Here is a 72,089-nt window from a genome sequence, read left to right as displayed (position 1 = left end):
AAGAAATGCTGAATGTCTTTATCCATCAGAGAAACGCAAATCAAAGCAACTTGGAGATTCCATCTTATACCTACCAGTATGGCTAAGATCAAAAACTAGAGTGACAACACGTACAAGTGAAAATGTGGAGAAAAGGGGGCACTCTTCCATTGTTGGTGGGAGTGCAAACTTGTACAACCACTTTGGAAATCAATCGGGCTCTTTCTCAGAAAACTGGGAATAGTGTTACCTCATGACCCACCTATACCACTCCTGGCCATATACTCAAAAGATGCTCTACCCTCCAAGGACATTTGCTCAACTATGTTCATAATGAAGTTATTCCTAATAGCCAGAAACTGGAAACAACCCAGATGTCTCTCACTCGAAAAATGGATAAAGAAGCTATGGAATATCTACAGAATGAAATACTGTCCAGTTCTCAAAGACAAGGACATCATGAAATTTGCAGGCAAATGGATTGAGCTGGAAAATATCATCCTGAATGAAGTAAACCAGACCAAGAAGGCCATGCATGGTATATACTCACTTGTAAGCAGATATTAGTCATATAATACAAGATAGCCATAGTACACTCCACAGACCTAAAGAAGCTAAGTAACAAGGAGGACCCTAAGGAGGATGCTTAATTCTGATTCAGAAGGGAAAATAGAATAGATACTGGAAGCAGGTGAAGAGAAGGAACAGGAGGGGAGCTTAGCATAGATGACCTCTGAAAGGCTCCACTCAGCAAGGGACCAAACCAGAAGCTGTGTCTCACAGACAAACTTTGGGCACAAGGAGTCTTGAGGAAGAGTTGGATGATAGAGGACCCAGAGGGGACAGCACTGCCCCAAGATGACCAACAGAGCCAGCAACTCTGTGCCCAGGAGGTCAGGGTAGGGAACGGAGAAGAAGGGCCATGCATGGAGAGGACTTAGGCCCCCTGCTTAGATGTAGCCAATATGCAGCTCAGTCTCCAAAGGAGTCCCCTAGTAGGGAGAGGAGGGGCTGCCCCTGCCATGGTGCTTGCTCTTTGATTGCTTCCACCTGGTGGGGTGACTCAACAGGCCACAGAGGAAGAGGATGGAGGCAAACCTGATGAGATTTGATAGCCTGGGCGTCAGTTGATATGGGGGGAAGGGCTTCCCATCTCTGATAAGTAGGGCAGGGGCATAAAGGGAAGAGGGAGGGAAGGTGGTCTGGGATTGGGATGCAAGATTAAAAAATTAATTTTAATTAAGAAAGAAAAAGATGACTTTAACAAAGCATTTGATTTCAATAAAAAAAAACAAAGTTTAAATAATAATTTATTTGGATATCGTTTCCACACATGACAGAACGAGTAATGAGTTTAGTGTATAATCAAACATCACAACGTAAGATGATTTTATATGATAGTTTGGTGCAAGAAAATGACCAATTTATAACATATGACCAAAAACTTCTTGTAGTAAATGAGAGTAAAAACAAAATATATTGTTCTGAGAAACTTCTTTCAAAAAATATATTTAAAAGTGGTTCTTCTATAATGTACCTTTTAAAAATTCTATAAATTAGTTTAACAGTTGTACCAACCACAATATTACAAAAAGAGGTAGACTCAATATATTAATTTGAAAATATTTTTTATTTGAACATTTGTTACAGATAACTGAAGCTTAGGGTAATTGTTATTTTTATTAATTTAGAAAAATATCTATATAACCTTAAGTGACATGTTTATAAATGTCTAAGACAAAGTATCATATAGAGCACTTTAATATGTTACTGTGAAAAATATTCTATCAGGTAAATTATTTTATGTATTTTAAATTTAACTTGTGACCCAAAAAGAAAACATTAAATCTAGATACTTATGAACACATTTACTGAAGTAAGAAATACAAAACAATTGGTCATAACCACAGTGTCTCCAGGAATCACTACTTATCCCAGGGTTTAGGCTTTCTTATCTTCAGGAGCCCAGAGCAATGACTTTGCCATCCTTTGGAGGCAAATATACTTGATAAATACTTCTATTAATTGATTTCACAAATTAACCACTAATCCAGAGCTTTTGATTATGAGCACTGCTAATCAATTTACTTGATAGCAGGCTTTCAGCAGTTATTGAATTAACATTTGCCTACGTTTTTTTTTTTTTCTGGGCTAGCATAATTAACAGATTTATCCTGGTTGTGGAAAAGCAGAATCTTCACTTTTCGTTTGCTCTTGACCTGCTTTTGCTCGCCACAGGTTTTCCTTTAGAGATTCTTCACGAGAAAATTAAAATGCTGCCAACAGATTAAAATACTGGTTAACCTAAAGGGAACTTTTTTTCAGGATTTCACATTATGTGGAGACGTTTTAATATGACTTCATGGTGTACATCACAGTACCAGCCATGGATGAATCTGTTGTCTGCACCAGCTCAAAATTCTGACATCATTAGTCATTATTATTGCCTGTGAAGGGAACCTTTGCCTCTTTACTGAGGTTGCTGGAAGAATTCAGTCCTCTGAAATTAGACTATGGCTGTTGTGCAAATTTTGTAGGTCAGATCTCTGACAGTTTTTCCATCCCCCCCTTTTCCCCTCCCTTCTTCTTTTGCTTTATTCCATTTCTCATTTTTGTTTTTCAGACACCTTCAAGGGGTTGGAAGGGCAGTTATTTGGGGCAGAAATAAAGGAGAGTCAGCATTTTCAAGGGTCCACAAACCAGCATTTTGCTCAGCATATCAATCTTTTCACTCACTACGCAGATTGAAATCAATGTGGCACAGAAGGTGCCAACATCTACAGCATCTGAGGAAACAGGGCAAGCAGGTAGAAGTATAAGTGGGTGAAGGAGTTAAGTCACAGAAGACACTCAGGGCGTATCACCTAGTATGACATTCCCTAGCAGGACACACCGAGGGACACAGTATTAAGAAGAACGATGAGACTGCAGCTTAGGAAATGTATGTTGCTATTAGCGATAAACAAGATCACAATGAGGTAGGTGCATTTGTTCCATTTTGAAGTGAAAGCTATCCACCTGGCAGGCATTTTAACATCTGAGACAGATAAGCCAGAAAAGGAGAATCTCCTTCATTCTGAACATCTCCTACACACAAGTGTCATCTCTGAGAAAGCAACTATGGATTTTTGGGAAAGATCAAATTATATGTGTACAAATGTCTAATGTCAAGGATTAATGCTAGTGGATTAAAACATCATGATATTCACACACATACATGTAATACACCTTGAAGTTAACTGTGATATTATTCTCAAATAATTTACCTAAGACTATGAACTCAGAAAAATGTTTAAACTTGTGTTAACAAACATATTCTTTATATAAAATGTCTAAAATTGGGTAATATAAAAATAATAAAACCACTAACAGGCTTACTAGTTTTTTGTATGAGTATAAATATAGAAACAAGATAATTAATTGTTTTAACTCTAACAAAATAATAATTAATAACACATTTTCATTCCTTAATATGTTTATATGTACTTCTAATCACATTGTATGACAGAGGCAAAGGTAGTTTTCTTTTTTTGCATAATAATGGATTAGGATATTTCTTCAAGACCATAGAATTATAATGTTATGATGTTATATTAACTTATCTGTTTTTTTTAAATATCATAAAATTTGATGATTGGAAATGTCATTTATGTCTATTCATTTATACACTGAACAGTCTAGAAAGAATCTTCAGGAATTGTATCTGTCTATATTATATAATAACCTATTGTATTATTATAAATGTAATATTTAATACATAGAATAATATTATTAGAGTGTTAGTTTTAGTAATTCTCAAAACTTTTATTAAGAGCAAGTCAATATTTTAAATGTCTTTCTTTGTTTCTTTTGTCTTTTCTTATCAAATTATAATAGATAACTTTCCATGTAACCATTCATCATTTTCTGAAAACAACAAATACTATAGAAATATTTTAATGTTCTAATATTTTCCTGGAATAAGTGGTATGAAGAGTGAAGGATATTGAAGAGAATAGTGAAGAAAGCAGAATAATTATTTCTAAATTACAACTTGGTAGGCAACTTCATTTCAGTTCCTTTTAATCAAAATACATTTTATGTATGACAGTACAATTATATTTTCCATTTAAAACATTTCTTTTGAAACTGAATACTTGCAAAGAGTTTGGATATGATCTTGGCACTGACACTGACCTTTGTTTAATTTCATTTTAACTTCAATAAAGGCATCATTTAAAAATTGGTAACACTCAATTTTGACCTTAAAATAATCATATGGATGAAAAGTCCTTACATTTATCTTTAAATTCTTTATTAACAGGCTTAGGAATTTACAATAATTAATTATAAGAATATTGGTGGATTTCTCTTAAATTTCATTTCAACTGAATAGGTACGTTGATTTTTCTATGTAATATTTACTCACTAACCACTAAAGAACAGAACAACAGTGTGTATAATTAGCAGTACACCAAAAGACTCACATCATTCCTTTCTGCATGTGAATTAGCAAGAAGGATGCATAGATGAGACCTGGTTAAGATGGAACCACTTTGTGAGTGCCAGCAGTAATTGTGGCGAGCAAAAAGGGAAAGGGTGTTGCACGCAGGAATGACAAAGGGGTAGTATTAAAGCTTTGGAATGAATGTTCACATATGGTAATCAAATGCACGCGCGCGCGTGCACACACACACACACACACACACACACACACACACACACACACACACCTGCATTGGAAACTGAATCTTTAATGGTCCAGCATGGAAAAATCTCTGTAGTACTAAAATAAACAAACAAAAAAGAAAAGAAGGAAAACAAAAGTTCTCTTCTGTTCCAGAAAGGAGAGGAGGGAGGGAGAAAATAATAAAAGAGATAGAAGTACATACTCATAAAATTTGTTTGAATGTAATATAAATTCAAAATGACACTGTGAAAATTTTTTCTTTTAAAATGTTATTTAATTATTTTATGCCAAATACCCTTATAAAAAATGGGGTACAGAGCTAAACATAATTCTCAACAGAGGAATATTGAATGACTGAGAAACACTTAAAAAAATGCTCAACATCCCTAGTCATCAGGGAAACGCAAATCAAAATCACTCTGAGATAGCATCTTATACCTATCCAAGTGGCTAAGATCAAAAATTCAAGTGACAGCACATGCTGGCAAGGATAAGGAGAAAGGGGAACACTCCTCCATTGCTGGTGGGAGTGCAAACTTGTACAACCACTTTGGAAATCAATCTGGCACTATCTCAGGAAATTTAAAATAATGCTATTTCAGGACCCAGCAGTACCACTCCTGGACATATACCCTAAAGAAGCTCCACCATAAAACAAGGACATTTGCTCAACTATATTCATAGCAGCCTTACTCGTAATAGCCCGATCTGGAAACAACCAAAATGTCTCTCAACCGAAGAATGTATGAAGAAACTATGGTATATTTACACAATGGAATACTATATAGCTATCAAAAACAAGGAAATCTTGAAAATTTCAGGAAAATGGATGGAACTAGAGACAATCATCCTGAGTGACATAACCCAGAATCAGAAAGACACACATGATGTTTTATATTTTATATAATATATTTATCATATTTCCCCCTCTCCAACTATTCCTAGATCCTTGCTACCTCCCTGTTCACTCAACTCTCTCTCTCTCTCTCTCTCTCTCTCTCTCTCTCTCTCTCTTCTCTCTTTCTCTGCCTCATGCTTGCGGATCATTTGTAAACACTCAACTACTGCTCCAGTGCCTGCGTGATGCCATGTTCCCATTATGATAGTCACAGATGCTAGCACTCTGGAAATATAAGCTTTCAAATTGAATATTTCCAAGATACATTGGCCTTGCTGATTCATCAGGGCAATAGAAATTATCTATGACATACAAAAATTAAATAAAATATTCATAGGTTCTATATAATATGATATAATATAATATCTATTTTATAGATATCTGTGTAGTTGATAACAGTGAGTAGACAGTTCACTAAATATATGTTGAAGGCATCTATGCTCACCACTACAGTACCAATTCTGCATCTAACTAAATATATTTGAACAAAAAAAAACCAAAAGTGGTTCTTGACTTAATCACATTGATTTTTCCCAAGATTTGGCAAAAATAAAGTACTACTAGAGAAGATGTTGAACTGTGAGTTCAGGTGAAGGCCCTTTGTTGGTGTTCAGTGACTTCGATGGGAAGTGATCCAGGTTAGAGGACCAGGTGAATGCCCTGTGCAGACTGAGCACAGAGATGAGAAGTGATCAAGGATGTTTCAGTATGCTAGAGGATGGTTGAGAGATTTGCAGACAGTAAACATGCTAACTGTATTTAGACTGATTATGATCTCTAACAAAAGTCATTGAGAAATCAAGCCAGAAATACTAATACTATTAAAAACTATAATGACAATATTAATACTAGAAAATGATACTGAAACTATATAGACACTACTTTTCTAATTATTGGCTGAAAACTTTTAATTTATGAATTTCATATATTTTCTTTTATTTTTCCTTTCATAACTTGTAGAGTAGAAAAGGAAAGTCTCCATTCAAAAACCCACATATTGAGTGGCCTATTAATAATAATGTCCCCCAATGCATTGACTTCAGGGAAGCTGCTGCAGATACAGAAGCTTTAAAGATTAACTACAGGTCATTTAGAATATTGATTCCTAAATATAGACAGGGGAAGACTCCACTTTAAAAATGCTATTGGCATTTGCTTAGCAAGTGCAAGCGCAAGCGCAAGGTCCTGAGTTCAGTCCTCACCTCTGGGGGGGGGGGGTAAGACAAAATAACAGATTCAATTCTAATAAGTATGTAATATATAAACCTCTTAAGAACTTGAAGATTTTTGTATGCTGCATCCTAGTTTAACTAGACTTATTTCATATAGTTTATCATTTTTATTTGATAATATTTTGCTGGCTAGATGATTATAGTTCGTTTTTTAAATTGATTCTAAGTGCTCAAATTGTAGATATTGTCTTAGCTGAAATGATAAATGTGTCTATTTTAAGGCAGCTTTCTATTATCCTTTAAGGAATTATTTTTAGTTAACTCCAATCACTGATATTTTTGATGAGGTAGTTTTAGAAAAAGTCAATTTTCAATCATTAAAAATTAAAATCTATTTCCCCTTGTCAATATTATTTTTGTCTTTCCAGATTTTTACTATATTTAATAAAGATTATAAAACATAGTTCAAATATATATATACACATACATGTATATTTATAATATGTATATTATATATTATATATGTAATATACACCCATGTTTCATATTATGTATAATATGCATTTACAATACATATAATATGCACATGTATGTATAATAAATGTATATATGTATATAATATGTGCACACAATGAACATATGAATATAGGTGTATAAATTATATATATTTGTAATGTATGTTTATAAAGATACCCACACATTATACATTTAAAAAATATCATAAATAATCACACACATACACATATAGATAAATTGGGCTGATTTTCTAATTATATATTCTGAGGAAAATTATATACCTTATCTTCTTAAATTACTTCAGTTAATTTTGTCTGTAAAATATAGAGGGACTATCTGTGAACTGATGACTGAATTATCCTAAGAATTCTTTGAAACTGTTAGTATCCAGTAGATTTCTGGGCACAAAACTCATTCAATATGATCATTTCTAGCTCAATCCATTTATCCACAAATTTTGGGAATTCCTTGTTTTTAATAGCTGAATAGTATTCCATAGTGTATATGTACCACAGTTTCTTTATCCATTCTTCTATTGAGGGACACTTAGGCTGTTTCCATGTTCTGGCTATTATGAATAAGGCTGCTATGAACATGGTTGAGCAAATTTTCTTCTGTGCTGGAGCATCTTCTGGGTATATTCCAAGGAGTGGAATAGCTGGGTCTTGAGGAAGCCCTATTCCCATTTTTCTGAGATAGCACCAGATAGATTTCAAAGTGGATGGATTGAGCTAGAAATGATCATAATGAGTGAGTTAACCCAGAAGCAGAAAGACTCAAATGGTATATACTCACTTATATCTGCATATTAGCCCAAGGGGTATGTCCCACAAAAGCCTTCACTTACCAGGAAACTGAGACAGAGGGGAGGACATTCTAGTCGGACTCTAGATGAGAGAATCATGGGAGAATGGCAAAGTAGAAGGATCCAGAGGGTCCTAGAAGCCTACAAGTAGAACATTATGATAGGCAGATTTGGGCCCAGGGGTCCCGCTCAAACTAAGGCACCAGCCAAGGACAATACAGGCGGTAAACCTTAAACCCCTACCCAGATCTAGCCAATGGACAGAACACTCTCCACAGTAGAGTGGAGAGTGGGATATGACTTTCTCACATACTCTGGTGCCTCACCTTTGACCATGTCCCCTGGAGGGGGAGACCTGGTGGCACTCAGAGGAAGGACAGCAGGTTACCAAGAAGAGACTTGATACACTATGAACATATACAGGGGGAGGTAATCCCCCTCAGGAACAGTCATAGGGGAGGGGAATAAGGGGAAAATGGGAGGGAGGGAAGAATGGGAGGATACAAGGGATGGGATCATTGAGATGTAACAAGAATAAATTAATAAAGGAGAAAAAAAACTCATTCAATAAATAGATCCTATGCATAAAATATACTCTTCCCAACAACAAGTAATTGCTACTGCAATAAATCAAGAAAACATAGATTTTGTTAAAAATACAGATTATAAGTTCTACCTAAGTATTATCTATCAACATGAAAATATATAACTGTGCATATCACATCTGAAAACACATAAATTTTAACTATTTGCTTAGGTGATTGTTTTATAGTTTGCAGATTTATTTTTAGATGATTTCCACATCATTTTTAATTATTCAAGTTTAAAGTATTTACTTGTATCTGTCATTGTCTAATTGATTTTATTTGAGACTATAACAGTTTTGAGTCAAGTTATAGGATATGTTGAAAACTTTTTCCATTTTAAAATTCAGGATTTCAGTCTCTCACATCAAGCTTCCAGCTACGCCACACTTTTATTTTATTTTTATCCTTTTTTCATGAGTACATATCTGTCTCTTTAATCATATAAATTGGTCTTTTTCTGTACTTTTTCCAACTCTTTGCATCATTTTGCCTACTGGGCCTTCTGACACTGGCTGCAGGGTTTTATAACAGCTTGCTGATTTCTGAGAGAATAAGTTAGCAAATAAGGAAATCTTAAATGTAACACAAAATAAACCTTTTGATGAAAATTGTCAGTATTAGCTTGACTCTGGTCCCTTCTTGTTAACATTAGTTCCTTTACATATTTTATTGATTATCTTCCCACTAAGGTTATCCATGTAGCCACAATTTCATTCTCTCAGGATATTAAATAATTTTAAGTCTATCATAAGAAGTGAGAATTTTGTTTCCAAAATAAACATACCATTGTGTTCTTTTTATTATGTTTTAGTACATGAAAAACAAACTTTATGTTTCTTACATTAAAATGCAATAGACTTAGGTTGTTTACTGCAGAGGTTAATAGTTTTGGAAAAAAGCTAGTATGTAAATTTTCTTAGAATGTAAAATTACTATGATAAAAATAAAGATAATTATGGAGATCAACTAGCTATTAGAGAATGTCAATTGCTACTAAATTAATATTGATGCAACATATTAAACATCAAGATTAAAGTAAGGCCTAAGGGAAAGTAATAAAATATAAATCTAAGAGTGAGAGATGTCCAGACAAACTCTAAGGAACTTTTCATTAAACTTTGTGGTCAAAGTTTTGCTAGCACACTGCAGAGATTTTGCCTTAGGTTTCCTCTGTGCAAATGTATTTTAGATATTCTGAAATATAGTACATTGTTGAGTAAGATCTTGAAATAAAATATATGGGTAATTTCTAACCTTAGTTTGATCTATATTTCAATAATAATTATATTTCTATAGGGAAATTAATCATTGAAATAATTTAAATTAATATTGTATAGTAAATCTTTAGAGTGATAAAATGTTAAGTGTTTGTCTTCATGTATAAATTTTTATTATTCAATGAGACAGTAGACACATATCTTATTTATGAAAAATGGTTCAAATTCTTTGAGAAAAGTTCTGAGAACATATACCTGGGAGGGAAATTATGAGTTTCCACTCTTTGTCCACTGAGTATGGTATCTTTATAGTGTTAAGCATATCCAAATTAACAATGTTTTCAATTTTGAGGTAATCTTTTTGTGCACTGTATAAAGATTGTCTTTGTATTATCCAAATGCTAAGGACTGTCTAGACTTTTATATTGTTATTTGTATAGATCATCACCTGCATCAGTATTTTATAAATATACACTCCATTATCTTATGATTGGTTTAATAAGGTTCAGACAATCAATAGCTGAGGTAGGAGATAAAAGGCAGAACTTCCAGACAGAGACAGGAACTGTGGGAAGAACTAAGCATGGGAAGTTTCACCAGAGGGACACAGAAAGAGCAGGTGCTTGGACTGGGTAAGAGGTAATGGGCCGTGTGGCAGATGTGAACTAGAAAGTCAGGTTATTCTAACTTATACAACAGAGCTGAGAGGTAGCCAGCTAAGGCCTAGGATGTGATAAATAATAACAAATCTCTCTGTCATTATTTGAGAGCTCATGAATCTGAGACATTCCAGTGATATCAAACAAGTGAAATTACAGAAGCAATTTTAAATTTAAATTTAAATTTAAAAGGTAGCTGCAATACACAATACACTAAAGTTTATACAAAGGAAACTGGGAAGCCATGAAAATCAAGTATCAGTTATTATAAATCATTTGAAATGGAGTTATAAAAAACGAAGTTCGTGAACATAGAAAAGAATGTGATATTTTGATCTTTCATCAGGTAATTTGATGACTAGACACCAAAGTCATAGCAAAAAATGATTACAAAGTAAATCTTGTAGGAAACTCTGGACCAGATATGCTCATGTCCCCCATGGTATTGCAATGGAGCTCGTCAACAGGTCTCAGCCTATATGGCTCAAGGACTTCTAACAATCTCCCTGGTCCTGGTACCATATTTTAGATATTTGGGTGACTGGCCAGAACATATTGTGAAATTAACAACACTAAATCCACATTCCAAACTCTTTAGTCCCACCTTCTAATTCCTAACTATAATCTAATTTTCACAACAAAGTTCATATCTATTTAGTGGGCATCAAACTAAAACTTTGTTACCAGCCTTATTTTCACACTTTAAAATCGTATCTCCAGATCCAAGTCTTCAGAAAGTTTCCTTGGCTTTACTTTTTAAAAGTACCCTGTGTTCAACTAATTATCATCATAAGTGGTCTATTCTGTGTTACTACTAAAATCTCTCTCACTATTCCCATTACTGCTCATATATGTCAACATCAGTCATGTCTGATCACAACAATCTAGTCTCTTCAGTTAGAACTTCATTCACCTCCCTTCACACTCAACATATATGTATGAAGTACTTACATATATGTTATGTTCTGAGATCCATAGCAATTTTAGGTGATAACCACTATTAGTATGATTACCAATTGATATGTGATAGACAAAAGCAAGGACTAAATGGGCTCCTTATGGGTGGTATGTGAGCCTACTTTATGGTTTTCGGACAGAGTATGGAATCTTAACTATTACTCAATTTACAAAGGAACAGGGACAATTTACTCAAAGGGAATGTTGGATAATTATTTTAAGGTTGAGTCTTAAAAAATGCAGTCTGATTGATTGACCAAGTTGTAATATTTTACCACAAAACAAAACAAAAAAGATGTAAGAAGTAGATTTTGAGATGTTTGATGCAAGCAATGAGCTCAAAGTTTGGTCCAGTCAAGCCATATAAAAGCCTTGCAGACAGCAAGTGTGTGATGTAGCTGAGATGAGGCTGGGATCTGTACAAGTGATACATGTCAGGACACAATGAGCAGAGTCCCATTTCAAGTCTGGGGAAAACTGAAGAGATAACTCTATTATATAACTTTTATTCTAAGCATCTCTAAACATTTATTAGGTATTTTTTTCTTTTGCTTTCATTTTGAGGAAATTTTCCTGAGAGGCTATGAAGAGCCAGATAGTTTGCGTTGTAAAATGGATACGTGAAATATATGTTATTAATAAGCATCTCTTTTATTAAATATTTTGATAATGTTGAAACTTGCAGAATCTAAAATAATTGTGAAAAATTAGATATTATATAAGCACCATACTTACAAAGTACAAATTAAAAATAAAAGTGCAATCTATTAATAAATCCAGGGCTGTGAGTCAACCAGGAAGGAGAAAATATTTTTAATAGGTGTTATCAGAAGAGGACTGCATAAGAGTGGGACTAGGAAACAGGACATGGGGAATTTGGGGATATATTTGAAATTTTTTCCAAGCTTGTTTCACACTGAGGTAAGTGGGACGGTTGGTTTCTTCTATTTACAGGTGGAGTCCATTTGAAATCTAGTCTTCCTTCAAATGTCTTGATTCTCAGTATATTCGTGATGACAATCTGATGACCCTAAGAAAGCTACAGCAAGAGCCAAGATAAATGAACTTGACTGTCACAAGAGTGCTCATATCCTGTACAAGTTCTGAAACCTGACAGCACAGATAGGAGAAGCCAAGGTGTTAGTGATGAACAGGTAAAAGTACATTTGACATATATTTCCACTGAAGGGTAATGAGCTAATTGATGCTACAAGTCTCCGTCCCTGAAATATTACTTTTTGTCATATACGGTATTCTCAGGACTTCTTAGTGACAGTAACTATTTGATCTTACTAACCATTTCTTACCTCAATGCCTCCAACTACAATGACTTCAGACATGCCATATACCATTAAGTTTTAAGTATCATCAATCTTATGAATCTACGTTGAGATTCTCAGTTATCTTTGAATAGCAAAATCTATTTGGATTTCTTAAGAGTCTTGAAAATTAGACTATTTCAAAGCTAAGACAACCACTTTGGACTGTTGATAGGCAGTATTTTCGTGTGTTTTTAGTATATACTGTGTGTATAAAGGTAATGGTTGAGGCCAGGATAGTCTTCAGATTCCCTGGATCTCAAGTTACAGAAATTTTCGAGTTGACTAATGTGTGGCTGGCAACCGAACTCAGGTCTTCTGCAAGGCTCTGGGCCTTATCTCCTGCACCAAGAGATATATTTTGAACTGACTAAATTGAGAAAGTAATACATTTATGATTTGAAAGACCCAGGAAAGTTTGTTTGCTCATCATCTGCAAGTATTTCCCTTTTATACATGTGAAGAATTGTAAGCACTTGGTAATTCCATGAACCACCAAAAAGCTGTACCATGAAGGCACTATCTGCTGTGACATAGGTGGTTTGTTAACTAATTTACTTGTGATTCTTACCTAGTAAACTTAACTACCAAATAATTGTATTTATTTGCACCACTTGAAACCATATACAAAGCAAAATTATTGATATCATGAATAACCTTAGAAAATTTGACAACTCTTTTAAATATTCACTAATAAAAAAAAAAGAAATTTAGCTTCTGAATTCCTATGGACACTAGTTTTGAGCTTATACAAATGAATAATGGGTTTTCTAAAATCTAAGAAGAATTATATTTCCAGCAATAATTAAACTAAATGTTATAATGAATAATCGATTTTTACCTAAAACCAAATGAATGGGAATTGGGACAAGTTAAAATATCTATCATCTAATTAACAAGCTTTTTCTGTGGTTTTTTTCCTAAAAGACTGAAAATGACCATAAATAGGTACAATGGTTTTATTAGGTATGTGGGATTTAATACATTTCACTTGTAAGAAACACAATCTTTGGCATATAGAGATGCTCCTCAACTTTATAATGAAGCTATAGTTTAATAGACCCATTGAGATTTGAAATAGCGTAACTCAAAACGTATTGATGACACCTAACCTACAAATGTCGCAGCTCACAACACAGAACACCAGGATACTGGCTGTTTATGCATCATAATTGGCTACCTAGGATCTTGGGCTCTATGCTCAACACAGAAGGGCAGAGGGCATGGTGCATGCCTAGGGAAAGATGGAGTTAGACTAGTCTAAGCATGACTTCTACTGAATTGAAATTCTTCACCACCGGGTAATGACAAAGAAAAATTGGCAGCAGAACTATCATGCCAGGCATCATCCATATTTCATACTACCAAAGTCTTTGATCCTTTTACTTCTTAGAACCCCATCTTTGTTTTTGAAGCTGTTGATAATTAAGTTCTTCCTCTGCATTACATATCTCCTTGTCATACTATGTGACACAGTTAAAAAAATTAAGAGTTTCTTAAGCCTCTTACTGTGTGCTTTTCACATCAAACACATTCTTTAAATATTCCCACTTTTCTTCCAAAATAAAGGACTAGAATCTGTTAACAGTGCATTATTGGTAGGTTTGTTTCTACATAAACACCTTCACTAAAGTTTTTGCTGAAATGGACATTTGCTGACAGACAGATGATCAGGACTGATGATATGAAGGATCATCTCATCAAAGGATCTTCATAAGGACATTTGGAATGTTAAGTTTAGGGGCTTGATAATTGGACAATTGTTTCTGTTGTAATGGTTAAACTATGTACATTATTTAGCTTAAACAGAAAGGGAGAAGATATAAAGGAATTTAGTCTAGCAACATGGCTACTCTAACAAGGGATCACATTGCAAAGATCTAGGTCAGTGTGATCTGGCTGAAATACAGAGAAACCCTTAGTAGACATCTTTAATTTCTCTGGCTGAAATAAACACCTTAATACTTTTGGCTGGAATTTAGTATACACATTTAATCCCATACAATGACTTTTAGTTGAGGGCAGATAAAGTGATGAATCAGAGAAAGATTTTACAGAATGAGTCAGAGACAGGATACTCCCAGCTCTCACAAGGACAGGAAAGAGAAGCTACTTAAGAGCAGCACAGAAAGAAAAAGAGTGAGTTCCTGAAGACAGTATAGTACAAAAAGAGAGGAGAGTGCAGTACAGGAATACTATAATACAGTAGAGGTTGTACAGTCAGTTTGGTGCAGTTTAGTTTGTTGAGTTCAGAGGAAGTTTTTCCAAATAGAGGAATACAATGAGGAGGGAGAAGCCAATTTCTCTGCTTTGTTTTGATTTGATTATTTAATTATTATGTTTTAATTTATGTCCCAATTGTAACCCCTTCTCCTCTCCTTCTGGTATCACCCTCCCTCTTTCCCCTATCCTCCCTCCCCTACTCTTGAGAAAAGAAGAATCTCCCCACTACCAACTCACCTCAGCACATCAAGTTGCATCAGGACTGAGGACATCCTCTTCCTCTGTGCTCTGGCAAGGTAGCCCCACCAAGGGGTCATGATCAAAAAAGCAAGCAACAGAATTGTTGTCAGAGACAGCTTCCACTTTTCTTACTAGGGGCCCACATGAAGCCCAAATTGCCCATTGGCTACATATGTGTAGAATGCCTAGGCCCAGTCTATTCATGGTTCTTGGTTGGTGCCTCAGTCTCCACAAGGCTCTCTGGGCCCTGGTTAGTTGGCACTGTTTGTCTTTTTCCAGGTCACCTGTCCTCTTCAAGTCTTTCTACCCTTCCTCTACTTTTCCAAAAGACCCCCTATTCTTTACCCAAAATTGGCTGTGAATCCAGCATCTATTTTGATCTGCTGCTGGGTGGAGCCTCTCAGAGGACAGCTATGCTAGGCTCCAGTCTGTAAGCATAGCAGAGTATTGTTAATAGTGTCAGGGGTTGACTCTCTCCCATGGGGTGGGTCTCCTATTGGGCTGGCATTGGTTGTATACTCCCTCAAACTCTGCTCTATGTTTATCCCTTCACATCTTGTAGGCAGAGTGCAATTTGAATCATTAAGCTTGGAAACAATTTGAGCCAGCACAGCAGAATTGAACCAGGCAGCCATAGTTAGGAAAAAGAAAAAGAAAAAAAAACCTGGAAAGGGTTTTGTTTGCCAGTAAGTCTCAGAAGCTGAAAATATTCTAGGCCTAGGTTAGTAGATAGAGGCTGGAAGCTGAAGGCGCATGTTTGCAGAAAGTTAGATTGTATGGAGGTTAGAAGCTTCCAGCCATATGCATAGGGATAGGTAGAGACACTCTCAGTTTAGCCCAAGCCATGGATTGGTAAATCCTAGTGTGGCTTTGTTTGTTTTCCCTCTCTAGTCTCTTAAACACAGCATATTTTAAAATGTAATACTTTATGTGCATATTTTGCAAACAATGCAAGGAAATTGTCCATGTATTATGTTCTCTGCATCCTTAACATTTACTTTATATAAAATCAAATTAAGATTCCAAAAGAGAAGTTTTTATAGGATCACATGGATATAATTTTAGGAAATATATAACATTTTGAAACTTAGAGGCAGAAAAATATATGAACTTGTGTTTGAAAGCCTGCATATGACCCTACATGTGGAAAATAAAACTCTGTGTATATGAGAGCCTGGAGACATATGAATTTAGACCTTTGGTCTATAGAAAATGACTGATTTATTTGATGAGAAGACTCAGTGATAAAACCTATATCAATGAATGATTTCTTGTGAACAATGTAGAGCCTCATATGGGTGATATACACGGGTCCTGAAACACGAAATATAAAAATGTTTTATATCAGTAAAAACTATCTATATAATTTAGTGTTAATTAATAGCCTATGGTTTACATATATTTTATAAATATAGTGTTGTCGTTGACATATAATTTGAAGGATATAAGATGTTTCCTTTAAGTAGTTAAAGAACAAGCATAGATAATTCACATTTATTTTAGGAAAAGTGAAACACAGGCATATTTGTGTTATGTAAGTTGACTATCCTCAACTGTTTTTCTTGAAATATTAAAAATAATGAAGACAAATTTTTATGAAATGTTTCAGTATTTATTAATGCATCTCCCCTTGACTATATTAGTCATGCTGAAATATGAAATGTGTCATGATACCATTATGATAAAGAGCACTAACTCTTATGATCTTCCGACTCAAAGGTGTATGTTTTCCCTATCGTCTTTGTCTTTTATTTGTAATCTAGGAGAGTGAAGTAGCTTATGGCTGGAGAAAAGAGAGGTTGTAGAGGAAATGTACAGAGCATTAGCAAAGCACAACATTTGTGTCTTTAAAATTTCAGTTGAAAAGTGGCACATTGCTTCTGCTCATGCAACACTGGCTAAGACCCTGTTTTCCTGTACATGAGCTACAGTGAACAGGGTAGTAGCTGTTCTTTAGTGTAACTATGGATGATGAGTTACACTCCTTTGGTATCGACCATGTCTTACTCCTTCAAATTAAATAGCTCTTTCCTGCCATATAGGTTATTTAGGTTTCCCTCCACAGTTTAGTGCTTTGTTTCCACCAAGTGATAGAAAAACAAAATCAGTAACACAGATACACAGATACGCAGATACACACACACACACACACACACACACACACACACACACACACACACACGAGAGAGAGAGAGAGAGAGAGAGAGAGAGAGAGAGAGAGAGAGAGAGAGATGGGGGGAGGGAGAGAGAGGTGGGTAGAGAGAGAGAATCTCAGAGACAGACAGACAGACATCAGAATAAGTCTGTATGTATAAAGGACCCCATGGATTAATTTGGTATTAGTATATGAATTTATGCAAGTGTATCTGCATACAATATGTTTACCATAGAAACATTTATAATTTTTATTCCTTTATAATTCATTTTTTAGTTATGAAATTATTTGTTTTAACTTCACTGACATTTGGAGATAACTTCAATGATGCCCATTCACTCCTCACAATGATCATTGCTGTGCAACAAAAGGCAGCTTTACCTGCTATTACTGAGTTCAGTACACGTTGGGAGCATAGCTAAGATTCTTAGGTATATCCTAAACAAATATACCTAATACCAAAACCCAACTTTGGTCTTCAAATTTTAGTACATAAAAGGCTTTTTAATAAAATTAAAGTCAAAACAAGTACTATCTTACATTTTCTCCTACAAAATCAAGTGATTGACATAGCAAAGAGATCTGCTAAGCACCAAAACCCACAACTATATGCAGCTGTGATGAAGACCAGAGATGTGTTTATCCTACTTCAACCCTACTTAAGGTGTAGGTTACTTGGGAAAATGTTTTTAGTTCAACAGTAACCCTGCATGGTAATTTTGATTGCTTTCTATTTATTACAAAAGTTGTAATTTTTGAAAAATTGTAATGCTCCAAAGTTTCAAATGGTCACTTTATAGCACATCTTAATAATAATCAAGCTTGGAGGCATGAGACGGTCTCTGATAATTGCGGAGCTACAGGAATATGGAGGATAAAGATAGGTGGAACAAAGATATTCGCTGACAAGAGAATTTTAAATCTCTAAGCTAGACGTTTTTATATGCTATTAATAAATTTGGTTACTCTTGGCAGATAAAAATTTCTATTTATTAATACCGTAATTGAGTTTTTGAAATTTAGCACATAAAAGGCTTTTAGTGAAATTAAAGTTAGAACAATTACTATCTTACATTTTCTCCTTCCAAAGTCAAATGATTGACATAGCAAAAAAATCTAAGCACCTAGAGACACACAAACACAGAGTGATATACTTAGACCTATTTGCAACATATGATCTAATAATAGATGATATAATGTAAAATAGAAAAATTGAAGTGCAAAGCATGCGTACAAAAGTATTAAGACATCACAATAAAAAGATTAAATGCAATTTGCCAGTATAATTCTGGAAAGTTATCATCAGCGCTCCCATAGACACAGTACTAAAAGCATAGACAGGGATCCAGGGAGTCATCAACATTTCTGCATCCTTTGGGTACCAATGTGACAACTGCTTTTCCTGCTGTACTCCCCTGAGGATGTTACATACATGTATAAGTTAATAACAGTGAAGGAATCTCCCTCAAGGAAGCTCCAGGATGAATACAATTATGTTAAGGCTGATAGTGTAGGATGAAATGCTTAGTAATACATAGCTGATACTGCAGAATGGAATGCAGTCATTTATTTTTCCAGAGTATTTCAAGTACTTATATAGATATGATTCCAAAATAAGTACTATAATTCCTAATAATAAAATTAAGTTAGTTCCATGCAAACATCTGTTCATTTAATCTTGTTCCTCAATTCTAAATAGAATGAAGCATTTTTAATGATGCCCAAAAGCCCATAAGAAAACAGCAAGTCAGGCCAGTTCTTTGGATAATTGCACATTACAGCAAGGCATAAGACTTATTTTTAGTGAACTGAAGCCTGAAAAGCATTTGTTACGAGAAACTAAAGTGGTATAGAATATTAATGTGTCAAAAAGAAGTAGTATACATGATGCATGTCTTTAAAAATAGGAATACTGACAAGTAATGAAGCAGAAATTTTATAGTTCAGGAAAAGAGTGTCAAGCAGTTGCTGAATTTAGCATTGATCTAGCCAGCATTCACCAAGTATCCATTATTTTTCCAGGCACTCCACTAAAGACTGACGATTCAGCAATAAACAAAGCAATTGGGAGACCATGGTACTGTGGTGTTACACTTAATACAAATGTTGGCATTGTACGGGGTAGAGAAGGTGCTGGAATATCAGATCACATGAAATACATTGGGGATTGTCACTTGCATCTGAGGGATGCCCCAAGAGAGTGTCATATAAGAAATTTTAAAAAATGAGTTACTTGAGACTAAAGACCAATGGAAGAAATGGAGATGATAAGGAATATAGGAAAAATTACTATCCCAGAATAATACTCCGCGGACACAAAGCAGAGTGAATAAGTGGAACAGTTCTGGAATCTACAACTTTGGGTAGGTTGTTAGGGTCCTCATTGAAACTCATCACAGTTGTTAGTGAACATTTAAATTACTTGAGAAACATTGATGGCTCTTCTTTAGAGATCTGGTAAAAGTTAGCAATGAATCTCTTTAGTTGTGGGCATTGTTTCCTCTTAGAGACTAGCACTGTTTCAATTCATTTCTCAATATAGATATGTTTAATTGCTGACAGCCTGTTTTAGATTTGTTAGACCATATTTCTATAACTGGAGAGTAAAATATGGAATTTGCAGGAATCTTCAAGCAAATTATGCCAAGTTCATATATTATGAGTTTTTGTGAAAAAGTCTCTCTCTCTCTGTCTCCCTCCCTCCCTCCCTCCCTCCCTCCCTCCCTCCCTCTCTCTCTCTCTCTCTCTCTCTCTCTCTCTCTCTCTCTCTCTCTCTCTCTCTCTCCCTCTCTTTGTCTCTCCACTTTGTGTGTGTGTGTGTGTGCATGCATGCCTGCCAGCCTGTCTTGTTCATGAGTTTATGACACAAAGGTGGAAGAGAAACATTTTTGAAAGATGAACGGGGAGCATATGAAGGAGAAAGAGAAAAAAGACAAGATAGATATGAAGAAAGTGTAGCTATGCATATTTTTAAATGTCATAAGGAAACCCATTATTTTGAAAAATAAATAAAAATGCAAAAGAACCTCAACTATTAACATAAAAGTATAATTAAAAGATAAATTGCATAATATTTCAATAAAAATCACATTAAATTATAAACAGAACTATATATTGAAATAGCAAAATATTATCTGAATATGGGATACCTGAAAATGCTTATTCTCTGTCTTCTCCATAGATATTTGATAATATTTATTCTGAATTTGAGCATAGGAGTAGGTGTTTTAAAATATCCTTTTTGTATCCAAGGTTGGAAGTCCTTAATACAGAAATCCTTAATACAGTTATCTATTATAAATTATTTTAGTATAAGCTATACAAAGCAAAATTTTAAACACTTAAGGGATAAATAATATCTTGTCTCTAAATAAATTAGCCATTGCTTTTCAGGTCAGAATTCTACTAACTGATATTCTATAAAAGCAGTTATCTTGTAATGTTTCCTATAGTCTAAGGGTTACTGAAGTTAATATATTTTAAATTTTTTTTAAAATGGTCTTTGTTTTATACAATGTTCTAGAAAGGAAGAATAAGGATGGCCAAAATTAAAATGACAGTGTCTTTATCTCACCATCGTTATAATTCTCTATTTTAAAAAGTTTTTAATTGATTCGTGTGAATTTCACATCCTACATCCCAATCTCACTCAGCTCTCCATCCCTTCATATCCACTCTCTGCCTTTGCAACTCACGCCAAAAAGAAAACAAATAAACAAAAAACACTACTCTAAACACTATTATCTTTTATATATTAATTTTATTATATTAACGGATGTTAAAAAATGAGCTGACTGGTGTGTGTGTGTGTGTGTGTGTGTGTGTGTGTGTGTGTGTGTGTGTGTAGTGCAGAGACTAGTGCAGACTATTACTTCTATGCATTTCTGTGAGTCAACTTTGAGAGGCTGGTTGAAGGGGATAGAAAATGCTTCAGAACCTACAGAAGGGATCAAGGAAAGTGGAAAGATCTTGGGGAACATACAGATAACTGTCTAGATGTAGATTTCCTTCCGAGAATGGTGCATATGAGCTTTTGAAACAGTTAAACGTAGGAGTCAATACAGAATCCATCTCTAAAAGGACCATAGAGCATAAGGGAAAAGACTGGGCTCTGTGAACAGGTCCACAAAAGGACAGTGGGAGGTACTGAAAGCTACACCCAGAAATGCTGGAGGGATTTCTGTTTGTTATCAGCTCCCTGCCTCCGCGTGTCTATTAGAACATTAGAGAAAAAGACCAGCAGGGAATCTATTAAAACCTACTGAGTTCCAAAATTAGTATTAAAACTTCCCTGGTTATCAATGTGAGTGATGATAGCTTTAGTTTGTCTATCTTGCTTCAACAGTAACACAGACAGCTAAAAAGAAAAGACCTCAGTACTTTTAATTTAACAAGAAAAAGTTCCATACATGGCCTAGTTTATCTATTACCTGTTTTGTTGGTCAAATGCTGCACTAAAATATTTATGTTTCTGTGTAAAGCATGATTTCACTACTACACATAGAAATTGTCAAAACATGTATCTAAGTCAATAATTCATTGTTTAACACCCCCCCAAAAATGCCAAAAAGCTAAGATTGTATATGAAGTCTTGAGAAAAATGAAGTATAGTTTTATCCATAGGAAATATGTTTTGGGCCTTTTGGGGATTAAACCCAAGTCCTTATGTAAAACTATGGTGTTTCTATGTGGACAGAGACAGATCCAGAGGAGGGGAGATGGAGGGAAAGATTAAGTACTTGGGGTATTTAATAGTAATTAAGTCAAGCAACTTGCCTTTTTTGTACATTAAATTGTTTTATAATATAAATATTAAAATTCTCATATCTATTATACATATAAGTGTTATATATTTTTGTTCCTCTACTATTACATGTGTATATTATATGTAATATGCAGCTATATGTCTGTGTTGAATTATTTTAATTAATTTTCTTATACGCAACCAAACATGCATCTCAATGGGAACAAACTTGGACATGATATACCATCACTTCCATTTGCTTGTTAATGTTTTGTAATCTTTGTATCTATAGCCATTGCTTCTCAGAGACTGATGCAGCCCCCTCTTTGAAATGCCAATATCTTAGTGTGTTATGAAAGTTTAATCCTAGGTGTGGGCTATGGGGCCTGCTCCAGTTTGTCCACAGCTGATAGTAGCCTCATGAGAGGACACGTGATCTTTGTCAGCTGGCGACTACCTCATACAGGGGCATGGTCTTTGACAGTGGAAATAAATGCCAGACCCAGAGAGAAACTGGGAGCTATGAGAGAGAAGAAAGCTGTTGGTGCTCCTGGTTGCTGTTGGGTAGTATGTTGAAAAGAAGTTGGAGATACCCTGAAACAAAGATTGGATTTGCCCCAAGGAACCTGATAACCCTAACCAGCAGGAAGTAGCTAAAAAAAAAAAACCTACAATATCCTCCTAACTAACCTTCTATTTCCCCACCTGGTGTTGAAGAGTTAGAAGAGAGTGGGGTGGAGTAGGGAAAAAGAGATTTAAAGAACCAAAAAGGCTAGTTTTTAGAAGTACAGGTCTATTAGTGGTTTCTACTATCAGTTGTGTATTATCTAGAGTTTCTATAAATCTTGTATGGTTTCATTTGAATATTCTGTTAAATTCAGCCTTGCCCAGTTTAACATCTCCCAGAGCTCTCTGTTTGAGAAAAGTTTTGACTATTGCATCTTTTTTTTTTTGCGTTTATGTGCATTTATATGTATCTATGACGTGCCAACAATTGTGTAGACATACGTTCCTGCTTGGAGACTAGAGTAAAATCTTTGGTATTCTTTCTCAAGATATGTCCATATTGTTTTTAGAGACATGGTATCTTACTGGTGTCTGGGCTTATCATTCAATACCTAGTATTATATTTTTAAAATGCATAGAAAATTTAAATAATATAAATGCATATGAAAGTAAACTGGCTCAGTTGTTAATGTATAGGATTACAACCACACATGGTTTTATACAGAATGCATTGAGGTATTCAACTTATTACTAAGAATTGGTAACTCACTGCAATAATACCAGATAATTTTGATACATTCCAATTTATATGTTGATCTTTCAAAATTGTAATAAAACACAATCTCCTGTGTAATGTTATTTCTTGAGCCCCATTAAACTGGTATTCACTGTATTGTTTGAAGCTTTGGTATATTTCTCTTAATGTCATTGATGAGCTAATGGCAAAACTATTGAAATAAAAACAGGATGATAAAACAGAGACATTCAGCTTCTCTGTAACTGAGTTGTTAGTTTCCTATAGTTTCCAATACAGAATACCAAAAATCAGGTAGTAGAAAACATACGTTTCCTCTATCAGTGTTCAGAGGCTTGATATTTGAAATGAAAGTAATCCATCCTACTTTTAAGAGCTGTGTAGGATTTGCCCTTGTTTCTACCCAGATTCTGGAAATTTACTGGGAGTCATCTCTGTTTCTGGGATTGCAGAGCACTCACTACCTTTGCATGCCTGGTTTCTCACAAATTCAGCATCTTCAAACAACCCTATCATGAGGGTGCTGTCTATGGCATCTGCTCTACTACAGAAGAGTCCCATCTTAACTGAGGATGTCTGTAACACTTTGGAGATAGACTGCTTTCTTGGTAGGATAGGTCAACAAAACTCAGCTCTAGGACCAACAAACTAGTTTATCTCAAAAGCTATGAAATCTGCCTAAGCCTGGTTGTGCAGCTGATTGCAGCACAGGGTGCTATAATGCACTCGACTACAAAGGGGCCATGCGTCTCCCGGCTTCTGGCTTCTCCTCCATTCTGACATTCTAGTAGGCAGACAGAGAGTCCTGTCCCTGTAACTGCCTTTAACCCTTTTATTTGTTCACTCTAGATAATTTTAGCAGTTTTGGATTCATAGCCTACATTCCTGAACTTCTGCTATTTGCTTCTAGAGGTTGAATTCTTAGTTTTGTCCAAGATTCACTGGCTGTCCAAACCCTTTGCTTCCAGTTTTCTAGACTTCCTGTTGATCATGCCAGGAGTTCATGCTCTTCTCTCCATATCACTTGTCTCTAGAGCATTTTCTTTTTTCTTTGTGCCTTTCTGTTGTTTTCTGAATATTTTATTTTGATTACCTAGTTTCATAATTTTATGTGCAGAATTTTCTAATTTTGATTTTATTAGAATTTTAAATTTAAATTTCTTATTTTTGTATTTCTAGAGATTTTGTTTGGCTTTCCTTAGAAATTTCATCTTCTTAGTGCATCTGATATTCCCTATGAGTAATGTGGTAATTAAGTAATCACATGTTAAGACATCATTAAATTATCTAAACCTGCTGTTTGTTTTTCTATTTCTGTATTTGTCTGTTTTTCTATGTCTGTTGACTGTTAGGCTCTTTTTTTCTTTTTTATTATTTTTATTTTTTACGTATGCACTTATATTATCACACATATATAAAATAAACTACACATAGCAATAAAAACTATGAAATAATCAGGAATTATATAAATGTAATATTCATAGTGTTTTGGTTATTTGTATTTGGCAACTTTGAAGAAAACATCATTACTACCTTGATGCATCTAAAATTCTGAATGTAAATCAATATTATCATATCCTATATCTATCAACTTAAAACATCTAGACCAAAAGACATCTTAACCCCTAAACAACTAAGCTTAACTGTAAAACTAAAATATCTAGTCTTCAACCCCATCAGAGACTTGAGAAGGAATAAAATTATTTATACACAGTGTTTTATAAATGCTATTTTAGTATTATTTGGGGTTAGATTTTTTTCACAAATGTAATTTATATAGAGTTCTTAAATGCTTCTGCCTCCATCCCAACCCACCTAAGAGATAGGAGAGAAGGAAGATTAAAGGGGGCAGGGGATATGTGCCTTTTTGGTGTAGTTCCTGTGGCCAATTCCAGTCGGCACTGTCAGGGTACCAGTAGTCTAGTCAAATAGCAAACACCAAACAGGAACAGGAGTCAGGAGCTGCAGCATGACCCAGCAAAAACAGAAAACCTCTGTTGAATCTCAGCAGAAGAGGCCAGACTCAGCTGGAGTACCACGGAAAGCTTTCTGGAGCATTTCTCTCTGTGAAGTGAAGAGCAGGGAAGATCAGCGAAGCAAGGTAAACCATTAACAGGCATAAAAATGCTGAAGTATTCTCACCGTCTATAGGATTTAAAAAAAAAAATCTCAGGGTCCACACAATGTTTTACAGCTGCAAAAACCCATGATGCTCTCACAAGACAGCTTCCAGCAAGATATGTGCCCTCTCACAAGATAGCCTCCAGCAAAACGTGACTTGACACAACTGAGTTTTTTAAAAAAAACCATGAACTTCCACTTTAGTATAATAATTTTGCTAGTAACAATAGTTATGGAGCTTAGTTAACTGTAAAAAAAAAATTGTATCTCCCTGCCGGAACTTCCTAATGGGACTCTAGGTGAGAGAAGTATGGGAGAATGGGGATATAGAAAGATCCAGAAGGTCCTATAAACCCACAAGAAGAACATCATGACCAGTGGATGTGGACCCAGGAGGTGTCTGCTCAACCTACTGCACCAACCAAGGACAATACATGCAGTAAACATTGAACCCCTACTCAGATCTAGCCAATGGACAGGACATTCTTCACAGTTGTGGGGAGAGCGGGGACTGACTCTGACATGAACTCTGGTGCCCCATATTTGACCACTTCCCCTTGGTGGGGAGGCCTGATGGCACTCAAAGAAAGAATAAGCAGGCTACCACGATGAGACTTGATAGGCTGTGACCATGTGGTGGTGGAGGAGGTCCCCTTCTGTCACAGACCTAGGGAAGGGAAATAGGGTGAAAGAGGGAGGGAGGGATGGGAAGAGACAAGTGATGGGATAACAATTGAGATGTAATCTGAATAAATTAATTAAATAAAAACTTGCATCTCCCATACAGAACAATAAGAATAAGTGCAGAAAAAAGTTCAGTTAAAATTGTGGTTGGTATTTTGTGATGCCCAGGCCATGGTTATTAGGGTTGCTGTTGCATGTCAACTGTAACTACAGACCTCTTTCTTCTTAGATTTTCCTGCAGTTGGGCAATGTTACCTCCACTCACCTAAACAGCTATCTGTGTAGATTTTGTTTCAGATCATCACCATCCCAAGGAGTCAATTTTTCCTGTACCCTATGCTAGAACTTTAATCTGCCCTTGGCAGTCTGTACACTCAAGCTGGCAAAGCAGCTTGTAGCCAGAGTCCTTGCCTGGCATGTGCAGGACCTGAGGTTTGACAACATACAGTACCGAGAATGGAAAAAAATGTCTAGTAACCTCAAGACTCTTATACCAGGTTCGGGTTAAAGGACTCCAGTGTCTTTTTTGGTCCTCAGACTCTTGTCTTACTTTAGATGTGATGCAATTAACCCAGGATGTCTTGTGTCTATTTGTATGAAAGTTCATCTGTAGGTGAGGTGGTGTCATAGATGGAGGCATCTACCACCAAGTGGGAGTTTGATCAGCAGGACCCACATGGTAGGAGAGAACTGACTTTTGCAAAGTGTCTTCTGAGTTCTATATATGTGTGGGCATACACACACATGTGCATACACACACACAAACATGCACACACACACACACACACAGAGAGAGAGAGAGAGAGAGAGAGAGAGAGAGAGAGAGAGAGAGAGAGAGAGAATAACAATACTACAATTTTTTGAAATTTCAGTTGTAAAAGTTTATGTGAATGGAATCGTCTTTTTATTCACATATTAAAGGCTTCTCAGTGTTCCTCAGATATTAATAAGCTATTTCTATCTCTTGTCAGGATGTTTCTTTTCAGTAAGTGGTATCTGTTCTGCGTCTATGTCGATTGTAGTCCTGTTTTCTTTTATCACAAATGCACTCTGCATTTATCCTTAGCTAAAGTCCCATTAGGGTATTTTGAGAATTTTATAAGGCCTTCATTAGTTTACTTAATATTCACAGGATATGTCTTGAGCAAAGATACTGGATGAATGTATTTATTAGGTAAAATCATGGCAAGCTCTGCAAGACACAGCAGTTCCTGGAAAGTATGCCTTCTCTTATTCTGAAGTAAGTAACCTACCCTTAAGCAAATTAAAAGAGAAGACCTAAAGAAACCCTCCGAGAGAAAAATGAGAATTCACAAAATGACCTCAACATTGCTTGATTTGCAAACACAAGCAAACTTAACTTCACCATTGGTGGTAAGTAGTTACTTTTGGTGAAAACGTCTTACCTCCACATAATCACTAGTGCCCAAATGAGGGTTGTGAGCAGAGACTTCAAACTAGGTGCCTGAAACAGGAAGTTATGACACCACAAGCCAACCAAATAATTTCATCATTGTGTTTTCTCACTTTACAAATAAGTGTTTGCCTCTGCTATCTGGATAGCAGAGACCTTAAATCTTGAATTGTTTCTTACTGAAAGAAACTCTTACAATAAAATAACTGAACATGGCATACAGGAAACCAATTTTGTTGGGGAAAAATGAACTCTGCTAAGTCCAAGGGTAATGAACTGTTCATATTAACTAAATTCTACCTTGATTTAGATAGAGGCAGATAGTCTTCTGCCTTCACATCAAAGAGCTGTATTGTCACTTTACTTTTTGCTCCACAGTGTGTGTGTGTGTGTGTGTGTGTGTGTGTGTGTGTGTGTGTGTGTGTGTGTGTGTGTACCTGTAGACATCAGGAAGAATTTCGGTGGTGGGGTGTGGTGAGTTATCTCTTTCATCTTGTAGGTTCTAGGGACCAAACAGGTTTTATCACTAAATCATCTTACGGCCCTCACACACCGTGTTAAAGCGCATTATAATGTGAGTGATAGACATCTAATATCCACTAATAAATATCTTTCCCCATGAATTTGAAGAATGCTGTATTGTACATCTGTTACTGAACTGTATCCACAATCAGTAATGGTTCAGTTTGAAAGCAGCACCTTCTGGTCACCATTCTGCTGGAAACTTAGAGGAAATCTGAAAGAAGATCCCAACTTTTCTCACAACTCCTGAAGACTGCTTAGAGTCTGAATAACAGCACCAGTAGTCAGGTATTTTCTCTTATTCCTATTTTCACTCAAACAGTTCTCACAGAATTCCTTCCTTCTTTGCCTTAACCATGTAGACTGATGTCATGATTGTTGACACGACATGAAAACTTCATTCCCCTCATGTGGTTTTTACTTTCTCTGTGGTTTTCCTGGAGTTTTGGAATCCTTGCATTTGGCTAATAGGGATGGGTTCTCCTCAAGGAAGTGAAGAAGCTTGAAAGACTTACATCCTTATATACTTAAATACCATTTACATAAATAAAAATGTGTATTTTGTAAGCATAGATTACAGTTTTAAAACTTTAATGTAAAAGTATGATAGGAATATGAGCCTGAAGTGTATGTGGACATTTGTTATATTTTAAAAGAAAGTTTGGTTGTTTAAATATAGAAATATCTCTTAATACCATTTGTCCTTTTTCAGAACAGCAACTGTAGCAGTGAAAGACATGCTTTTAAGGTATTTATATGAAAAGGCTCTGTCTATCATGTGGAAAAAATCATGATACATACATTTGATTATCTGAAACTTAAAGTGTATGCTGCCATTCATTATTTAATAATAGGAATGGATTCTGAGAAATGCCTCTTGAAGTAATTTCTTCAATATTCAAACATCAAAAAATGTGTAAACACAATGTAAGATTGTTTCTAACATCTCCAGATTATACAACCATATAAGGCCGTTGGTATATACTAGTATCCTGTGAACAATATGTCTTATGCAGAACATGAATGTATCTTAAATTTCAATCTATTCTTGGGAGTGAAATCCTGTAATATTTTTCATTCATTCAAATTGCATGTTTTATTTTTGCATTTTCACATGGAGAAGGACCTTCACCACCTGGTGTCTACCTCAGGCATTTTTTTCTGTAGGATAAAGCCTTGGAGGAAGCTGTAGGGTCTCAAACATCTCTATCTTTCAGAAGCAAGAAGAGGCTAAGACCAGGTGGCAGCTGTTGAGAGTGGAGGAGGGATTCGTAGGATTCAGGTTCTGATGCACAACAGAGTTATTGAAAACACACGCACCACTGCTCTAATTGTGTGCACATGAGACACTGCGAAGTGTCTTGATGTGGAAGTATGGAATATGGTTTTAACAATATAAAGGTTGTTTTGCGGAAGGAGAATTCCAACAGGTTCTTTACACTGCCTTTCCTGATCTCCCAGACATGTTTAAATTAACCCTGTGATTCCCAAGTCTTCTCTTTATCCATGTCTATTTAACATGTCACAGGGATAACTATTGGTCTCAGGATAAGTAAGGTCTAGCTGCTCCCAGCCTTGTAGATAGATGGAGCTTTAAAAATGAATTAATGAATGAGACATATCCCAAGATGTCCTCATTCTGTTTTGAATAAGAAACAGGGGGTAGCAATGTTTGAAATGTGGAAACCAGACTTCAGAAGCATCACATGGGACATTTGGGGTGGGATTCCGGTATGCAGGTAGGAATGGAAGTGACAAAACTTTCGACTCTGCACCAATACATAATTTAGAATGCAAACTTTCTCATAGCAGATTAGTTACACAACCATAATAATAACGAAAACAACAGAAAGTTTCATTTGATGTAATAATGATTTGGACAGAGAAGGTATTTGTCTTCCTATATTCAGGAGGTAAAATATTATCAAGTCACCTAAAGAGACAAGCTATTATTTGTGAACCTAAGAGATTTGTAGTTATTACAGCAAGGGAAATATTTTTGTAGAATCTAATAAATGTCATACCTTACATTATGGCCAACACATATCTTCTGGTTTCATCATGACAAGTATTGCCAAAAAGAGACCCAGCAGCACATGAAAGGCTTAAGGAGAAAATATGGGAAGCCACACAACAATGAAAGTATCATAAGTCACCTAACGTTAAACGGGGATACCCAACATCATCGAGGTAGACAGTGTGTTTGAATAAGAAGTTTTCAAATAGTCCAACATTAACAGGGTTTAAAGAAGAATAAGATCAAAAGCAGAGGCTTAGACACCTTGTTACACTTACTAGACGTCCCTCCAGAATCAATGTTGCATTTTCCAAGTGGAGCAATTGTTTTGTCCTCTGTGGTTTTGCCTAATTATGTAAGAAGAATACATTTCTGTAACCGATTTCTTCTAAAGTTTCATTTTGTGATGAAATTAGTCTTAAAATCGAATTTTAAAAATCCTTTGTTTCTATTTTTCAAGATTTTATAAATTGCAACAGACAAACAAGGCTTTATATAGAGTGCCTTTTTTTTTTTTTTTTTTTTTTGGTTTTTTGAGACAGGGTTTCTCTGTGTAGCCTTGGCTGTCCTGGACTCTCTTTGTAGACCAGGCTGGCCTCGAACTCACAGCGATCCGCCTGCCTCTGCCTCCCGAGTGCTGGGATTAAAGGCTTGCGCCACCACGCCCAGCCCCCTATTTTTTTTAATGCCTGAAAATTGCAAAATATAATGAAAGTTTAACTAGAAGCCAAGTTAATGTGACCTATATCATAAGGCATTGTTGAATAGAATTAAAAAGCAAAAAATAATTTATCATCAAGTTATTAAATACACTGATATAGTGAAGATATATCATCACTAGGTCTTTCATTACCCTGTGTCCCAGGTGATAGTTTTTTGGTAGAAAAACTAACATCGTAGTTATTAAAATAATATAAAAACAAAAAATATAATTTCACAACCAGTATTTAAAAAGAACAGTTAAAAAGTATAGGCAGTGTGACAGCTCTGTGAATAGAGATAGCTACTGTCAAATATGGTGTCTTGAGTTCCCAACATGGGTATCACAATTTTGAAATATAAAATGAACGTCTAAAAATTATTTTGTGACCTCTAAAATCACATCATGGCACATGAATGCCTTCATTTATATAAGTCTATATACACAAACAGAAAACATATAGAATTAGAAGAAAAGGAAACAGAAATAAAAACACATTCAAGATTTTACCAGTAACTTTACATTTATAAAACTTGTAATAGGTGATACTTAAAAATATGAAGTTATCTGCTTTCATTAACCATATTCTGGATGGTAACATTATTGTGCCTGTTTTTACATGTACATGCTTTTTTTCCATCCTCACATCACATGTTATCAGAAAATAAATTACACTCAACTTTAAAATTATTCTGAATCACTTTCCTTACTTGACAACTGTATTTACAACCAGTTCTCTTATCTAGGAGAACAGTATTTTATAAAAAATAATTTTGCAATCAATTTTCCATTTTATTTTAATTTTAAAAATTAGACAATTTATTTCACCAACTCAGAGATCAGCTTTCTTTACACATCTAACTTCATACTCTTTCTCTGTTGTAAAAAAGAACAACACCAACAACAAAGTAAGAAAAACAAAAGCGCAAAAAATACACACAAAAACAAAACAAACAGCAAAAAGCCATGGAGTACTTTTGTGTACAGTTTCATGGTTAGGGGTGGAGCTTTGTAACCATTGCACTTCTCTGTGGTGGGATATGCCATGTGGTCTGGTTTGCTAAGAAAATGCCTTTACCTGTGGAGTCATCTTGCTGCCTCAATAGAACCAGAGAGAAGATAGTCCTGATATCTAGAAATCAAATGCTAATGAGTAAAACAAAACAATGAAACGGTATCAATAAAATGACTCCTAATAATATTATATTATACTCATAGCTCAGTTCCTTTTACAGTCATCCTCAGTGAGGCTTGCTCTAGGAGCAGATGTGTCTAAATTGCTGATCTATACAAAATTCCTCCCCTTCCCCTTGGAGCTCAGAGGTTCCCAGTGAGGATGACTTGGAAATACTGTAAGAGCCACAGTAGATAGAGGATATTAGGAGAACAAGATCATGTGACTCAACTAAGCAAGGTTGATGAGCTCAAAGAGATTGAAGCAGCAAGCACAGGGCCTACGTGGTACCAGATCCTCTCTGTATATAGTATAGCTATTAACATAGTGTTTTTTACTGTAGGGCTTTGACTCATGTGCCTGTTCATGGTAATCTTTTTCTCTTGTTAATTTCCTGTGTCCAACTCTGATATGAGAGATTTTGCTTCATTTTATTATATTTTATTTTGTCAAACTTACTTTCAAAGTTCAGCTAAACAAAGGAAAATAGAAGGAATTCAGAGACTTATTGGGGAATATATAGTCTTTTCCAAAAATAGATTATAATTAACTCAATACCTGTATAAAAATGAACATTAACACAAATTGCTTGGATTTCACAGACATGAACAGGTAAATAATGATATGTTATGCTCTATTAAAATTAAAGGCTTCCATTCTACAGGAGAGCATCTTTGGAGAAGGGAAATACCTATCACTGACTAGGAGAAAATTTGGAAAGCAAGTATCTGAATGAAGAACTCAGTATCTTACATATTACTTTAATGACTGACCCACACTCCCTAAGTAATCAAAGAACAGAGTTGTACATGGTTATTATGGGTTATTTGTTACAATAGATGATTCACAAGAAAGAAAAAGCAGCTGTCTTGTAGCCATGAAAAGTATGCTCAACATCATATGTCATTAAGTATTGCAAGTCCAACAATGAATACTAGTAAGTTCTAAATAGTATGAAACAAAAACAAACAAACAACAAACAAACAAACTTCCAAGCACCAACACCAAATGCCTGAGTGAAAGGATGAAAAGCCATTCTTCCCTTTCTCTTTTGTTTTGAGTGTAAAAAGACGCAACTTTGGAAACGTTTGACAGCTGCTCATGGAGTCACCTTACACATCCCAAAAGAAAGAAAGAGAGAAAGAAAGGAATGAAGATAGGAAGGAAGAAAGGAAGGAAGGAAAAAAGTAAGGAATGGAAAAGTAAAGAAAAAGCAAGGATTTAACTTCTTAACAAAACCTTGCAAAATTTATGCCCACATGTAAGCCCACAAAAGACACAAATTGTCAAACAAATTTGAAATTGTCAAACTTGGACGCAGCCAAGATGTCTTTAAATAAGTTAATGGATAATGACATTACACTACATCAGGGAATTTGATATTATTTACTAGTAATATCATTTACCTCTCCAAGTGTAAAATATAGAGAGGAACCTCAAATACATATTGTCAATTAAAATAAAAGTTCATCTTGGAAAGGATTAATTTTTGTTTTGTTTTCTTTTTCAAGACAAGGTTTTTCTGTGTAATAGTCCTGGCTCTTCTGGAACTCTTTGTAGACCAGGTTGGTCTCAAACTCACAAATATCCACCTGCTTCTGCCTCCCAAGTGCTGGGATTAAAGGCATACACCACCACACCCAGTCCGGATTAATTACTAAATTAGTAGTGAATGATGAATTAATATTGATAAAAGCCTGAGTAAGGGCTTCTAATATGTCTGCAAGATTCTGTGCTGGTAGATAGGTGTGCACTGTAATGAGTGAGCTATAATGCAAACTGTAAAACTGATTAACAGTATTAACTTCTCTATTGTAGCACATTTGTGGGGACACTAATAATAGATCAAGCTAGTGGGGATTTGGAAGTAGTTGAAAGCTACTATGAAGACAATATCTAAAATTAATTTTTTCTTTAAAAGTAAAGAGTGGAAAAATTTATATCATCATCACCATCATCATCATCATCATCATCATCTTCATCATTCAAAACTTTCTGACAGCTTCTGCTTCAGAATAAATTTAAAACTGTCCACTCTCTTCAATGTCCCACAGAATTTGTTTTAAATATTTCTTTTTTAAAAAATTTTTGATTTTTCTCCCATGCTTCTCTCATCTAGAGTCCCACTAGAATGTCCTCCCCTCTGTCTCAGTTTCCTGGTAAGTGAAGGCTTTCATGGGACATGCCCCTTGGGCTAATATGCAGATATAAGTGAGTATATACCATTTGACTCTTTCTGCTTCTGGGTTAACTCACTCATTATGATCATTTCTAGCTCAATCCATTTATCCACAAATTTCGGGAATTCCTTGTTTTTAATAGCTGAATAGTATTCCATAGTGTATATGTACCACGGTTTCTTTAGAAGCCTACAAGTAGAACATTATGATAGGCAGATTTGGGCTCAGGGTTCCCGCTCAAACTAAGGCACCAGCCAAGGACAATACAGGCAGTAAACCTTAAACCCCTACCCAGATCTAGACAATGGACAGAACACTCTCCACAGTAGAGTGGAGAGTGGGATATTACTTTCTCACAGACTCTGGTGCCTCACCTTTGACCATGTCCCCTGGAGGGGGAGACCTGGTAGCACTCAGAGGAAGGACAGCAGGTTACCAAGAAGAGACTTGATACCCTATGAGCATATACAGGGGGAGGAAATCCCCCTCAGGAACAGTCATAGAAGAGGGGAATAAGAGGAAAATGGGAGGGAGGGAAGAATGGGAGGATACAAGGGATGGGATAACCATTGAGATGTAACAAGAATAAATTAATAAAGGAGAAAAAATTTTTTTGGTTTTGATTTTTTTTTTCAAGGCCGGGTCTCTCTGTGTTAGTCTTGGCTGTCCTGGACTCACTTTGTCGACCAGTCTGCCTTATATCACCTGGTCTTAATATCTCTTGCTAACCTCCTCCAAATCTCTTTCATAGAATCAAATATATTAATCAAATATTATTTCTAAATCAGACTGTTCATGACTGCTTCTTCTTGTCAATATTCTTAACAAAAATCACCAAGCCATCTCTCATGGAGCCTTCAATGAAACTTTCGAAAGTTACCGCACCCATATTATTGTTTACACAGGACTTACCAGGAACTGACATGTGCTTTTCTGGTTTTATTTCCTTCTTTCTAGCATAAGAATAAAATGTGTGTGAGCACATACCTCCTCTGTCCTCTTTTCAGTTCACACGTTATAACAACTTCAGGGCAGAATAAAAATTAATATTTAGAAGTCATAGAGTTAATATTTATTCAATAAATTATAGCAATTTTATACTAAGGAAATTAGTATCAATTAATTAATTGATAATTGCCATTTACAGTGAAATTTTTGGAAGTCACAAGAAGGTCTTGCCATTTCTTTGATCAATGATCATGATAACTACATTTGGGACAATAAATGAAAAGAACTCCAAGCCATCTCATTTCTAGAGAAATAGAAATGAATTTTCCTCTAGACTGTCACTTAATATCTGTTAATGTACACACAAGGAAAGCAAATACTACACTCCAGTTCAATATTCAATAGTTTATATTATCTTGAATGAATGAATTTTTTCTAAATATTATTTTAATAGGGCCTTGTAGTCTTATTTTCAATAGAGATAATTTTAAATGTGGCCCTGTATTCTGATTCTCATACTTTACGAATCATTTTAAAGTTTGTACTAAGACGTCTTACAAGTTCCAGGTCACTTCATTCATTGCAGTTTGCTGTGACAGACTCTTCCTTATCAGAGAAGGGCTCAGTTTGAAGAAGTGAAGTTTGACTTAAGGCCCAGAAATTTGATTTGAGGACTGAATGATAGAGACCTATATACCAAACAATGATATGTAAATCTCTGTAAATAAAGGTATAATAGCATAGAATATACACTTCAAGTGTATTTAGTTCTAATTTGTGGCATATGTAATTTTAGAACTATATGTAAAATATTAGAACATAATTTTAAACTTTAGGAGAAACCTTTGATGTATAGTGGGCTGTTTGTTTATTCTTAAATGTAATAGAATCCATTATTTGGGTGGTCTTTCCTCATTGTTATGTCAAATGCCATGTATAAAATATCTGTTTCTAACAGGGAAGTTAATAATAAGACGTAAAGACATTTCTTTATTTAGCTTTGAGCAAATATTTGTAGTGACATTTAACTATATCTATCATATAATATATTAACTTGATGTAATGGTCTCTACCAAGGTAATGAATAATGGAAAAATGATCACTTGTTAGCTATATTATGGTGCAGTTGTATAATGCTATTCCCAAAATAGTTTATGCAGATTGTTTTGAAATAATAAATATTTATCTATGAAATTAATAGTCCATCATGCACAGTAGCATCAAATTTTTGACAGCATATGACTCATTATTACTTCAAATCTTCACAGTGTCATCATGAGGGCCACGGTGGCTTGACTAACACTCCACATCAATCCATCCCTCACATAGACTATCAGAACTGAGTGAGGAGTTAGTTGTAGCAACACTCATGACACTAAGCTTGTGAGTTTTAGCAGAGAAATCACACTCTGATTCTAATGTCAAGCTGTAACCCTGTCAATGGCTGGCTAAAGGAAATGTTGTTTTTGGCCTTCGTGTACTTTCAGAGATTGTATGCTCCTCCTTTACACAATCAAGTCTTACAGTAGAACTTAGGTCCCAAGGAACTTCAAGTCTGAGTACCAACTTTGTGTCTTATAAGTAGTGGTAGATTCTGAACGTTTTAATTTTTCATACATTGCTTCAAAAACAAAACAGAACAAAACCTCTAAAATCCAGAAGGGCACTGATGAATGTGACCCTTCTTATTTAAGTTGCCTATGTAATTACATTGTTTCAAATCAGATGTCAGGCCAGGAATGAAAATGAATTACCTATATTCCCAGTCGTCAAAGGCATAGACAAGAAGATCGTTAGTGTCAGCAATATTTTTCTTAACAAGAAAAACAACAAACAAATAAAACCCCTCAAAATCAATTTGAAACTAGAAGGCCATAGATGTATTCTGGAAGCTCACATGCCAAACACTAAATGAGTGAAATTTAAAAATGCTAAGTGCAATAACTTTTTATAGTGCTGGGAAAGTATTTATAAATTCAACACCAATGAGGTATTCCAGGAAGTAAGTTGGTCGAATGAACAGGGAGCCGCAAATGAGTGGGTTGGAGTGGTAGAAATGACTACAGGGTTTTCTTAAGATCAAATATAACCTCCATATTACTCTTATATGAAATGATCATTGACCACATCATATTACATTACCTGTGTGTAGCAAGTGATTCAAATAAGTATTCTCCCCTTCCCTCTTTAGGTTTCATGAAGTCAAACGTTACCAACTCCCACTTAACTTGGTGAATTTTTTTTACCATTTTTTTTATTAATTTGTTCATATTACATCTTGATTGTTAGCCCTTCCCGTGTTTCCTCCCATTCTTCCCTCCCTCCCACTTTCCCCCTTCTCCCCTCCCCTATGTCTGTGATTGAGGGAGACCTCCTCCCCCTATATATGATCTAAGATTATCGAGTCTCTTCTTGGTAACTTCCTATCCTTCCTCTGAGTGCCACCAGGCCCCCCATCCAGGGGACGTGGTCAGAAAAGGGGCACCAGAGTTCGTGTGAGAGTCAGATCTCCTCCTCAAACTAAGGCACCAGCCAAGGAGAAATAGGCAGTAAACTTCGAATCCCTACCAAGACCTAGCAGACGAACATGATATTCTCCACCGGTGAATTGTTCTTGTTATTCTCTTTGGATTCCCACAAGCTCCATGCCACTGGGCATTGGATTGACCATTGTACTCACATTAAATTCTTGTTCTTTTTCTTCCCTCATTGTCTTGGCAATCAAATTACTATGGAACTCTAAATTCCTTCTCCCACTTTCAATCAGCCCCAGGCCCTCACCTCAAATTAGTTCAACCAAGTATCTTAGAATGAGTTGATACTTCTCTTTCTTTTACACTGTTTATAAAGTCTAACAGCAAAAATATATACCAATGCTAAACACTTCAATGCTCCATTTAACGTCACATGTTTTAGTGATGTAGACCTTATTAAAGAATCCGAAATTCAAATAAAAATTTTCCTGAATATGTAAAAATACACTTATCTTCAGTCTTTGATTCAGCCTTCATCAATAAGTAAAGAGTATAAAAATATGATAACAACAAAAGTATAATACATAAGTCACATATTTATACTTTTAAATATATTTTAATTAATTAAGTTATTTATTTAATCCACATCCTGATCACAGCTTCCCCTTCCTCCTCTCTTCACACTCCTTTCCTCTCCACTTCCCTCCATGTTTTACCCCTGCACCGTCACTTACTCCTGCACATCTTTTACCCCTGCACAGCTTGTAGTCAGGACAAATTGTGGGTCCAAGGTTCTGTGGCTGGGTTAGGATCCCAATCCCTCCATTAAGTTTATCCTGCTTACAGGAGACTGATGGTTCAGGCTCTATATCTTCTATTGCCAAGAGTCTTTGCTAGGGATACCCCCATAGATTCCTGGGAGTTTCCATTGTCTAAGGCTACTAGCTTGATCCAGAGATGCTCTCTTACTAATTCAGTTACCTCTCCTAGTACTCCCTCCATAACTCCCCTACCTCATGCCTCTTTTCCCATCCCACCCAGTCCCCTCCCTCCATTCATGATATCTCCCCTCTCTTTGAGAGATCTTTATATGAACACTGGATCTGGATCTGGGTACATTTCTACTCTTCACTTTTTAATATTTCCCCTATGTACCCCAACTCAAACCATACTCTATTCTTTAATCATTACATATGCATATTATATTATATATTATAATTAAATAATAAAGATGAATTATAAACCTGAGTGAGCACTTAATTTTAATTGGGTATATATAATTTATGGCTATCAAGGAAATGGCAGTAGTCCATACTGTTTTGACAAGCTCTTGTATTTCTCCATCAAATAATTCAAGGATATTTGTCCCATACCTAGCACTGGGATTTTTATTAGATAGTACATTACTCTTCAGCTGAGTGCCGTTATTTCATGTGGCATAAATCCATGTTAATATATATATTATATATATACACACATATACATATACATACATGTGTGTGTGTGTTGACCTGTCCTCAGAAGGTCATTTTTTAATTTCAGAGTCATAAATGGGAAACAAAAAAAGAAGTTGGCACTGGGAGGTCTTGAATAAGCAGATGTCTTTGCCAAGCAAGAGTAATAAGAAGTACAGCATTATTTCTTAATGGAAATAAAGGTGTGTGGGGAGGAATGAGACAGGCTCAGTAAACTCAGCAGGAAGCAAATAAAGAAATGTCACGCAAAGAAAATACAATATATCTCAACTGTATCTCAAACTAAGCACAGAGCAACCTTGGTCTGATAACCATTGCCCATTGTGGGAAAGATTTAGGGTGCAGGATCAGAATGTCAGCTTTCCAAGGCCCTGGTGACTATTACTGGCTTTTCCAATAATTTACCTGGTTTTAGACAAAACAAAAAAGAAAAGAAAACAAAAACACTCTCCTCTGTTCTTTTTCCATACATCAAGGCTTTGAGGAAAGCCTTGATATTTGCCTGACTCCCAACACAAGTCTTTTGTATATATGCCAATGAGTATTACCATAATGTATTTCTCTAGTTTTCCATCTAATTTTTTGAGAACTGTCCACACTAATTCATAATGACTGTAATGTGAATGAAGTATAATAATAATAAAAACGGGATGAAAAGAAAATCAGATTTGTATGTAAAATATGTCTTCCAAGAAGGACATCTTAATATTATCTTAATGTCTGTCAAAATGCTGGTCAAACATTTTGTTTCTAAATTTACAAATATAAAAAATGATTATTAAGTAATATCCAGTTCTATTCTTCATCTTGATATATACTCCCTTCTTCCCCTCCAACTCTAGAACCTAGGAATTTTACAGCTTTCTTGGAGTAGCAGTTTTTGAAGGTAGTTTGAAAACTCAAGTCCTTTGGAATTCTTTGTTTGCTGGGTTTCAGTGCTTCATGACTTTTACACTAAACAACACAGTATAGCATTTCCCAGAAATGGTCACGCAGTAAGTCTTGTGTGGATATGACTGGACTGGTAATGTTAGTGCTATATGTGCAATAGATTATTTTGAGTTAATGCTTATATGAGGTAAAGAAGGTGGACAACTTCACTCTTTTTTTTTTCATGTACTCATGCAATTGTTTCATCATGCCTTAGTTAAAGGACTAATCTTCCATGTACTGGATTGTTTGGTCATCTCTATCAAAGTCAGGTGACTGTAGTTATAAAATATAACTACAAGGCTTCACTGAAAGATTTCCAGAGTGGTACATATGCTGCTGAGAGAAAAACAAGGAAATTTTCTTCCAGTGTCTTGTTTATGAAGTGATAGCCATGTTTCTTGACAGAATTCAGAGATCATTTTATATATATATATAACCTTCTTTAAAATGCTTTTTAGATTATCTTTTCTTCATTTCTTCTAAAGATATATATATATATATATATATATATATATATATATATATATATATTGTGTGTGTGTGTGTGCTAACTGTAGATTCTTCTGCATAATCAAAATTTTAAGTTATTCTGAGTGGAGCTTCATGTTTTCTGGGGATTATAACTACAAAGGTCTTGTAACTATAGAAGTAAAAAGAAAAGAAGTTTTATGCATGTAAGTGGTTTACTGGTTAGGTAGGGAGCTAAAGAGAATAGAACCTATAAAATATATGCAAGGACTAAATATTTTGTCAGAGCAAAGTATTTGATTTTAAGAGTTCAATGGCAACATAGTATAAGTACACTTGCAGATTTATGAAAATGATCCAGTGTGACAAAATGTGGTGACAATGGGAAACAATAGTCAATAATGGAATTATATAAGAGAATAAAAGGTGGCTCCCAAATTATATACCAGTTAAGACAACATTTCATATAGATGACATGAGTCAAAGAGCATAGCCCTTTCACCCTGGATATAAGCACAAGGTAATCTAGTGCCCAGATAGCACTAAAAGTCTAGTGTAAGAACAAACATTATATTTTCTTGGAAAACAGAAGCAGTTACATTATTTTAATCCACAATATCTGTCCTGTTAAAGAATTTTTAGGTTTATTTTGGTTTTATATATTTAATGCGTGTTTCACACATTCCTAAATTTATTGTAGTTACTAAAGATTTATGATAATTATTTTATCTTAAATAATTACAGCACACATCAATTAACTGTCATTTCTCAAAGACTACATTAAATCTTTCTCAAAAAGTTCAGAGAATAGAACTACCTTCTAATATGGTGCTTTTCTTTTTCCTTTTAAGGAAAAATGTTTTACTTAAAAAAATTCTAAGAACTGCTTTGCCATAACTGACGACACAATAGAAGCTACACTAGTCTATGATTTCCACAGGATTCTTTTTCTTGTTTTCTACTTTTTTTATTTTTAATTTGTTCACTTTACATCCTGATGGTAGCCCCCTCCCTAGTTGCCTCAGGGTCCCACCCTCCCTCCTTCCACTGCCCTCCCTTATCTCCTCTCCTCGTTCCATCATCCCTCCTCACCTCTCCCCTACTTCTCAGAAATGGGGATTCCTCCCCCACTAACATCTGACCTCAGGCTATCAAGGCTCATTCTGGACTGTCTGTATTCTCTTCCTCTGTGGCCTGGCAAGGCAGCTCTGCTAGAGAGAAGTGATCAACTTGTGGGCACCAGAATCCATGTCATAAATTGTCCCTATTCTCCAAATTATGGGACCCACAAGGAGACTGTGCTGCCTACCTACTACATCTGAGCAGAGGGTCCAAGTCTTCAACGTGCATGGTCCTTTGCTGATGCATCAGTCTCTGGGGCAAACCCCCTTCTGCCAAATTGGTGGCCCTATTGGTCTCCTTCTGGATCTCCTGGCCCCTCCAGTTTTAAATGACAGTTATAAATATCCTTTTAATAAATAGTAAAAATAGTTACTGAACCAGGAAAAGTACAAAGGAAAGGGCCGGCAAGATGGCTCAGTGGGTAAACAGAGCTTGCTGCACAAGCCTGACAACTTGGTTTTGATCCTCAAGAACCACATGATGGAAAAGGGGGGAAAAACCCTTATAGTTTCCTCTGATCTCAACACTTTTGTAATGTCAGTTGGGTACTCCTTAGTACCTCACTGTCAGAAACTAAGCAGGGTGTGGGAGGTGGGTATATTAGCAAAAGATTCAAGGAAATACATATCCAAACTTTTCTCAAATTTTGTATGAGTACAGAAATTGATATAAATTATGCTTATTTGACATTCAATTTGTCATAAAGACAGAGTAAATGCTACAGATACAAATATAGAAAAAAAAACCTAAATGATGATGCATGTATCTGTAAATGATTAATTTGAAAGATCTGTAGGGACAAAATGAACTTTTCTTAGTTCATCCAATAGGAAGGAATCCAAGACTCCACAAATACCTGTTAAATAGTCAATTTTCATCTTAGTAAAACTTCCCAAGGGGTGAACCATAAAGGAATCTAAAATCACATGAAAGAATCAGTCTGGGAAGATGACTAAGACCTTTCTCCCACAAAAATAGTAATTAAAACTCTCCTAACTACAAAAAAGCCCAGCACCACATTAAATCAGAGCACAATTCTACCAGATTGTTAAAATAAAACTAACAACAATGCTCCTCAAGTTATCTAATAAAATGGAAAAGGAGGGGTCATATCCAAATTCCTTTACAAAGTCAATAATACTCAATACAAAGACACAAGTGGTAAAAATGCAAACTACTAAGTATGCGGTGATCAGTCTCAACTGACCATCTGCAACACAAATCCTGTATGGACAAAGACTTGGAAAGCCTTGTGGAAGAAGGGATCAGAAGATTTTAAGAACCAGAGAACCAGAATGCTGGCTTTGAGAAAGTGTCATTTAATCAGAACAAAGAAGCTCCTCCCATGAAATTGCAACCATATCGTTGCTTGAACAAGACTGTTACAATGGCATCAGTTGATACGACAATGTGGATATATCTAAGCAAAGCTCCTAGATGAAGAACTACAGTCAATAAATGATTACTTAGAGGGAGGACCAGTTTTCATTAGAGCTCAGATTAAACATATATACACATGAACAACACTAAATGAACTACTCTGTTTATATAGTGTGTGTGTCTGTGTGTATTTGTAAATATAATTAAAATATCAGGACAAAAAATATTCTGAAGAGTTAAGGGATAAAAGGTACGTATGAGCAGTATACAGACAATATACAGCAATCCCACAGACAACTGGCTAATATCCTAATGGAGAAAGCCTCAAAAAAGTTTATTTTAAATCAGAAACAAGACAAGAAGTTTCTCTGCCCCCCCCAACTCTCATTCAATACATAAAAGTTTAGCTGGAATAAGTCATGTAGAATAGGCAAAGGGGATACAAATAGAAATGGAAGAGGTTAAAACATTTTTATTTCCATATGATACTATTCTGTGCACGAAAGACCCTAATGACTCTACCAGATATCTCCTGCAGCTGACAAACATAGTTAGCAAATTAGCAAGAACAAAATTAACATGCAAAAAGTAATAGCCTTCCAATATACAAGTGACAAATTTATTGAGAAAGAAATCAGGGAAACAATATCATTCACAGTATCTCAAAAAAAAAAAATAGCTTGCAAATAAATATAGCCAAGGAAGTAAAAGTCCTGCAAATGGCAAATTTTAGAACACTGAAGAAATAAAGTGAAAAAATTGCCAGAAGATGAAGTTTTTCCATACTTCTGGGTTGTCAATATCAATATTGTAAAATGGACATTCAACCAAAACCAACGTACCAGTTCCCATCAAAATTCCAATTAACTTCTTCACAGAAAAACTGAGAAAAATATCTTAAATTTTATTTGAAAACACAACAGACCCAGAATAGCCAAAACAATCAATCTAGGGGGAAAAAAATCACTGTAGGTATCACCATCCTAGACTTCAAGATACAATGTAGAATACAGTAATAGAAAATCATGGTGTTCAGCAACATGGATGATCATTGGAATAGAACTGAGGACCTATATATGAGGTCGCCTCGAGTTGCTCAGGAACATTTGTCACATACACTCCACTGGAGAGGTCGTGACACAGCAGGAGGAAGCAGCAACCTCCTTCTTTGGGGGAATATCCATTCCTCTCTGTCCCACCTGGAAGCTTCATCTCTTCCAGCTAGCATTGATAGTACTGCTAAATTCTATGAAATCTATCAGAATAGAAAAGCAATCACCATTTTTACCCAGCTGTGAACTCTGAGAGGTATAATAAAGACCTACACTGAAATGTTATGTGGTTGTTATGGGAATAACCAATAATGGAAATAATCACTTGGTTCCATTTAAGCCTCACATTATAAGATAAAACACATGCTGGGCATTGTTTTTCTTTGGGCCAAGAATCTTTGGCCAAGATCATAGGCCCTAAGGGGGAACTTACTACTATTATTCTCCTAAATGGACCTAGGATTAAATTGACTCCTGATGACTTACCATGATACACATAGATTTATGCATCTTCCACCCATTATCATTGCAATAAATGGATAGTAATACAGAGATTCACAACTTGTCAAGATAAGATGTAGAATTCAGAGCCCTAAGTGGAATATCTGTAACACAGTCCCTCTTTCCAAGGCCTGGGGATCATTTTGAAAAAAGAGATGAAAGGAATATAAGAGCCAAAGGCCGTCAGTGTCTACCCGACATATATGAATTAACAGTGGTTGTGACAAGATGCACAAAACCAGGGCAAATCAGCCAGATAAAAGTCCAAGATTCGAAATGAGAAATGACCATAAATTCTTAGCTCAGCTGAGGGGTAATTGGAATTGATAGGCACTCTGACAGGTATAAGAGTGTGGCTCTTAGTAGACTATATATAATCAAGTGGAAGGGCACTTGTACAAGAATATAGGTTAAAATAAAAAGAGGACCTTATCTAACCATTTTGCCTTATTTATCTATAGAATCATATTTATCTGTTAAAACTAGGATGTATATTCTTGCGTTAGAAATAGACTAAGTAGTTGACATGACCATGATTTGATGAACTAACCATTAATCTGTATTACTTAATTATCCTAAACAGCTTGAAATAGCACTTTCAAGGTATTGGAAGAAAACCTTGTATTATAATTTAGTTGTATGGGTACAATATCTCATATTAGAGTATATATATCATGTGAAGAATGATCTTAAACTTGAATTCCATGCCAATGTATCAAAATTAACCTCATTTTACATCAATATATATAATTCTATAACAATGAACTAAAAATAACCTTATTTGTGAGTAAAACTTAAGGCCGTAAGTTGAGGAGATTTAATAATCTACTTTTTGTTCTATCATGCCTGTATATTTCTATATTTCCCCCTTCTTATTTTCAACCACTATCTCCATATGTACAAAAGATAAAGGAAAAGAGAGACATCCCTGAGTCCAACTTTGTTTTCTCTCTGAATAAGACCAGTAATAACTTATAACCAACTCCCAATGAAAGTAAGCAAGGTCCTTAAAAACCTCAGACACCTACAGAATATGGCATTTAAAGATTTTTTTTATTATTATAAAGATTCTTTGACAACAAAACAGGTTAGTTCCTGGCAACACTAAGCCTACCTCTAAAAAGATGATGAACAGCAAAGAACCCTCTTATGAAGATGGCTTCAAATGTGGCAAACCAGCCACTAGGCAAAATGTCCTCATTTCTGCCACAGATAGAATTCTGGCAAGCTTGGATGCAGGGAGAATTGACAGCTAAACTCTGCCAAGATAGGGTAAGCAAGTCCTCAATAGTTCCTGCCTCACAAATATGTCTGTCAGATACATTGGGCCAGAAGGCTGAAGATGATGCTCCAACCTTACAGAGAGTTTTGAGTGAGGGTTCAGGCAGTGAACTGTCTCTGTCATCTTCTCATTTGTAAAGCTACTAACATGCACTTCTGGTTTACTCAAGTAATCAATTTTATTCCTTCTCAAGTCTCTGATGGGGTTGAAGACCAGGTAGTTTAGTTTTACAAAGAAGCTTAGATATTTTTATATCTAGATAGATGTGTTAAGTTGATCAAGATGAGATATGATAGATATTGATTTGCATTCAGAATTTTAGATTCATTAAGATAGGAAAGATGTTTTTGTCAAAGTTGCCAAATACAAATAGCCAAAACACTAAGAATGTAATATTTATATAATTCCTGATTGTTCTGTGGTTCTTCTTGCTGTATGTAGTTTATTTTATATATATATAATAATATAAATGGTATGTAAAAAATAATAAATAAATAAATAAAAAGAGGACAGAAATTTAGGGAGGGGCAGGCTTCCTGGGAGGGGTATACAGAAACAAAGAATATTGTTCTAAACTCTTAAATAACTAATAAAAAGTATGCTTAAGCATGAATTGACCTTCCTTACAGGATGATATACAAGTGGCCAACAGTAAAAAAAACATTTGATGTAAACAAATAGTAGGGAAATACGTAAAAAAAAAATCCACAATAATGTGTCATCTCCCACTATTTAGAATAGCTGTGGAAAGAAAAAAAATAGAAGTTATTCTTGATGACACAGGAAAAAGGAGCACTTACACTATGTGCATAAATATGGCAGTCAATATGAACATTGTGGAAACCAGTGTGAAAGTTCCTTTGAAAATAGTGAATAGATATGATGGAGTAATCCAAAATGTTAAAATTAAAATGACATCTGAACTCCTATGTTTATTACATGGACCTTCATAAAATGCCAGGTATGGGATTAGACTAGGCATCCAATGGTGGATAAATATATAAAAATACAATGTGCACATGCACACACACAGAGAGAGAGAGAGAGAGAGAAAGAGAGAAAGAGAGAGAGAGAGAGAGAGAGAGAGAGAGAGAGAGAGAGAGAGAGAGAGAGAGATGAAAGTTATTGGAGAATTATTCAGCCAAAAAAGAATGAAGTATTATTGCATGCAATAACATCGGTTAGTCTGAAGGACATTATATGAATTGGAATGAATCAGAAACACAAAGAGCATCATATATTTTTGCACAAAATAGAAGCCAAAACTCTTACAAAAGAAAGCTCACCGAAGAGTGGTCACCAGATCTGGGGAAGGATGTTGAGGAAGGACAGTGAAGAAGATGGCTGTTCATTGAAGACTGCAACTGCACAAAAGGAAAATCATCTTAATTTTGTTTTCTAGCTTTTGTTCATTGATTTCTTCCTTGTTTGTTGTTTGGTTGGCCTTATATTTTAGTGATAATATTAGGCTGTGTAACCCAAGCTGTCCTCAAACTGATGAACTGTCTGCCTCAGTTTTCAATGCAGTATTATAAGCATGCACCACTATGTCAGAATAGAAATAATAACTTCTGATTCTCTGTACCTTGAAAGAGATGGTATGGTTGATAAGTTACTTGAATGTCTCAAACAAGTAGAGAGCATTTTAAATACTTCTAACACGCACACACACACACACACACACACACACACACACACACAAAATGATGTATTCCTGAAGTGTAGTTATGCTAATTGCCGTGATCTGTTCATTACACATACAGATGTATTGAAGAGTCATAATCTGTAAATATATAGAAACACTGTGTGTTGACAAAAATAAATACATATTTAACACCAATACACATTTGGTTAATTAAAATAACTGTAGCATGTTAACACTTTTGCATTATGCATGTTGTTTTATGTCTTTCATTATTTGTTTTGGATTTATAGGAAACTTTTATAAGTGTTGTAGTTGAAGTAACTTCAGTGTGACTTAGTAAACTTGAAGCCATGTTTACTTCACACATTCTCTACTATGGTAGTTTTTAAAATCATCATTATCATAGCAGCAGATATAATTGAAACAAATAATGAAAAATATCAGTTGTAAATCCTGATGTTATGTTTTAGATGCTTTTGACCCAGAAGTCAAGTTAGATAAACATTTTTAATGATTTGGATTGATGTGTTACTAAAAGTTCCCAGGAAATAGAAGAATAACTGTTTTACTGCTGTGATGAGAGTCATAGGATGGTAATTTATATTCCCTCTATAGCATATACAGAAGTCAAACACAAGCCATATTTACTGAATTCTAGAGATCAAATATGTACACATTTGAATATATAAACATACTTACTTACATCTCTAATTTCATCTCATATTTATATTTAAATTAGCAAAACAAATTGCATTTCATTTTGCTTATACATATAATATTATATGTTGTCATGATCACAGAATCTGCTTAAATATATACACTTCCTACTGCCTCTGACTTGCTCATGTTACTGTTACATGAAGTGACTAAATCTTTCATGTTTATTTTATGATATAGATATTAGTAATATATACATATGAAAAGAAAATAAAAAGATTAAAGTGGAAATATGTTAGATGTGTTTCCTTATTAATCTTACATTGTAATTGTTTATGTTGCTTTAAAATTTAGGGAAAGGAGTAAAATTTTTACCTCGTAGTACTCCATTTTGGTAAGATTATAACCACCTCTCTAAGTTAGACAAGAATATTTATCCTAATAGAGGATTAGGTAAGAATATATTCAAGTTCAAGATGCTGTCCTTTGCCACCTAAACTAGACTGCAGTGGTTCCATTATACCAGGCTTGTAACATTAAGTGCCTTGTTCTGTTTTATAAAGAGAAAAAAAGAATAATTTCTTTTGTGATATCTGTGAGTATTAATGGCTCTGCCATTCAGATATGAAAGCTGAGCTCTAAGCTATAATGACTTTCACCTTGAAAGCTAACCCTTATTCCTCTGTTCTCGGCAGCCATAAGAATATGCTGCATTTCAAGTGCACTTCTCTGATAACCTCAGAAACAATGCCCTTTGGCTAACAAAACACAGACTATATTTATAACTTAAACATGGAGACTTTGGTGCCAAATTACTATTTAGTATGTCTCTCTGTTACTTTACAAAGAACGAAATTTACATACTCATGGCTTACACATTCTGATAGGCATTACAATTCTATTCTGGTAGCCTAATTCTGCTATGTCACATGCTTCTGTTTATTTTGTTCTGCTCTATCTCTTCTTGAAGATGATGAGGAGATCAAATATCAGGATCACTATATTTGATGGATGTGGTGGTTTGCATGAGAACGGCTCCAAAGGCTCCTATAGTTATATGTTTTATTTTCTGTAGTGGACTTATAAAGAAGGTTTAGAGGTGTGGCCTTGTTGGAAAAGGTGTGTCACTATGGGTGTGCTTTGAGGTTTCAAAAGCCCATTCCAGGCCCAGTCACACTTTCTCTCCACTTCCTGCTTGCAAACCATGATGTAAAGACACAGCTAATGCTGAGACTTTCCTGTGTCTGTGGCCATGCTGACCATGTATTCACCTTCTACAACTGTAAGCAAGCTCCCAATTAAACACTTTCTCTTATAAAATTGTCTTGTCACAGTGTCTCTTCCCAGCTTTAGAATAGTAGCTAAGTCAGTGCATAACTGGCCTGTACTCAATTTTCACAGCCACACAAAAGAAACTGGGAGAACCTCTAAAATTTCTCTCAAGTCAATATGGACATTTCTGCAGCACTTACTGAAAGGAAGGGATGAGATAGCAAAGAAATTCTGACTGGGACCCAGTGAGTAGGTGGGTATTTTCCAAACCCAAAGTTACAGAAGGAAAAACACAGACGAATGTAAAATGGTTTGAAGCAAAAAGTCCATAGAAAAAGAGAAATGTATACAAATTACAATAAAAGAAACTTTTATTCACCAGTTTCAATTGTTGCCTCCAAGTATTACTGCTCCTGTCTGCTAACCTAGGTCTAGTTCTAGAAGCTTCTAGCCTCTGTACAATAACTGAGGCCTAGAATGTTTCCAGCCTCCGAGATTTCCAGCTTAATAAGCTCACCCATTCTTGATCTTACTGAGCTCTGGACTGGCAATCTTTTCTAATCTTCTGGACCCTTCTCATGCTCTGGCTCATTCTGTCTTCACCTGCGTCTAGCTTGTTCAACATCTCTCTGTAAAATTCTACCAGCAAAACTGCCTCCTCTTTTATTTTCTGAATTGCTCCCTTAAATAGTTTCCCTTTCCTCTCTGTTCCCCAGAGGGTTGGGCACATCCTATTCTGTCAAATCTTTCTCTGATTTGTTGCTTTTTCTGTCACCCAATTAAGCATCACCTTCAAATGTGTGTGCTTCCTTCTACACACTAACTTTACATTCACTGTTTGAGATTAAAGGCATGTGCCACAAGGTCTGGACATAAGCTTTTCTTTACCTGAAATTTTCTCTATACTAGGCTGGTCTTAAAATCAAATCTGATTGCCTCTGTCTCCTGGAAAAGGTGGTGTGTTTGTATTCCAGCTGGCTCACACAGACCTAGAGGTTCTTTGGATATGATCTCCTTTTCGGACAGCTATGTTCTGAGTTAAAACTTCTCTACATATGACAGAATACTTCAAAACTAGTCTGCCAGTGTGTAACCTGACTAAGATTTACAGCCTTATCTCCAAGTCTGACAGTCATCACTACCCAAGTAGAGTTCAGAAGTACACAGAACACTACATATATTTTAAGAATATCTAAATATACATATCTAAATATACACATATTACAATTAAAAAGTTGTAATTACATTATGCTTTTAAATACAACTGTTGTTTAAGCTCAGCCATAAGATTCTCAGTAAGAGATTAATATATATTCTCTTTGATATTTGTCTGTGATATTCTGTTGTACTTTAACTTATTTACTGCTAGGCCTTCTCTCATCATACTTATCAAAAAAAAAAAAAAAAAAACCAACTGCTTTATGTTAAGATGCCATTTTTACCACTTCTGTGAAAGCCCTTTTAAGTGATATTATTGTAGTCTATGGCCTGTGGTGGCAACAGAGGCCATGAACATCACCATGTCCTCAAGTGGTAGTAGATGACACTCACATCAATATGATGTCCGGAGCCAGCCGAGGGTCATTCAAGGCTAAAAGAATCTACTGGCTGAGGCAAAATTCTGATGCCCCATTCCAAAGCTAAACTTCCTTATTTCAGCCTCTGCATAACTTCCTTATTTCAGCCTCTGCATAACTTCCTTATTTCAGCCTCTGCATAACCTCCTCCTTTCGACCTCTGCATAACCTCCTCCTTTCAACCTCTGCAGATGTTGTTTAGCCGGGTTGGCTCTGGACTTTCCAAGAGATAGTTAGCTAAAGTAAGATAGGAATTGTTTCAAGATGAACCACAGGATGTTCCCCTGCTGAGATCACCTGGAGGCATTCTCAGACCCCCTACTGCTTGGCTCCTGCTTCCACCCCATATAAGCTTTTGCTTTTGATTCAATAAACAGACCTTAATAGGAGTTCTACTTGGTCTCGTCTCCTTCTTTCTCGTCCCATCTTTTCAGGTATGGCTCCCCTCGCGACCCCATAATTACTGGTCCTGCTGGACGGGACAAGTGGCGCCCAACGTGGCCACGAGGTACGAGCCCTCTACCACGACAGAGACCCTTCCTGGGAAATAGTTTAGAAACGCCGCGGTCAAGTCTCTCGCCGAGGTCAAAAGTACCTCCGATCGTCTCGGGTGCGGGCCTGCCGCTCACAGGACCTCTCCGCACTTAGGTAAGTGTTCATCTCTGTCAATAAGATGGGTTAAAGTCTCTCAAAGGAGGCGTAATTTATTCGCCACCTTAAAATTTTTCTCAGGGAAAGAGGAGTTAGAGTTAAAAAAGCCCTTGTAAGCATTAGCTTTTCTTACAGAGATTCAAACAGTCCTCAGGACACAGGGAACTCGGGTATTGCTTTATAATCGTCATGTCAAATTTTATGTCTATGTCTGTAAATTTGTTTAATTTTTTAAATACTGTTTCATTTTACTATGTCTTGATAGAGGGCTAAGCTTTACTCGCTGGCCAATTTTCTAAAACAATGCAGCACAACATGGCACACACAGCCTATGAGGCAGTAAGAGTATTGCCTCTGAGGCAGGAGCAGACCTGCCCTTTCCAGGGCCTGAACCCAGGCACAATGGCTGCCTGTGGGGCTTGCCTCTTACAGAACAGGCATGGCTGCAAACATGTGACAAGTTGAAAAAGCACAATCTAAGAAATAGAGTTTATTGCCTAAAACTTAGAATTTTCTTGCTTAATTTTTTTGCTTGTAAGTGACTAACAGTTTTTCAAATTGGTCTAGCAAATAGAGTTAATTCCAAATTCCTTAGCTACAAGGTGTTTATAATTTTCTTGTTTATTTGCTTAATGTTTACTTAAAATATTTCTAAAAAATTTTAGGTGCTCAAATAAGAGATATAAGCTAGTTTTGTCCTTGGAAACAAACATTTACAGCTGAGAGTTTCCAGCTTAGATCCAACTAACTAAATAAGTCCAGGGCTAATATTTCCTTGGGCCAGATAATTTTACAGACACTGCTCCTAGTTATCTGTGGGCTTGACTCCTACAGAGCAGAGATGGCTACAGACACGTGGCTATTTGGAGAGGCAGAACTAGGAGGCTGATAGAGTTCTAAACTAGGCTAGGGAATGTAGTTAACTACCTAGGACTTAAAATTTTCTTGTTTTCCTGATTAATTTTTGTTTGAGATGTTTAAAAATTTTTTTACTAAAATTAGAATAAAACAATTAAACAAGTCACGGTGGCACATGCCTTTAATCCCAACACTCAGGAGACAGAGACAAACAGATCTCTGTGACAGGGCATGGTGGTGCATACCTTTAATCCTAACACTTGGAGATTAACAGAGACAGAACTCTTAAATTTCAACCTGATCTCCACAGAGCGTGATCTGCTGATAAGCTAATTTTCTTACAAAGATGTAAGTTTTTAAACTTATATTAGACTTAAGGATTGTTTTTTCACTGTATCCCCTGCACCCCAGGCAGATAAGATCTCTTGGAGAAGTGATGCCCCTGTCTGGGTAGACCAGTGGCCTCTGACACCCCCTAAATTACAGGCTGCCCTAGCTCGCGTTGAGTCTGCCATTAACAACCAAACCATCTCCTTTTTTGACCCTACTAAACTCTTACAATTCATTGTCCTTCCCACCCCTTTTACACCCACGGGGGTGTTTTGGCAGGGCGCCCCCCTTTACTGGGTACACCTCCCTTCGGAATCGTCTAAGGTTCTTGCCACCTACCCATCTCTGGTGGCCCAGCTCATAAAGGATGGCCGCTTACAATCGAGAAAAACCTTTGGAAAAGACCCCGATATTTTGATCCTCCCCTATACCCCAGCTCAGATTAATTGGCTATTTATCAATTCTGATATCTGGGCCATTAATTGCATAGATTTTCAAGGCAAAATCGATAACCATTATCCCCCAGATAGGTTGCTTCAATTCCTTTACAAAACGCCTATTATTTTCCCTAAAAGGACGAAATTGTCCCCTATCTCCCAGGCTAGTTTAGTTTTTACGGATGGATCTTCTAATGGTATAGCAGCTTATTCCATTGATGGAGTAACCACTCGTGTGTCTTCCCCTTTTCTTTCGACACAGCTAGTTGAGTTATATGCTATAATACAGGTATTTACAGCCCTCCCAGACCATTCCTTTAACCTATATACCGACAGCACCTACATTGCCTGTTCGGTCCCCTTGCTAGAAACAGTGCCTCACATAAAACCTACCACTAATGCTGCCCCATTATTTGCGGCATTACAAAGCCTTATCCATCGGCACACCAAACCCTTTTTTGTTGGACAGATTAGGGCTCATTCTGGACTCCCTGGACCTCTTGCCGAGGGAAACCGGTTAGTCGATGCTGCCACCCAGATGGTCGGGTCTATTCAGGTTCAAGATTATCCCTCTGATCTAATTTCCCAAGCCCAACAGGCCCACAAGCTCCACCATCTTAATGCCCACACCCTTAGTTTGTGGTTCAAAATTACCAGAGAATAGGCTAGACAGATAGTTCGTAATTGTAAGAGTTGTTTGACTTTTCTCCCCGAAGCCCACTTCGGGGTCAACCCTCGAGGACTGGTCCCAGGCAAATTGTGGCAAATGGACTTTACCCATGTTGCCTCTTTTGGAAAACAAAAATATGTCCATGTTACCATTGATACGTATAGTGGCTTTCTTTACGCCTCCCTTCAAACAGGAGAGGCCACTAAAAATGTCATCAACCATGTACTGACCTGCCTCTCTGTCATGGGACAGCCCAGAACTATCAAAACAGACAATGGACCTGGATATACCAGCGCCAATTTTAAACAATTTTGTGCCCAATTAAACATTAAACATATTACTGGCATTCCCTACAACCCGCAGGGACAGGGAATTGTCGAGCGAGCTCACCAAACGCTTAAAAATATGCTGCTGAAATTACAAGGTACAGGGGGAACACTCTTCCCCACATTGGGCAATAACAAAACCCTTCTGTGCCATGCACTTTTTGTCTTAAATTTCTTTACCCTAGACAAAAATCACAGATCAGCAGCGGATCACTTATGGCATGCTACAACCTCTTAGACTTATGCTCAAGCCTTATGGAAAGATCTATTCACCTCCCGGTGGCAGGGTCCTGACCCTATTCTTATTTGGGGAAAGGGACATCGTTAACTCCTCTTCCTCTTTCACTCATCAAACACCGTGGCTTACTTAGGAAGTGGACTTATGTATGCTGGCCTTGGAAGCCAGCGAGGCCTGGGGAACCCCCTCCTATTATATGCCCCAAGATAAGCCACTGGATATCCGGCCTGAGGGTGTCCAAGCAGGATGTGATGGATAAGTGCCCAGGTACTTTTTGGGAGAAATACCCATTTATGTGTGTCCCGGGGGACACAGAGATCGCTCCCTTGGTCACAAATGCGGCTTCTCTAGTGACTTTTACTGTGCCGCTTGGGGATGTGAGACTACGGGAGATACCTATTGGAAACCTTCATCTTCTTGGGATTATATAACTGTTAAAAGAAAGGATCTCCCAGAGACAGTTGACCCCTCTGGTACACGTGACTGTAGTAATTGGTGCAACCCCCTTGTGATTACCTTCACTGACAAAGGAAAGAAAGCCACATGGGAGAATCGAGGCCTAGAGTGGGGACTTAGGTTATATACAATTGGATATGATCCTGGCCTCGCTTTTAAAATTAAACTACTCAAGATCATTCCCAATTCAAAACCGGTGGCCATTGGCCCAAATCAGGTCTTACAGAACCTGTGGTCTGATTCACGCCACCCAACAGCCACTGGTACACCCCATACCACCCTGTTTCAACCCACCGTACCTCCCGGTCCCTCACCTTCTGTTAATATTATCCTGACCATGGTTAATGAATCCTGGTCTGCCCTGCACGCTGTTCGTCCCGACCTTGCAGATGATTGTTGGTTATGTTATCATGCTTCCCCACCCTTTTATGAGGGTGTTGCTATCCTTGACAATCTTACTGCTACTAACGACTCCTCCCTGGTTCGCTGGAACCCAGAGGCCAGGGAAGGCATGACCCTGGCCCAAGTCTCAGGCCTGGGGCTCTGCATCAGGGGACCCAGGATGCGTTTACCCTCCATTATTTCTCCTCTGTGCAATCAGACCCTTGAGGTCAGTGGTGGCTCCACCTACCTGGTAGCCCCAAATGATACCTATTTGGCATGTTCCACTGGCCTAACCCCGTTTATCGTGGTACAGCCTTTCCTACAACAATATGATTACTGTGTGCTTGTTCAGCTACTTCCTCGATTAACAGTTTATTCTACAGATGAATTTCTCAACTTCTGGACTCCTCTGGGTACACCATCCAGAGTCAAACGCGAGCCCATTACAGCCGCAACCATCGCGGTTCTACTGGGGCTCGGGGCTGTCGGAGCCGGGACGGGCATTTCATCTTTAGTGATCTCCAATCAAAACTATCACCAGCTTAGTGCAGCCATAGATAAGGATATTACTGAAATACAGGTTGCTATGGCAGCTTTAAAGGATTCGCTTTCCTCCCTTGCAGAAGTGGTACTGCAGAATAGGAAAGGGCTAGATTTGTTGTTTTTACAACAGGGGGATTATGTGCAGCACTCAAAGAAGAATGCTGTTTCTATACCGATAAAACTGGGATCGTAGAAGATAGCATGAGGAAGGTCAGAGAAAGTCTAGAAAATCGCAAGCGGGAGCGAGATAGAGCTGAATCCTGGTATAAAAACTGGTTTTCTGCTTCCCCTCTTCTGACTACCCTCGTCCCTTCATTTCTGGGACCTCTTATAGGGTTCTTGTTACTAATATCTTTTGGACTGTGGGCTTTCAGAAAGATTACTGACTTTGTCAAACGCCAAATAGACTCTGCCATACAGGGACCCACCCATGTGGAAGTTCATTACCACAGGCTCGAACCACCTGACCCCGAGGCAGAAGACTGTGCCGTCCTTGATAATGCGGCTAAAAGTGGCCTCGAGTTCAACAAGCTGAGACCTAAGGGCTTGAGTCGATTGTTCACTTGAGAGGGTGCGAGGCTAAGCACTGCAGGGAACCATGCCAGACACCTCGGTAGGTTCCTGAGGAGCACGCCTGACTGCATACAGGCTGACGCGCATAAAGGATGTTACTATCCTTTTCCTGTCCTCCGCAAACGCGTCTGGGAGGTTGGGGACATGTGTGACCTGAAAAAATGGCCATGCAGTAACCTCTTAACGCAACGCCCATCTTCAGGAGGGTCAGGCCTCTACTCCCCTCTCTCTCTCTCTCTCTCTCTCTCTCTCTCTCTCTCTCTCTCTCTCTCTCTGCTTCTATTTAATAAAGAAGGGGCAGATGTCCGGAGCCAGCCGAGGGTCATTCAAGGCTAAAAGAATCTACTGGCTGAGGCAAAATTCTGATGCCCCATTCCAAAGCTAAACTTCCTTATTTCAGCCTCTGCATAACTTCCTTATTTCAGCCTCTACATAACTTCCTTATTTCAGCCTCTGCATAACCTCTTCCTTTCGACCTCTGCATAACCTCCTCCTTTCGACCTCTGCAGATGTTGTTTAGCCGGGTTGGCTCTGGACTTTCCAAGAGATAGTTAGCTAAAGTAAGATAGGAATTGTTTCAAGATGAACCACAGGATGTTCCCCTGCTGAGATCACCTGGAGGCATTCTCAGACCCCCTACTGCTTGGCTCCTGCTTCCACCCCATATAAGCTTTTGCTTTTGATTCAATAAACAGACCTTGATAGGAGTTCTACTTGGTCTCGTCTCCTTCTTTCTCGTCCCATCTTTTCAGGTATGGCTCCCCTCGCGACCCCGTAATTACTGGTCCTGCTGGACGGGACAATATGACATGTGGTAGCAGCAGGACCCATGCACATCAACATGGTGTGAGGCTACAGCACCAACCACAGACATCTGCCTGACCCTCAGTAGTAACCTGAGCCCACTGACACATCTACAGTTAGATGTCTGTGGGCTGTGCTGGTGTTGGGGGACATGTCGATGTGAGTATCCTTTGCTGCCACCAAAGTCCATGGTAATGTCATAGTCTAGGCTGTCTCTAAGTTCTTTGTCTGGTTCCATGGTCCTACTGAAGCCATGTTTGTGGTCTGTGCTGTCACCAGAAACCACATAGAAGCCCACAATCCTTCTTATCACTGGCTGTAAAGAGCAAGAAAGCTATTTTTGCAGTGATATTGATGACTGCAGATGCACAATTAACAAAGAAGGACATGGAAGACTTCTGTGACAACCTCTATCACTACAGCCTTCTTCAAAATTAACAACCTAAACAGGAAGATATTGAAGAGAACTCTTAAAATGTTTAATAAAGATGCTGAACTATATAACTCTCCAAAGCTGATGGATTCTGTCAAGGGTGTAAGAGAGGAAGGACTCAGTGCTATGAAAGCAGCCTGTCACTGAGAGCTTGATCATGCTCTAGTTAATATATAGATAACATAAGTTGGACTAGTTTTTGTTGTTGTTGATGTTTTAAAATTTTTTACACTAGTTTTTATGTTTTAGAAGGGTGATCACAAAGTGGGTGGCAGACATGGAAGGACTCTGGGAAGTAATTGTGATCAGAATACATACTGTTAAAAAATAAATGTTTTCATACATTTTAGAATAAATGTAACCAATTTTTAGTGGTTCCCTTTTCAGAATTGATATGCTCTATTTTTCATCAATATTCTGAAGTCAGAATATTTTAATTCTATACTATAATGGACAAAAATACTACACTGTACTGACAGAATGTATGCATTCACATATTGAAAAAACAATCTAAAAATAAACTTATTGAAATCAGCTGAAACATCACATCCTAAATAAGTGGACCTCAAGCTAATTCTGATTATTTTTAATAAGGAATATTAATATAAGTATACACGTAGAGAATAATAGAAAATGAAGCATTGAAAAGCATGAGTATTCAATTTGCAAGAAAAAGCCAACACATTTGCTAAATGCCAGAAAACCAATAAATAAAAAAACAATGTAGGATGTGGGGACCCGTGCCAAATTCTGCCATGTCAGAAATCCTGTGCTTAGGCGGTATGCTGTGACCTTTGAGTTGCGGACCTTTACCTCACCACGCGGTCTTGTGTTCTAGGCTATCCTTGGACTATTTACCTTTGAAAGAAGTAGAGAAGTCTCAACTTGGAACCACCCAGAGGATCTAGGAAGTTCTTGCAGGGAACTACTCAGAGAACTAGGAAGTTCTACAGGGAGTGATTTAGGCTATTGCATTCTTGCCCAGGGGCTAGGATGACTGAGATAAGAATAGATCCTATTGACCTTGCCCTATATATGTTCCTGCTACTCGGCAATAAAGTGAATCTTGATCAGAAATTTCCTGACTTGATTCATTATTTCTTGCGTCTCTGTATCCTACTTTCAATCCCTACTCCCCCTTTCAGGCGAATCCTGATTCAATTTTTTCCGCCGGCTGGGACCCAATAGCAGGATCCAGATGTTCGAGGACACCATGAAAGCATAGTCTATAGTATCAACCAAGCAGAGCTCTTATGTATTCAAGAAAACTGAAATGACAAACACAAACCCTGTGCATATCTGAGCTAGGTCCTCTGTATACACAGTATGGTTGTGTAGCTTGGTGTTCTTGTGGGACTCCGAACAATGAGAGGGGCTGTCTGAGACTGTTTTGTCTGCACTTAAGACCATTTTTCTCCTCCTGGCTTGACAAAGCCAGCCTTCCTATGAGGGTTTGTGTTCAGTCTTATTGTATCTTAATAGGTCATGTTTACTGGAGATCCCTGGGAGGGAAATTATATTACAAAATAGAAACAGAAGGAACATTGCCAAACTCATTCTGTGAGGTCACAGTCACCCTGACACCTAAACCACACAAAGACCCAAGAAAGAAAGAGAATTTCAAGCTAATTCCCCTTATGAACATTAATACAAAAATATCCAACGAAACACTCACAAGCTGAATCAAAGAACACATTGAAAATATCATCCAACATTATCAAGTAGGTTTCATCCCAGGCATGCAGAAGTGGTTCAACATAGGAAAATCTACCAATGTAAAACACCACATAAACAAACTTAAAGATAAAAAAAAATACATTATTATCTCATTAGATGATGAAAAAGCCTTTAACAAAATCTAACACTGCTTCATGTTAAAAGTCTTGAAGAGATCAGGGATACAAGGCACATACCTGAACACAATAAAGGCAATATATAGCAAGCCAATAGCCAACATCAAATTAAATTGAGAGAAACTTAAGCATTTCCACTAAAATCAGAACCTAAAGAAGGCTACCCACTTTCTCCATATATATTCAATATAGTATTTGAAGTTCTATCTAGAGCAATAAGACAAGTAAAGCAGATCTCCTATACTCATGGATCAGTAGGATTAACATATTAAAACTGACCACCTTACCAAAAGCAATTACATATCCAATGAAATTCATATCAAAATGCCAACATAAATTTTTACAGACCTAGAAGAAGCAATCCTCACCTTCATATGGAAAAACAAAAACCCAGGATGGCTAGTACAATAAAAAAAGCTTCTGGATATATCACCATTCACGACCAAGGTGTATTACAGAGCAATCATAATAAAAACCATAAGGTAGGGTGTAGAAAAGACAGATTCATCAGTGGAATTGAATTGAAGCCCCAGAAATAAATCCATACATCTATTGATATATGATTTTTGACAAAGCCAAAACCATGAAATGGAAAAAAAAAAGAAAGCATCTTCAACAAATGGTGCTAGTTGAACTCGATGTCTCCATGTAGAAGAATGTGAATAGACCCATATTTAACACCCTGCACAAAATTAAAGTCCAAGTGTATCAACCTCAACATAAAACTAGATAACTAAATATAATAGAAAGGAAAGTGGGGAAAATACTTGAAATCATTGGTGCAGGAGATAGCTTTCCTAAGAGAACACCAACATGTCAGGCACTAAGATCAACAATTAATAAATGGAACTTCATGAAACTAAAAAGCTTCTGCAAGGCAAAGGACACTGGAGATAGGTCAAGACAAAATGGCAGCCTACAGAATGGGAAAAGATCTTAAACAACCTACATCTGACAAAGGCCTAATATCCAAAATACATAAAGAACTAAAGAAATTGGACACCAACAAATGAAATAACCCAATTAAAATGGGGTACATAGATGAACAGAATTCTCAAGAGAGGAATACCAAATGACTGAAAAGCATTTAAAGAAATACTCACTATTCTTAATCATCAGGGAAATGGAAATAAAAAAGACTCTGAGATTCCATCTTACACCAATCAGAACAGTTAAAATCCCCCTCAGGAATAGTCATAGGGGAGGGAAATAAGGGGAAAATGGGAGGGAGGGAAGAAAGGGAGGATACAAGGGATGGGATAACCATTGAGATGTAACAAGAATAAATTAATAAAAAATTAAAAAAAAACTTAAGTGACAGCACATGCTAGTGAAGATGAGGAGGAATGAGATTACTCCTTCATTGCTGATAAGAGTACAAAATTGGACAACCACTGTGGAAATAAACATGGAGATTTCTCAGAATATTGGGAATAGTGCTACCTCAAGATCCAGCTATACCTCTCCTGGGAATATACCCAAAAGATCCTCCATTATACTGCAAGGACACTTGTTCAACTATGTTCAGAGCAACTTTACTTCTAATAGCCAGAAGTGTCCCTCAACTAGATGTTGAGGAGCAACCTAGATGTCCCTCATTTGAATTTACACAACAGACTACTGCTCTGTTATTAAAAACAAAGACATCATGCAATTTGCAAGCAAGTGGGTGGAACTAGAAAAGATCATCCAGATTGAGGTTACTCAGACCCAGAAAAAGACACACATGGTATGTATTCACTTATCAGTGGATATTATCGATAAAGGACAGAGTAACCATGCTACAATCCACAGATGCAAAGAAGCCAAGAAGGTCCCAAGTGAAGATACTTAATCTCACTCAGAATAGGAAATAAAATAGACATCTGAAGTAGATGGAGGAAGGGAATTGGGTGGGAGAGGGGGTGGAGAAGGTAATAATGGGACAGGAAATCAGTTGTGCAGTGAGCAGAGGTGAGGTGCAGGGAGGACTGGGAGAGAGAATGAAAAGGGGGGGGGGGTGTTCTCTGGGACATGGGAGGCCTCCAAGAGTCCACAGGTATGGCCATAGTTGAGATATCTAGCAATGGGAGTTAAAGAGCCTGAAGTAGCCACCTCCTGTAACCAGGTGGGACATCCCATGGAAGGTCTGGGACACCACCCCTAAAACCTTATACCCAATATTTGTCTTGCCCACTAGAAGTGTAGGGGAAAAGATGGAGCAGAGATTGAGGGAATGGCAAACCAATGACTTGCCCAACTTGAGGCCCGCCCCAGGGGAGAAAGCCAACCTCTGTCACCATTAAAGACACTCTACTATGACTGCAGACAGGAGCCTAGCACAGCCGCCTTCTGAGAGGTTTCATCCAGCAGCTTATGCAAGTAGATGCAGAGCCCCACAGCCAAATGATAGTTAGATCTCTAGGAGTTCTATGGAAGAGTGGGAGGAAGGACTAATGGGGCCAGAGGGACCAAGGGCACCACAAGAAGACCTACAGAGTCAACTAACCAGGGCCCAGGGAGGCTCACAGAAACTGAACTACCAACTCAAGAACATGTGTGGCCTGGACCTAGACATCCTACACATATGTAGCAGATGTGCAGCATGGTTAACAGGTGGGTTTCCTAACAAAGGGAACAAGGGCTGTCTCTGACTCTGTTGCCTGCCACTGGATCCCATCTCGCTAGATGTGCTGCCTTGCCAGGCCCCAGTGGGAGAGGATGCACTAAGTCCTGGGTGGATTGATACCCCCTGGGGGACTCCACTTCTCTGAGAAAATGAAGAGGGGAAAATGCTGGGAGTGGGATGAGGGTATGATAGGGAAGAGTGGATGGAGGGGGCGAGGATTAGGATCAGGCTGTAAAAGATTAAATAAACAAATGGAAAAAGAAGAAAAAACTATGAAAACCACAAAACTGTATAGTAGTAACTAATGATATTTAAGGTATTAGGTATCCAATCATATAATATTTAAAAATTACATTCCAGATATTTAGTAATCAGAAATATATTTCCAAATGTGAAAATTCCTATTCCTGTGAGAACAACATTTAAGAAATAGTCACCACCAGAGTTCTTCTTATCTGCATGCCATTTGACTTTTATATTTAAGGGTCAAGTAATATGACTATTTTTTCAAATTATTATATACTAAAGGGCCATAGAAGTTAAGGATGGATCTTCCTAGTTCTAAGTTCATAGCTGTTCAAAAATATCAGAAGTATGTTTCTTTTTAAAGTAATGTTCAAAATGTGCTAACAGCTCTCATTTACATGTTTGGGAGTTCCTAATTCAGCTTCCTTAGCTGCGATGCAAGCCACTGAACGTACACCGTTGACCTGAGGCCGTCTTATCAAATCCATGCGATTTGAGTTCTTCTAATGTTACTGTGCAATCACTGTGTAATTGTGAAATGAAACACAATTTCAGTTAGGAGAAAGGAATGAGTTCAAGTGACCTAGCATACAACAGGTTATCCAAAGCTGCGGAGTAGGGCCACTGAGACAGCTCAGTGAGTTCGGAGGCTCCTGCTCAAACCTAACGGCTAGTGATGGCCAACGTGGAAGTTAAAAGAATGAGCTGACTCTGAAATATTGCCTTCCAACTAACTGCCTCCTACATTCCAGGGCATGCAAATGCACTACATCTTATAAACCCAAATTATAAAACAAAGTTTAAAATGAAATAAAAGCATGAAGTTTGGGCAGTATTATATAAATGTAGTTATTTAATAATGTGTATACCATAGAGAAACAGATTAGAAACTAAAATTATTTATTTAATAAAGAAGAAGTATTTTATGACCTTCCCAAACCTCAAATTTTCTGACAATACCCATGGGTTTTTAGGAAGCTAAATTGTTGTTAATCACAGGGTAGAAGCTCAGAATATTATTAATTACTGAAAGTAGGCAAACTGTAGTCTTTGCTAGTGTGGTAATCATATTTTGAAAGTTTGCTTATGATATTTTATTCCCTCACCATATGTGTGTGTGTTTGTATATATGTATATATGTAATGTATATGCAAATATTGTCTAAGAATTTGATACAGTAATCTCATCTGCTAACCATGTGTCTAGCTGAGCTGCCCCTGAACTCTTCCTATTTGACACCACAGCCACAATTAGCTCTATAAGTTTCTTAATCCGTAAGTAAGAGAATTAATTGAATTTGTTCCTTCATTTTAAGTTCTTATGATATGACACTAATGTAGAGGTGCTTATACATTTCAGTACATTCTTGGGATTACATGATCATATATTGAGTTTCTTGATAGCACAGAGTTTTGGTTATCACAAATATTCCCATTTCTTTACAACAGTTTGAGGGTAATCCTATGCAACACTATATATCTCTTTTAAAAAATTAAAAAAATAAATAGTTTTGTTTACATCCTTCCTTCAGAAGGACTGAAAAACACCTTTGGATATTTTTCAACAGCTGATAAACTGTGTTCCTCTGGATGTCAATAAGCCAATGTCTTTCCTTATGGCTTCAGGAAGAAGAAAATGTGGGAAATAATCCCTTCTCTGCATGTTTTACCTCAAGTAAAGAAGCATTTTAGTTCTATGGCCTGTTTTGGAATCATGTCAATATATGAGCATCCAGGCTGCATGCTGATCATAGCCATGTGCAGGGATAAAAGGCCACTACTAAGGAGAACTCCATCTTAGGATTTACATACTTCATAAATTTCAGTTGCTCCCTTCCATTTTAATGGGAAATGTATGAAAAAAAGGAGAGAATAATTTGTGTTTATACATCAGGATGTAATATTTTAATTTAGCTATAATTTTTGAATAACAACTATTTCCCGAGTTAGATAATTACAAGTTTACATTAAAATATCTTCTTTGGACAGAGTAAGCATGCTAATTAATGATTAAGTACATACTGGTTTTTCTTGGTCTTATTTTCACAGTAAATAATTTATCCTAATTGCCTTTAGCAAATCAAATGCCTATAAACATACATATTAAAATGAAACTTCATGAATTCCCACTGATAATAGTAGTTTTTATATTATTATTATTCATTCAAAATGGAAGAATTATTTATATATTTCTTTATCATAATATTTTGTTCATCCTATGATGAACATGCATGCTCAGCCTGACTCAAACATTATTGGATAGCACTTCAATGGACCTTCAAAGTTATGCAGCTCTTATACCTAGCAACGTATAATATACACCATTCCTCATTTTATTATCTTGCCAATTTCAGTGAGAGTACTCTCCATATACAATTATAGCTATGGTATCACTAGTTATGCAAAAAGCCCCTACTGCTTCTGTTTTGCCTGTGTGAAGAATGCTGAGTGTCTATTTACATGAGCATCCTCCTAGCAAATTTAAGAATCCTCTCTTTCACATACACATACAAAAAAAAATCATTACCTATAGGACACTATTCTCATTTATATTACATCATACTGCCCTCAATTTTAAGACAGGAGTTTCTAGAGTAAGTAGCAGACAGAACTTTCCATTGTATATGTATGTGATGATATCTAACTCACTCACGAGATAATATAAGCCACTTCAAATAACCAGTTAGTGTGCACTTCGTTTTTGTTTTGTGTACTCTGCACTAAAGTTCACCCTAATCCAAGTTTATTTCCCTAAATCATTATCGGCTCTTAATAGTATCATTCACATTCTAATGAAACAGCTAAGTGTGCTTTTTCTTTTAATTAGAAATGCAAAAACTTGGCGTTGTAATTCTCTAGAAATGTCCTTAATTAAAGTGCAATATGGTGCCAAAAGTAAGCAAAATTAGCTATGGGGGACAAAAAGTGAAAGTGCACATTTTATACTGTGTATGGTGAACTATTCTTACTTTAAAAGTAGGTAAAATATTAAAAGAAATATGCAATTCTCATGCTTTTTAAAAATTTGTATTAGCAGTAAGTATTTGTGTGTCTATGTGCATATAGTTAGGTTAGTACATGTGGCCCTAGAGGCTAGACCAGGTGTCGGTTACCCTAGAAATGGAAGTACAGGCACTGACGAGCTGCCTGAGGGTTGTGGGAACGGAACTACATCTGCAAGAACAGCAAGTTGCCGATGAACCTTCTCTCCAGTCCCTAACAATTCTCATTCTGTCTAAAAAAAAGTGCTACAATTTCCATGTATTTATTTAAAATTATTCACTCAAAATATAGTTAATTATGTGTACAGAACTGATTGTATCTGATTTATTAAATGAATAAAATAAGAATATCACAAAATACATCACACAGATACAATATTGAGAAAATATGTTTCAGATTAATTACAAGTATCAACTATTGCAAGAATAGTTTGTATTGAGAGTCACAACAGGATTTTGTAAAGCTGTTGGATCTTTATTGTATTCTTAACAGTACATTTTATATCATCTACAGCCGCTATCCTTTCAGTTATATTTTGATATACTCCCTTATGTGTAAGTAAAAAGGATTACATGTCTCATGCCCCCACAGTAAAAAAATGACAATGCTGACATTATAATGCAGTTTATTTTATTTTTATTTCAAAGCCGCTACACTGAACAAAATATCCTAATTAAATAAAGTTGATATCATGTGTATGTGTGTCAATGTCTTGTTGCTTTCTTCTGCAAGCTGCTTTATATTGAAAATATACTTGTATTTTCCTAGAACCTTTTTGAATCAATACTTCTTTACTAGAACCTTCTAAACTTAATTTATATGTTAGTGCCTATACATTTTTCTTCAGATTTAGAATTTGAGACATTTATTCTAGTGCATAAGTGTTTCTTATATTCTGTGTTTTAAGTAAAAGAGACTTAGACATGTCCCATTATCATTTCCAATGCTATGATCAAATACCATGACAGGTGAAATAAGAGAAAGAGTGTTGTTTTTTTTTTGCTTGTTTGTTTGTTTGTGGTTTATAAGTTTAAGTTACAGCCCTTTATTGTGGTAAGTATAATCAGGGAGCTAGTCAATCCACAGCCAAGAGCAGAGAGAGAACAATGCGTGCATGCCTCCTGCTCAGCTTCTGCTTTCTTCTCATGTGCGAGTGTGTGTGTGTGTGTGTGTGTGTGTGTGTGTGTGTGTGTGTGTGTGTGTGTGTGTTTACCTGTATGTACGTCATTTCACCATATAGGTGCCTGGTGCATTTGGATAAAAAAACTGAAGGCATCAGTTTCCCCAAGAACCGAAGTCACAGGTGAATGCGAGCCACCACAGTGGTGGTAGCCATTGAATTGGGTCCTCTCCTCCTCACGATCAGCAGCCCTCATGATTTTCTGACAGGAGACTATTATTTACAGAGATACATTGTTTGCACAGTATCTTTCAAAAATTAGTAAAAGAACAAAAAATAAAGCCTGGGACTCAAACTCAGAGACTCATGTTTCCCACACTGGGCTGTCTTCCCATATCAATTACTACGGTCAGGAAAATGTTCCACAGACATTCCCGCAGGCCCTCCTGACTCTCTAACCAGGTGATTCTCAATCGCATCAACTTGCCTATTATAACTGTTAGATCACAAACTGTATTTGATCATGCACATGAAGCCAGGAAATATGGCTACAATTGGCAAATGAGCAACAACATTTAGGGGGAAATATAAGAACAGAAAATACCAATTATCTAGTCCTTCCTCATTGGCTACTAAGAACTTAAGGAATGTATGCTTAAAGTAACATAGCTGTGGATGTTTTCACAAATAGATAAGAACTGAATTACCGTGTAGAGAGAATGTCTGGGCAAAGTAAGTGGTAGTGTTTTTCTAATGAGAAGAATTCTGAAATTACACGATCATCCCATACTATAAGAAGTGAAAAGCAAAGTTGCCCACAAGAGGCTTCTTGCTGTTTAGTGATTGCTACTATCAACATTTACCATTTAAACTTTTGCAAATTTTTTCCTGAAAATCATTGGTTTAGGAATAACAGAGAGATAGTCATTATACATTTCCAACTGTCCAAGCAAACCCACATTTAAATAGGTACACTGCTGTATTTTATTAACTTAAGAATAGATGGTTGAATGTATATCTACGTATTTAATCATAAATAATCACAGTAGAAAAATATGGGACTATTGGTATGTTTGTGTGTGTGTGTGTGTGTGTGTGTGTGTTAATGAGAGAGACAGAGACAGAGAGAGAGATAAACACACACACACACACCCAGAAAGAGAGAGACAGGGAGAGATAGAGAGACAGAAAGAGACATAGAGAGACACAAAGTGAAAGAGGAGACTATTAACAGGCCATCTGAATCTTCTCACCTCTCTTGGCCGTGAATATTTTCATAAGGAAAGAGCATAGTTCTGAATAGAGATCTTTCCTAAAATAAATGTGCAAAGTAGAAGCAGGTGTTCATATATCTCCTGTACAAGGTGCAATAAATCTTCAAAGAGGAATCTCTTTCAAAGAGGTAACGAGCTCTAAGCCCAATTTCACTCAAATTTAATTCATGTGACAGCAGTATAATCGAAGCCAATAATTGCACACTCTGGACAAGTTTGAATCATAAATGGAAACCTTTGGAGAATTATTTTGATCATACTTTCTGTTTTCAATCCATGGCTTTCAAACTAAATGGTCACAAGTACTCAATTTTATTACAAAATCAAATCAATAAAACTAACAAATTAAACTATATTTCTTACAAGACAGACAAAATACACACATTGTTTCACCATAAGAAAAGTCTTAACTACACTACTAGCATTTAAATTGTATTATGTATGTTCTTATTCTTTATCTCTATAATATTTATCATGCATTGATTATTGTATAATATCATTAATTATTTATTATGTCCTGTATAAAAGAGTGATGTTTCCATTGTTCTCTGTTTTAAATATTATTCATCTTTGAATAGTATAGGCATTCCAGCTGTATTCACTTTGTTGTCTGGTACTTTTGCCCTTCCATTTACTATTTTAGACTTTAAAAAAACTGAAAGTGTAAGCCATAACTTATAAGCAAATGGTCTGTAAGGTAGGAAAGCAAAAGAAAGAAAAAATGTTCTGACTTAACATTATGAGACAAGTTGTTTCAGAGATCCATTGAGTTTGTTTTGTAGTGTCCATCTACTTCTGGGCATTGGGCTTTCCCTTAGGAGAGGTTTATTTCTCCAGTGAGAATCTCTGGCAGAAAACTAGCTTTTCATTTGCAAGTGGTTGTCAACTGGAGACAGCATCTAGGTTAGGGATGGGGAGCTGTGCCCAGTCCTCCTCTGGGTGCTAGGACCCCATCTGGTGCGGACCTGTGTGGGCTTCCTCAGTCTTCCAAGAGATCAGATTACATGAATGAGTCATAAACTTGACCAGCTCATTTTCATCAATGTACTGTATTTATGCCTTTGTATTTGAATAAATCTGACTGTTTAAGTAATTTACCAAAAATTTAGAGACATCATTTTTCCAAAGAGGGGAAAAATGCATTTCTGAAGTAGATTCTGATAAAATAAGGGAATGCTGCTTAAAATCAGTTGTTCTTTGTGGCCATTTTTACATTACATTCATGGTAAGAAGGAGTGTTACCGATGTTCTTAATTCCAACAAAATTATCCAAACTATATTCTCATAATCATACCATTGGACACTGAGTGATGTGGTACAATGATTTCTACAACATAAATAGAAAATTTTCCCACATTATTGCTACTATTACAACAACAACTACTACTATTACTTATTATTATTATTATTAATTATTATGTTTTCATAAATCTCACCAATGTAAATAGGCAACAGCTACTTTAGGACATATTAGACCCAGGTGACTTATAACCAAATAGGATATTTATCCCAAATTGTATCTGCTGAATAGTTTCATATCACAATTAATTTACTTTAGAGCACTTTAGGAGACTCATGTTAAAAAATAATGTTTGTATACAGATGAGGATAAAACAATGTAAGTAAAAGCAGTAAGTAATAAATACTTGTGTGTAAAAATAATTTTTGTAAAATATATATATTTAAAGAACAATGAAAAGCAACTCATGAAGAGCATAAAACAAAAAAAGATATAGATAATAATTGTGGTATTTACCCCAAAGCCTAAGCAGAGACTTCTTGTTTTATAATGTTTTCTTGTTTTCTAGAAGCTAAAGAAAGGTCTATAGAAATAAACTAAGAGAGCTGAGTACTTTCTACTGTTCATAGGAGAGGTTGGAGGGATGAGAGGAAAATGGGGATGTGATATAATTAGATTAAAATTAAAATTAAATGAGTCAAATAAGTAAATAACTATCAGGGAACGAGACCAAGCCATCACAGCATTCTGTCTAAATCTTTATCATTAATTTAACTTCTATGCTGAAATGTTTATATATTAACAATAGGATTGATGTTACCATATTAATGATACCACTTCATTATTTAGCATTTGTATTACTATATGATAAGCACGCCTTAGAGAACTTATATTTTGTAACCTTCATATAGTGTATATTATACAATATCATTTATGTAGTATATAAAATATATGTATTCTGAATAATGCAGAAAAACCTTCACTTTCTCTTCTGTGCTCATTGTAAAAGAAAAAAATAAATGGTCTACATTAAAAAATTGGAAAAAAAAAGAAATTGAAGAAAATTATCTACAAAAGGACAAAAGAAGGGATATAAAAAAAAATATAAGAGTTTTTCACTCAAAATTTCTCTAAATCCTACAAATGAAATTTTTTCTCATGATAAAATGATTTGTATGTTAGCAAAATATGCTTTATCTTTAAAATATAGTATTAATTATGTCCATTAATTCAATGTCTAAAATATTTTTATGTTTAGCCATTCTCCTTTAGTAGGCTTTCATAGTATTTGTGTGTGTGTGTGTGTGTGTGTGTGTGTGTGTGTGTGTGTGTGTGTGTATACACACACAGACAGAGAAGCAAGCTAAGAAGTCTGAATGATAAAAATCTGGCTCTAAAGAAGCCCTTTAGCTGAGAGAACATCTGCCCTGTGGGACTAATTGTCTAATTCCCAGTTTCAGCAGTCTTCTATTTTAAGACATTATTTGTTGAATTTTCAGGAGATCTGTCAGGTAAAGGAAATGGTGTCATTTACTTACTATAAAGGTATTTAGCAACTGAAGTGATACTGAAGTTGTGAAAACAGTGGCTGTCAGGGTACCCTGACATCTATTTGTGACAAGGCACACATTAGGCGACCTATGGAGGTAAGCCATCCCTTATGTTCCCAAAATCATATGAGTGCCTTGCTGGAGTTCAGGATCACACATTCCCTCCAGGGTTTTCTAACAGGGTTTAATTTTAGAAGTAAATGAGGTGAAATACTTGAAAGCAGATCAAGATAATTAATTAAAAATCAAATTGATCTTACTGGTGACAAGAGGATTCTCCCATTGTACTGTGTGTCTTACAGTGATTTAAAGGTAGATAATTTGAGTTTCTAAATTCTCACTTAGGAACAGATTTAAATGTTAACTAAGTCAAAATTGATCTTCTGAAATTTGTCAATGAGATAGTGTAAATGTATTTACAGAAATAATTAAACAGATACTTCCTTAAACCATAAAAAATGATCACATTTAATTTAGATAAATGTATTTTTGCATTTTCTAAAATCATCACCTCTGAATATTCTAAATAGAATATGAGTTCGCCCCGGTCAATTCTGCAGAATAAAGACAAATGCATGAAAATTAATTACATAGAATATAAACAACTGAATATTACTGCAAATGCCCTTTATATAACATTTTAATGGACATAGTAAAGAAAACCAATCTGTTTTTAATCATTTATTTCTGTCAATTAGTCAATTTACCTTTAAAACTATTTTACAATAAATATATTTTTGCATCAAATAAAAATTGGACTAATAGTCCATGTATAAACCTAAAATTCATATTTGCTTGAATTGTTCCCCTTATGCCGTTCAGACAAAATCCATCATGTGCCAAAAAAAATTATCAATTGAAAACTTAGACAGAAAAAATAAAGTATTAATCCCAATAGCTGAGTGGACCTCTCAATTTGTCAGGAAAATGACACCCTTGTAAAACATGGAGTTATGTTGGCAAACCACCCAGTGAGCTCTGTGGCTTTAGTGTATGTCGGGCTGGTTTGGGGTCAATAACATCACTTTGTACTTGGGGATTTAGTGTACGTGCAGCTCAGAGTGGAAGCCTGTTCCTTAAACAGCTGTTGTTAGGAGATTCCCACAGTGCAACTCACCCTCCCTGTATGTAAGAACACTATCACAACAGCATTTTTTCACTTAAGTCCTCTTTAGTCATGTAGGCCAGCACACAGCATAACATATTATCTTCTAAGCACTCAGTACCCAGTAAAACAGGCCAATTCCTAAGCACCAACTTGGGTATTATTTTTACTACATCTCCAACTCATCCTTCTAGTGCTGGTATCCTTTCATGGCTGCTGGACTTGGCTACACTAAATTGAGGTGACACAATAATTGACTTATTACTATAGCTATTACATTTTTAATTATTCTTCAATTCTTATATTCCAAACAATACTACATAAGTATGCTTTTATCCATTTAGAGAAGAAATGACCACTACCACTGACAGATGTTTGATTAGGTTTCT

Source organism: Acomys minous (assembly GCF_964271855.1).
Source record: "Acomys minous genome assembly, chromosome: 8".
Classification (NCBI taxonomy): Eukaryota; Metazoa; Chordata; class Mammalia; order Rodentia; family Muridae; genus Acomys; species Acomys minous.
Note: the sequence above shows the minus strand (reverse complement) of the source record.